The sequence below is a fragment of the Populus euphratica genome, unplaced genomic scaffold, assembly GCF_000495115.2.
Source record: "Populus euphratica unplaced genomic scaffold, PopEup_1.0 scaffold136.1, whole genome shotgun sequence".
Classification (NCBI taxonomy): Eukaryota; Viridiplantae; Streptophyta; class Magnoliopsida; order Malpighiales; family Salicaceae; genus Populus; species Populus euphratica.
The window spans coordinates 485795-556774 of record NW_011500002.1 but is presented as its reverse complement, the minus strand read 5'-3'; the positions used below and the strand labels follow the sequence as shown (position 1 = coordinate 556774).

Here is a 70980-nt window from a genome sequence, read left to right as displayed (position 1 = left end):
TGTTCCCTTATTATTTAATCTTATCAAGGAGAGGTCTTTTTGGCTAATCAAGCCTCAGCCAACTGTTTGAAATTAATTGGGGATACAAATCGCGGTTCACCAGCATAGAGGGTTAGAGCTGCTAGTTTTGAAGCAGTCATTGTAGGATGGAATAAATCCCAGAACAAGTATTCATGGCGATTCAGACAAAGATTTGCATTTTTGTCACAGATGCCTTCGCCATTGAACCTCTTGACTCCACAACAAGCAGTTTGCACCTCCTTAAATCCTGATGAGTGTTCAGAAGATTTAGGAATGGTCAACTCAACTGATGCACAAAACTAAAACATTATGCTGAAATTTGTCAACGCATTGAAGTTCAGAGAGAATAGCTTACCGAATGGAAAAGGGTTGTCTATCACATTGATGGTCATCTCATATGTGTTTCCAAGTGAATACTTTAGGTCTGTATATTCTGAGCCGAGCTTCATCAGGAGGGCGTTGATTGTTGAATGAAATTCTAAAGCAAGGTCATTCAAACCCACCAAACAGCCCCCACTTTCATTGAAAGCCCTTTGTGATGGGCAGCAACCAACTGGTGGAACACTAATAATACCAATCTTCTTTGCTCCAAGCTCGAGGATACTCTGCAAAATCAACAAGGCAGAACAGTTGCTTCAGTATGCTCTTGAACATGGTAGCGTCATGGATCTAACAGGCAGGAAAAGGAGGATCTTACCATTATTTGTTTTTCGTATTCAAGTCCCAAAGCAGAAATGAAGTCTTGCTTGGGTACACTACTGTTTGAATAGAAATAACTAAGAAGATCGTTGCTACCAATGCTAATGAAGAACAGTGACCTTGAGAAAAGAATTTCTGTATATACTGAACCCTTAATAGCTGTAAGATTTTCATGGACTGCAGAAAGTTGCTCAATCTGCTCTCGTAGTGGGACAACATTCTTAACACCGCTCAGCGAGCTGGTTAACTGAAAAGAGAAGAAGGAAAGAGTATTTTTCTCAAAACTTAAAGGGCAAGTTATAGGCTATCAGGATAATTAGGCATTTACCGCAGTTTGCCCGGTTATGTCAAGAATGCCAGACCCTCCAGAGGCAAAATTTACTCCTCGGAAGCTAGGCCGTTTGAGCAATTTTGGATTGTCAGCGAGAGCAAAGAAAGGTAGCGGGCTTCTCTTGAATCCCATAAGCATAGCTGACCAATCGAAAGGCTATGTTACAATAAAGCACATCGTAATCATCTTTGAAATAAGACAAATCATTGACAAATTCTACACTTCAAGGGTAACAAATCATTAACAATTCTTGTACTAACCTAGAAAATCAGCACTGTTAAAACCATTACTGAACCTTCCAGTTGGTCTAGAGGAGGGAAAATCAATGCCATTGGGGGGAAAGTCAGCCCTCGCTTTGAATCCTGGCAAGAAATTGTTAGTCCCAACATCAGCTGTCGAATCTCCCAATACAAAAATAGCCGGAACCTCTGCACTTGCAAAGCCAAGACCAACAATGGCCAAGCATAGGACTTGAAGAAAAGTTTTGCTTTCCATTTGGACTTCCTATTTATTTCCTTTAATAGCACATAAATTCCTGACCAAGTTTTCTAGTATTTATAAGCTGTACAAACTCTACAACAGCATATACAAGTGCCGGAATGATGGATATTCTTTCACAACAAGAAAGCAAACTTACAAGAACTAGGCATCTCAACAAGGGGATAGTCCCAAAGTATCGGTACTAATGCCGGATTGACCATGTCAAAATTCTGTACTCACTCATCAGCCCTTTCTATGCATTTCAATGCATTTTCCCCTGTCTATTTGCTGCCGCATAAATTAGACAGTCGATGCAATCATAGAAGAAAATTGTTAGATTTTATGTATAACTATGATATTTGATTGGATTTATTACAATGATAATTGCGAAAGGAATGACAAGTAACAGTCAATTAGACAAAAAAACTTAAGTAGAAGGAATTAGAGTATTTTTTATGGGTTAATAAAACTAGACTTGAAGAACTTGATCCGACATCCACAAGAAAACATTTTGAAATTTAAATTAATATAGTGTTTATTTAGATGACAAGAAAAATAAATATTTTTTTAAATGTAAATGTTTTTCTAGCTTATATAAGTCTTATATCAAATTTTAATTTTTTTTATATTTATGTTGTTTAGAAAGATAAATCTATCAAGATAAATCATGACAGACCAAAGATAAAACTCTTTTTATATAGATTTTTTTAAAAATAAATATCATATTTAAAATATTTAATATAAATATTTAGGAAATTAATGAAGGCATGTAAATTATATAAAGCAATTTGTGTAGTTTTTTTATATATTATTAAAGCCTCTAAATCTTGCAAACAAATGTGTTTGAAAAACTCGACCTAGCAAGGAGGGAATTATAAGGGGTAATGTCATAATGTTGTTTTTTATATATCATTAGAGCCCTCAAGTCTCAGTGTCATCTATTATGTGTATAAGCTATCATAAAAGTTGTTTGTGAGTACAAACTTACTGTATAGTTATGGAGCGTAGCCATGAATGTAGTTATAAAAATAGCAGTATACATAACTATAGATGTCGTCATGGGTATAATCACATGGATGTAATTTTAGCATAACCACGTAGGGCATAGTTGTTGTCTTAGCCAATGGCATGTTGTTAGCATAGCCGTTGGTATAGCTGTTAACATGTTGTTAGGGTTTCATTGGCCATGAAAATAGTTTTTGATAAACATTAATAAATTGGTTTTTTATTCAATTTCTCACATGCAGCGCAAAATGATAAGGCTGAAAAAATCCTCAGTAGAATAATTGAAGACACTTTTTATATGTTGATAAAACTAAGCTTAGAGGACATGGTGGGTTAGGCGACACCTGAGAAAACATTTTGAATCTTAAGTTAGTATAGTCTTTATTCAAGTGAGGGAGAGATTAAATATTTTCCAAGTTTAAATATTCCTTAAACCTTATTTAAATTTTATATTTGTTTTTTTATTATTATTATTCTTATGTTGTTTAAAGAGTTAAAATCTAGAAAGGAGCAATAATTGATTCTTAATCCAGAAAAATAAAATCTGTTTATATAAATTTTCTAAAAATAAATATCTTCAAAAATATTTTATATAAATATCTTATAAATTTATAAGATATTTATATAAATGTATACATTGTATAAAATATATATTTAGTTTTTTCATATATCATCAATTAGTTGAACAAAATTTGAATGCTCCGTTGAAGTGCTGTCGTTTTGCACATCATACTTAATTCTACAATATCAATTCTACTGATAGAACCAAGGAGGCCTGTTATATTTGTTCTTCTGAGCAGCGGAGGTACCAGGAAGCTTCAGGGAGAGTGGGGCATGGCACACCAAGAACTTTGGAAGTTTACATTTTGGCCCCTAAAATTGAAGATATTTTAACTAAACCATTCAAATTAAGGACTATTTGACAGAAAATGCTTATTTCGCACCCAAAAAATTATTTTATTTTCATATTTGCTTTTTTTTATTTCTTGTAAAAATCAAGTTCTGCTCTTGCCATTAGCAAGCATATATGTTCCTAATGCGCAGGATCCAACCCGTCTCTCCTAAGCAGGTGGCCGTCAGGGCAATCATCCTTAATAATAGATTCTATTTCTATTTGTATTTAAAAAGTATTTTAAAAAAATTTTAAATTTATTTTACTTTAAATTATTTTTTTATGATTATAAATTATTTGATATACTAATATCAAAAATAAATTTTAAAAAATAATAAAAAATATTATTTTAAAATATTTTTATAAAAAATATTTTAAAAATAATTATTATTATAATTTAAAACAATCTTCTAATCAATCTTTCTCTCTCCTGAAAAAGTTCGCAATGATTATTAGCATGTTTAGCATTTTAAAAAATATATAAGAATATTAATCATTATTTTTTTAAATATTTTTTTATAAACATATTAAAATAATATTTTATTTTATTTTATTTTTTATTATATTAAAACTCTCTAAAAGTAAATAAATAAATTCTAACCGCCCTCCATTTTAGCGGGAATCCCAAACAGACTAGCCTGCTTCCGCGTAACATTCAGCCCATCTCTGAAGGCCGTTCCAGCGTGTTTGAAGCATTGCCAGTGAGACTAGGAAAAACCGCTAAAGCCATCTGTCACGATGTCTTTCGTATACGTCATGAACTTAATTGTCATACAAACAGCAAAGGTACATGAAATTATTGAAAGAACATTTTTACACCTTAATGATTTATATGAACTTAGACATTAATTTTGTTCTAAAAATAATTAAAGAAAATTTAGAGAAAACTATATTTTACATGAATTAATTAACTTGAGATAAAATATAGTATAATTTTGAAATTCAATTCAATCAAGTGATTATGTTACAGATTAAATAAGTTAACTCATATCAACACAAAAAACTATTAAAAAACACATAACTAGTTGCTATACAATACTTACATAAATCAAATTTCAATTATAAATTAATAATATAAATTAATTCAATATCTAAAACACAAATTAAATATAAATTTTAAAATATTTAAAATAAAACATCCAACAACATAAATTCTAAATTAACAATACATTCACTTTTATCGAATGAATACATTAAATTCTTTTGTGTCCATAAAAGCAAAATTTGAATTAAATATCAATGAAATTGAGCCAATCTTGTCAACACTTAATAAATCATCAGCAGGCTTTTTTGAAACTTCATCATCACAATCTTCTTTAATATCCTTAACATTTATGACATTTATATTTCAAACATAATTAATAAATAAATATTATATGTTAAACAAAACTTTATTTTAAATAATATTTATCACTAAATAATTAATCATTAATTACCATCATCTAAAATATCTTATATGCTAAATCTATTTTTTCTCTACTACTACTTGATATGAAAATTGAATGTTGAGATTATTGGGCCGTTGAAGAATTACTATTTAGAGTACTACTATCATGTGAAGATATTTTAAGACTTAATATAATATATAAGAGGGAATATAATTTCAAGTCAACTCACTATTCATTAGATTAACAATTAGAGTCTTATTGTTATTCACACATAAGAGAAAAATGCTATAGGGAATTAACAATATCAGACTTATGGTTTTTATTTAATGCAAGAGAATTAGCAATGCAATTGACATAATACAAATTCAACACAATACAGACACCATATATTCAACACAATGCTCTAGGAAATTAACAAATCTGATTAGGTAAAAAAATTAACAATGCTCTAAGAAATTAATAAAGCAATTGAAATCAGTAATAAACAGAATCGTGGTTTTAATTTTTTAGCATGTAACTCAACACAATTGTAACAATGCAATTCAACACAATACAGACACCACATAACTAACTTATAACTATCAATTCAGGGTAATAACATCAAAAGAATCATGGTAATAAACATCAAATCATAAACAACAGAATCATGGTAATAGCATTCTAGAGTTCATCATCGATTAACATTAAAAACTACAAACAACAAGAAAAAAAAAAAAGATAGAAATTTATGCAAAAATCAGGCTACAAAAATATACTTGAGGTGATTGGGCTACGAATGAATCAAAAAACAACGAATCAATGTCAGCGATTGAAATTGATGCTAGTGATTGGACTGTGAAGGAATCAATGCCAGTAATTCAAAAAACAATCAAGAATAAAGAAAACAAAGAGTGAAAAAAAGAGATTCACACCTTTTTTATAGAGAAACAACAACGATCAATAGTTAAGACGTCCTCTGCTCCTCAGCTAGTTTCAAAGAGTTAATTTAATTAGGCTTGCAAATTGCTACTATCTCCAATATTACTTTGTTCTTCTTCACTCTTCAGTGTTTTGGCCTTTTAAAAGGCCAAAACGACATCGTTTAAAGACTGCTAATATAAAAAAAATAGATTGAGTATCACTCGGGTTTGATCCCGGGTTTAACCGAGTCCTGGATCGATCAGGTTTCACCAGGCCAATTTTTATGAGGTCCTAAAAATTAGGACATTATTAAACAAAACAGCAACAACTAAAAAGACTAAGCCAAACTGAACTTAGTCAATAAAAGAACCCACCAAATAAAAACAATTAATAAGATTGCTTTCCTCTCAAATTTTATTGTTGTTCTTTAGTTTTGTATCTTTGTTTTGTAGTTCATGAACCCTTACAATACTATTTTTTTTTCCAATTAGTGGTATTAGAGCTTGTTTTTATTATTTGACATGACCAAAACAAACTTCCCACTTTAATATCCTTATATGACAAATGATAAATATGAAGTTTGTCATAACCCAATTCTGAATTATTCCCCAAAAAATCAATTTCTTTTTCAAAAATAAAAAATAAAAAATAAAATAATGGCTAGCAACTTGGAAAAAGCAGACTGGAGAATCAAGCTGCAATTTAGAAGAAATTCAAGGCCTAATTGTACTTCATTGTGCCTAAAAATGAAAAAAAATATAAATTCAAGGTCAAATTAAATGATTATTGGATGAATTTGCATAAAAATTAAGTCCATGGACATAATTAAATTTTTAATAGGCCAATTTGATTTAATCATGGGCCAAATTAAATTTTAATTATGTTTAAGAATTAACTTGGGTCCAATTGAAGGATTTAATTAAGTGTAAGGACTTAATTATACTTTAAAATGGGTCAAATTAATTTTATTTGAGGCTTAATTGGTGAAAATTAAGTTTGGGAGCCTAATTTGGGCTTAATTGACAAGATTGAAATTTTAAGAGACCAAATTTAATTTTTACCATGTTAATTGATTGAAATTAAAGGCTAAATTGTAAGAAAATTGAAGTTTTGGGGTTAATTAGGGGCCAAATTGAAGAAATTCAAAATCAAGGACCAATCTACAAAATCTACCACAATTTAGGGGCTTAATTGGTAAAAATCAAGAGCTACATTATAGAAATTGAAAGTTTAATGGTCAATTAGGGGGTCCAATTGACAAAATCCGTTGCCAAGGACCATATTGTAAAAGGCATGTAACTTCAGGGTTCTAATTGAAATTATTCAGGGGCTTAATTGCATTAAATGAAGAATTTAGGGTTAATTAGGGGTTTAATTGAAATCAATTAAAACTTGAAGGACTAGATTGGAAATCATTAAAAATCCCTAATTAATCCAAAACGACGCCATTTTGAAAAGGAAAAAACAAAAAAAAAACCAGACAATGTGTCGTTCGACACTATTTATTGTCTTCCCTGATTTTGCCTGAAAATGCTGCCCGGGTGACTACTTTTCAAATGAATTTAATGCTTCATTGCTCCGTCAAATCTAACAAAAAGTGCACAATAATGATCCCGTTGAGTTTCTTTACAACAACGACTGAACATTTCAGTATGAATGGCAATGAAATGGCGCCGGCGCCGGCGTAAAATGGCCAATTCATGCAGCCGTTTCTGCAAATTGAACTCCTGAGGCATACTTTGAGCCAATGGTTGGGATGCTTCCTAACCGAATCAAGGGTTAAGTTTTTTTTCTTGTGTAGACGAGATTACCCTCTTCTACCGGCTATAAATATAGGTGAAGTTGATAGCCTGAGGGAGGAGAAAATTGAGTCCAAAGTCGACCAAAAATCAACCCTTCTTCCCCCGTTTCTGTAGTTTTTCTTTCCCCCTCTCTCTCCGTTGTTCCAACCACCAACCGAAGTCACCAATAGCTCATACACTGCCGGCTCCGCCATAGGAAGCTACCTACCGACCACTGAGAGCCATCGTGAATCTTTTTCTCTCCTCTCTGCAACTTCTCATTTGCTTCATCTTCTTTTGCTTCCTCTGCCACCGGCCGCCAACTCCTTCACCTTTCCTCAAAATGACGCCGCCTAGACCATCAGCTCAACCTCCTGATCACGGTCGTGGCCAGAGACACCAATAGCCTCCTCCTTCACCCGTCCGCAGCTTCTGCAACCATTTGGTTGCATGCAAAACATGAATAGTGAGTGTTCATGTTTCTGCATATAATTAACATGAAATTTGGGCTGAGCCAGTTATGCCCCAGCCTAATTAACTGGCCTAGCCTGGCCTAAAAAAAGGGAAAGAAAAATATGTTAGACCGAGTTCAACCCAACCACTATTTCCTAGACTTATTGTCTGGCCTAGTTATCTAGGTCGGGCCAGCCCACATTTTAATAATATTTAATTAATATATATAATATTATATTATATATTTCCTTTTTAAAAAAAAAGAAAAGGGAAAAAAAATTAAAAAATACTTTAAAAATTTTTTGATTTTCTTAAATATTTTTCTATTAATTTTGCATAGTATCAGGTTGTATATTTACACTGTAAAATACAAATCCGATATTAAAATTCCCAATTTTCTCCAAAATATTTCAAAAAAAAATTAAAAAGAAATCTCAAAAAATCTCAAAATTTTAAATCAATTTTCATTTTAAAAAATTATTTTCATGCATATGGCCAAATCTTAAAAGTTTTCCAAACATATTTTCATAAAAAATAAAAAAAAATTGCATATTTCTCATGTTTTGAAATCTCAAAAATGGATATCATAACCAGTTTATGATCATCTATTAAGGTTTGGCCAAAATATTAAAAAAGTCTTTTTCCAATTTTCTTCTCTAATGTAGACTTTAATATTTATGAGTGTAAAATTACACGATAAAGTACACCTTCAAGTATTAAAGATACAAAGCGTAAATAAATGCTAAAATTTAGACTTTGAAACTGAGGATTTAATCGGATAAGGTAGAGACTCTCTCATAAAAAGAGATATGCCTTAAACTTTAGATAAGACCAATAAATAGAAACTCAACCTAAAAAACAATCAAACAACAATGCAGCTTACCTTAGGTAAGGTGCACTGAAGGTGATGCGTCTTCCTTTACACAACCAGTCCCTTACTGAGACTCTCACAAACTATAGGTTCCTAGTGACCATAATACTAAGCGGCGACTTTGAAAAACTAATCATAATTTTTCCAACACATAACACCCCACAACAGGAGGCACGACAAAGATATTCCGTCGTCGCCAAACAACATCGCCCTCACGACAAAGTTTAGCGTATTCATGTGAAAGTTTAGCTAGGTTCCTAAGATATGTGAAAAACAATGGAAAAAGGCTTTGAGAAGCCTATAGAAGGAGCAATATTAACTTCAACTGAAAGGGAGGCCATGTAAAAGGCACAAAATAAGAATCAACAAGCACTCACAATCATCCACCAATGTCTAGATGATGTCACTTTTAAGATAATGGCTAATACAATAATTATCAAGCAAGCATAAGAAGTTTTGCAAAAATTAAACCAAGCTGATAATATCATAAAGGTATGCCTATAAAAGTTATGAGGTGACTTTAAAAAGCTACATATGCTAAATCGGAGAGTATTTCAGATTACTCTAGTGGAGTATTGGCCATATATGATCAAATAAAGAGGTATGATGAAAAAATAAAGGGAACATGTGGGGTAAAAAAGATTTTACACTCACTAAAAAAGAAATTTTATTATGTGGTGTTCATGATAGAAGAATTATAAAATATAATTTTTTTTGTCATTCAATGACTTATGGAAAAACTATAAGCTAATAAAGAAAGAGTCAATGACATTCAAGAACACATGGATGCACACGTCCTTGGGTATATCCAAAATCATTTTGCTTCTTTTTTGAATAGTGGTTTGAAAAAAGAGCACATACACATGGACAAGGTAGAGGAAGAGAAGGAAGAGGAAGAAGAGGTGAAAGCAACCTCAATAGGTTAACTGGTTAATCAAATAAAGCAAATTGGTCAATCGATTCAATTGATAGTGGCAATCCAAGACCCAGGTTTAACAAAACAAAAGTTAAATGTTACAATTATGAGAAGATGGGTCATTATGTTAGGGATTGCTAGAATCCAACTAGAAGGGTTATGAAGAGAATGTCAATCTTGTTGTAGAATATTATAAAAAAGCCACCCAAGTCTATGATGAATGAATACAAGCCAAATAAAACATGCGGTATTAGACAATGGTGTTAGTAATCACATGTGTGGAAATAAAAATAAGTTTATGGATCTCGATGGATTAATTAAAAGTAATGTCACCTTTGCAAATTGTTCAAAGTTTTCCATAAAAAAAGGTATGATTCTCATTAGATTGAAAAATAGTAGTGATCAATTTATTAGTAATGTTTATTATATCCTAACTATATATAAAATAAAAAAAAAAACAATATATTGATTTTGGGATATTGTTGGAGAAGGTTGTGAGATTAAGATGAAAAATCATACTTCTACATTACTTGATATTTATAGAGCTATGATTGTAAAAGTAACCATGATAAAGAACAAAATACTTTTGCTAAATATAGAGACGAATGTGCCTAAATGTTTAAAGGCACGTGTGAAAGATAAAACTTGGCTTTGGCATATGAGATTTAGACATACAAACTTTGATAGCTTAAAGATAATAGCATAAAAGGAGATGTTAAAGGGTAGGAGATGTTAAAGGGTCTATCATCCATTATACATCAAAATCAGTTGTGTAAAGGATGCTCAGTGAATAAACAATTCTGCAAGAGCTTTCCAAGAAAATCTACATCTAGAGCAAGTCAATCCTACAAGAGATACATGCAAACGCATATGATCATATTCAACCATGCTTATTTAGTAAATTTTTATTTTTTTATACTTTTATTGATGATTATAATAGAAGAATATGGGTATATCTTTTTTAAAAAAAATCTAATGTATTTAAATGTTTTAAGAAATTTAAGACATTAGTTGAAAAAAAAAATAATTATTCTATAAAATCATTTAGGACAAATATAGTGAATTTTGTTGGAATGAGTTCAATGAGTTTTGTGAAGATTATAATACAAAAAAAAACTTTTAATAATTCCTAGATCACCACAACAAAATAGCATGGTCGAGAAAAAGAATAGGAGTATCCTCAATATGGCAAGAATCATGCTAAAAACTAAGTAGATGTCAAAGGAATTTTAAATTGAAGCTATAGATTTTGTTTTTTTGTTTTTGGCTTAGTTAGCCTTTTCTAATTATATTGAATGTCTTTAATTTTTTATGAGGTTAATATGATTCATTTATAATTTTTTTATATATTTAATATAAATTAGATTTATTATTAAAAATTAAAAATGTTTATTTTTATGATATTTTTAATGTATGCAACCTTATATGATATTTTTTTTCTTTTATTTTATTTAATAAATTTATTTTTTTCTTAATTTTTATTACAAATTAATTTTGATAAATAAATTAATTAAACACAATCAGGTAAATGACTAGTATTGCGCTGTTAAATATTTTAATCATAATCGAGTAAATAACCGGTGTTGCATTGTTAAATATCTTGATATGCATTTTTAAAAAAAAAAATTTAATCTCATTTTTATTTATTATCAGTTTCTTTTTCTATTAAAATACCCTAACCTCATCATCTAGGATGCACGAATTGCAACACATGTGACCAAGTCATTGATTATATTTTTGAGAGGAAAGTTAATATAAAAGTTTAATATTTCTTTTACTGTAGCTGTTCAAAGCAGCTAGCTTAAGAACAGTTTATGTAAGGCTGAATAAATCAGTATATACCATGACAATAATACATCACAATTTTAGAAAGAAAGATTTGCAATCAGATCACAATTATTATTTGTTTAATTGTGGAGGCACAGACTGAAGAATCAATTCAAATTACTAAAAGAAAGCAGAATTAATGGACTGATATGAGTACAAATTAAAGTCCAAGTTTATTTTATATTAACATGTTGTAACAAAATACTGAGGTTAAATTAAATCCAGAATATCTAAGTCTTAATCTGCGGCATGTGATTCATTATTTTGTTTGCTTACTTGTATGTCTATACACACTGATAATCATCTAATATAAATGTGTTTTCACGTGAAAACGATAAGTTTGTATATTCGGTGCCAAGCTTTGATCAAAGGCATTTTCGTGGTCAAATGAAAATCTATCGCAACGTCATTCTTCCCCTCTTGCCTTGGAAACCTTTGAGATGGACGGGCAGCAATCAATCTTTCTTGCTCCAAGCTTTAAGTAGATTCTGCAAAAGTCATCGAAGCAGAAACATTTGCTTCGGTGCAGTCTTGAACTTGGTAGAAGTTAGGAAGAAGCTGTATCGGAAACAACTTCTTCTGAGCATGATAGAACCATGGACAGGTTTAACAGAAGGGAAAAAAGAAAGTTTCATATCCTTGTAAGTGTTAATTTTTCATATTCAAGCCTCAGAACAGAACTAGCAATAGTGCTATTGAAGAAGAGAGCGGTCGTGCACTATATATACTCTCAATTGCGGGTATTTTAGAATTATAAAATAGTTTCATAAAAAATTAAAATTATTAAAAAAATAATACAGTTTGAACACAAAGAAAACAACTGTTATTGAAAATAATGGTTATTATAAAAACTATCTCCCTCTTAATTTAATCAACATACATAAAAAATCAAACCTAAAATTTTATAAAGATTTAATGGAAAAAAATAAAATTTAAGATTTAATTGCTAAGAAAAATTGAGTCACTAAAGACAAACTAGAACTTCATTTTTTACATATCCATTATCATTAGAAACATCTTGGCAAAACGGTTCTAGTCATACATTGAAAAACCATCAAACACGACAATAATTTGTTTAGATCAATTAATTATGATTTTATTTGGTATTTTTTAAAGATATAGTTAGAATTACATCATTAAAAAATTTTTGACTATATCGAGTGTATCAAAAATAGAGTCCTGATATATTCTTAAACCTATTCTTTGTTTCTAGATCACCTTATTTCCTTTTTTCTTTTTTAGTCCTTCCATCTTGAATATGATCTCTTGATCTTTGCATCTTCATATAAAATATTGGTTGATTTTAGTTTAAATTAATTAATTTATCAAAAAACTGTTTTTGAAACATTTACTAAACAACAACTATTTCATATAGCCGTTGTGTTGAAAATATATTCTAAGAGCTACTCCAAATAAGAGTTACGTATAAAAATAATATTTATTTTAAAACATGATAATGTTTAAACTATGTTTTTTTTTTTCAAATTTTTTTTGAACTTATGTTATGATCCAGAAAATTTAGCAAATTATGATATTTTTTTATATAAAAAAAAAATCTCTCCATTACTACCACCTACCACCTAGGCATTTTATTTCTCTGAAAAATAGTAATTTTCAGTTGAATCTCTTATATTTTTCTTGTTTCCATGATTTACATTCGATTAGTTTCTCAAATCAGCATGCATTGCCTTAATTTGCACAAACTATTAATAAAGCTGTCGAAGAATAGATGTTTTAGAATTCATTTGTTTTTTTATATTAAAAGTGTTTATGAAAAAAATTAATATTTTTTTATTTTTTATATTATTATTTTATATTTTTTAAAATATTTTTAATTTGTTAGTGTAAAAAATAAATTTTAAAAATAAAAAATTATTATTATTTTAATATATTTTAAAATAAAAAATATTTAAAAAAACTAGATGTTACACGGTATCCATCTTGCTTTTATCACTATGCTCACGTATCACCCCCCCTATCGATTTTATTGCTATTAAAGTCGGCAGCATTAATTGGCACAAGTAACTAAATCAATGTTGACCATCCCAAAATAGTAAACTTATTATACTTTAATTGGCACTTGTCAGTATAGAAGAGGAAATGACGTGAGTGCCCACGAAGGCAGGGGTACTCGAAGACTTAGGATATGAATACTATCTTTTTTAATTATTGTGCCAATAAAGCACAACTATTTATCATTCTAAAATACAAATAGGCACGTAACCATTCATGTTTGAAATGATTAAACTGCCCCCCTTGTTCATCAGTCATCACCATTTTTTCCACATGAATCTAGCAAGGGTATTTTTGTTATCTCACACATGTCCATCGGTGATGGCATTTAAGAAAAACAGAGGTGCTCTCTGTTTCACATAAAGAATTGCAATTCATGGATAATTGTTAATATCTAATAATAATATGGTATTATATTGTATGACTAGAGTCCTGGAACAAGATGAGGACATCCCTCCCAGAGGACAAGAACTGAAAAATGTAGAAGTCTGAGAATGCAAAGCCACGACATGTAATATGTTTTTTTAACTTCTAATTAATCAGGTGAGTATTTAACTCTGTTATTATTTAAGAATAATTCCAATTCAATAGTTTAAATTATTAATTAAATTTTTAAAATATAATTTATATTATTTTTTAATATATCTCTTCAAATGAAAGATTTTTAATTTAAAACTTGTTCAGATTTATATTATTTTATACTTAAATTTTATTAAATAAATAAAAATAAAGATATTCAAATTCGTGACTGTTTGGTAATTAAGACTCTAATACCGCGTAAAATAATCCTCAAACTTAAATAGTTAAATAAAATTTTAAATATATTTTTTTATATTTCTTTTTTGTTCTTTATAAAAGAAGTATCCAAACCAAAAATCTTCATTCAATTTGTCCTATTTGGCGACAAAAAAATGATGTAAATGGGATCGATGTTCATTTGATTTGATATACAAATGATGATAAAGGAAACTATTATTTGAAGACAGTTTTCGGCCAATAAAGATAACCTCTTGACTGCTTTTCTTAATCAAACGATAAGAAATTCGTGGTTTTAAATTTGATCATACAGGCACGGTTTTATAAGAGTAAAAGTGGCCATAAATTATATCCCACTGCTAGGAGCTTTTGCTCTCTTGGCTATGGCTTTCTCATTTGCTACTCCGCATGCGACTCCCAGCCCCCTCCAAGACTTTTGCATAGCAATAAATGATGCTAATTGTTAATGGGAAATTATGTAAGAACCCAGAATGATTTTCTTGTATTCAGGACTAAATGTTTCTGAAAATACATCAAAACAAATTAGAGTACATATTAATCTCATACTTTTTCTTGGTACGTGTAGCTTATGAACCAGATGGTGGCCTGGACTCTCCACAGTATCATCCTAGAGCATTGGAGGTTCTTTTGGTTTCACAAGGCATTTTATTTTATGTGCTGGTTTTGTCACATCAAACCCGGATCACCGTCTCTTCACAGAGATTCTAAAACTAGGAGATCTTTTTGTGTAGCAGATGCAATTTCTTTTGCTGCATTAACAAGCCAAGACCAGGAGTAAATCCAGTAGCAAATGCAGTTTTTGGAGCCAGTTGGCCTATTTATCCTGAAGTTCTGACCACCGCTTTACAAATGGACAAAAGGTTTGTGGAGGGTCTCCAACTTAAAACTGGGTCAATCCCTCTCCTTGGACCTTTGAAGGCAAGCCATACTCAACATGTTAAATGCAATGTAACTGGTTGAGTTATCACAACATAGTTGATCAAAATGTCAGCAGCTATATTTTTTAGAGCAAGTAAAAGAGGAGATATAAATGTTGGTTTACTTGTTTCTGTAGCGGATTAGAGCTGCCAGTTTAGAAGCAGTATTACACAAGGTTGAATGAATTCCATAACAATTTTAGAAAGACTTGAAATCAGATCAAAATTCATTGTTTGCTGCTAATTGTGGAGGTCTACACTGATGAATCAATTTAAGTCACTATAAGCAAATAGAATACGGTTACAAATTAATATCACCAAAAACATGAACTCTGTTAACATGCTGTACAAGCATGTGATGATCTGGGAGATCAATGTTCCCTTATTATTTAATCTTATCAAGGAGAGGTCTTTTTGGCTAATCAAGCCTCAGCCAACTGTTTGAAATTAATTGGGGATACAAATCGCGGTTCACCAGCATAGAGGGTTAGAGCTGCTAGTTTTGAAGCAGTCATTGTAGGATGGAATAAATCCCAGAACAAGTATTCATGGCGATTCAGACAAAGATTTGCATTTTTGTCACAGATGCCTTCGCCATTGAACCTCTTGACTCCACAACAAGCAGTTTGCACCTCCTTAAATCCTGATGAGTGTTCAGAAGATTTAGGAATGGTCAACTCAACTGATGCACAAAACTAAAACATTATGCTGAAATTTGTCAACGCATTGAAGTTCAGAGAGAATAGCTTACCGAATGGAAAAGGGTTGTCTATCACATTGATGGTCATCTCATATGTGTTTCCAAGTGAATACTTTAGGTCTGTATATTCTGAGCCGAGCTTCATCAGGAGGGCGTTGATTGTTGAATGAAATTCTAAAGCAAGGTCATTCAAACCCACCAAACAGCCCCCACTTTCATTGACAGCCCTTTGTGATGGGCAGCAACCAACTGGTGGAACACTAATAATACCAATCTTCTTTGCTCCAAGCTCGAGGATACTCTGCAAAATCAACAAGGCAGAACAGTTGCTTCAGTATGCTCTTGAACATGGTAGCGTCATGGATCTAACAGGCAGGAAAAGGAGGATCTTACCATTATTTGTTTTTCGTATTCAAGTCCCAAAGCAGAAATGAAGTCTTGCTTGGGTACACTACTGTTTGAATAGAAATAACTAAGAAGATCGTTGCTACCAATGCTAATGAAGAACAGTGACCTTGAGAAAAGAATTTCTGTATATACTGAACCCTTAATAGCTGTAAGATTTTCATGGACTGCAGAAAGTTGCTCAATCTGCTCTCGTAGTGGGACAACATTCTTAACACCGCTCAGCGAGCTGGTTAACTGAAAAGAGAAGAAGGAAAGAGTATTTTTCTCAAAACTTAAAGGGCAAGTTATAGGCTATCAGGATAATTAGGCATTTACCGCAGTTTGCCCGGTTATGTCAAGAATGCCAGACCCTCCAGAGGCAAAATTTACTCCTCGGAAGCTAGGCCGTTTGAGCAATTTTGGATTGTCAGCGAGAGCAAAGAAAGGTAGCGGGCTTCTCTTGAATCCCATTAGCATAGCTGACCATGGAACATCATCGAAAGGCTATGTTACAATAAAGCACAACGTAATCATCTTTGAAATAAGACAAATCATTGACAAATTCTACATTTCAAGGGTAACAAATCATTAACAATTCTTGTACTAACCTAGAAAATCAGCACTGTTAAAACCATTACTGAACCTTCCAGTTGGTCTAGAGGAGGGAAAATCAATGCCATTGGGGGGAAAGTCAGCCCTCGCTTTGAATCCTGGCAAGAAATTGTTAGTCCCAACATCAGCTGTCGAATCTCCCAATACAAAAATAGCCGGAACCTCTGCACTTGCAAAGCCAAGACCAACAATGGCCAAGCATAGGACTTGAAGAAAAGTTTTGCTTTCCATTTGGACTTCCTATTTATTTCCTTTACTAGCACATAAATTCCTGACCAAATTTTCTAGTATTTATAAGCTATACAAACTCTACAACAGCATATACAAGTGCCGGAATGATGGATATTCTTTCACAACAAGAAAGCAAACTTACAAGAACTAGGCATCTCAACAAGGGGATAGTCCCAAAGTATCGGTACTAATGCCGGATTGACCATGTCAAAATTCTGTACTCACTCATCAGCCCTTTCTATGCATTTCAATGCATTTTCCCCTGTCTATTTGCTGCCGCATAAATTAGACAGTCGATGCAATCATAGAAGAAAATTGTTAGATTTTATGTATAACTATGATATTTGATTGGATTTATTTCAATGATAATTGCGAAAGGAATGACAAGTAACAGTCAATTAGAGAAATAACTTAAGTAGAAGGATTTAGCGTATTTTTTATGGGTTAATAAATCTAGACTTGAGAAACTTGGTCCGCCTAATGACATCATTTTGAAATTTAAGTTGGTATAGTGTTTGTTTAAATGACGAGAAAAATAAATATTCTCTAAATTTAAATGTCATTTTAGCTTGTATAAATCTTGTATTAAATTTTGATTTCTTTATATTTATGTTGTCTAAAAAGATAGAATCTACCAAGATAAATCTTGACTGACCGTTAATCGTAATCTAAAAAGATAAAATTCTTTTTATATAGATTTTTTTTAATATAAATATTATATTTAAGATATTTAATATAAATATCTAGGATATTTATATTAAAATATCTTATAAATATTTAGGACATTTATGGAGGCATGTAAATTATATAAAGCAATTTGTATAGTTTTTTCATATATTATTAAAGCCACTAAATCTTGCAAACAAATGTGATTGAAAAACTTTACCTAACAAGGGGATAATTATAAGGGGTAATGTCATAATTTTTTTTTTTATTTATCATTGGAGCCCTCAAGTCCCAATGTCATCTTTTATGTATACAAGCTATCATAAAAATTGTTTATGGGTACAAACTTAGCATATAGTTATGGAGCATAGCCATGAGTGTAGTTATAACAATAGTAAGATACATAACTATAGGTGTCGTCATGGGTATAATCACATGGATTTAATTTTTGGTGTAACCACATAGGGCATAGTTGTTGTCTTAACCAATGGCATGTCATTAGCATAGTGATTGATATAGCTGTTAACATGTTGTTAGGGTTTCATTAGCCATGAAAATAGTTTTTAATAAATATTAATAAATTGATTTTTTATTCAATTTCTCATATGCAGCGCAAAATGATAAGACTAAAAAATTCCTCGGTAGAATAATTGGGGATACTTTTTATATGCTGATAAAACTAAATTCAAAGGACATGGTGGGTTAGGCGACACCAAAGAAAACATTTTGAATCTTAAGTTAGTATAGTCTTTATTCAAGTGAGGGAAAGATTAAATATTCTTCAAGTTTAAATATTCCTTAAACTTTATTTAAATTTTATATTTTTTTTTATTATTATTATTCTTATGTTGTTTAAAGAGTTAAAATCTAGAAAGGAGCAATAATTGATTCTTAATCCAGAAAAATAAAATCTGTTTATATAAATTTTCTAAAAATAAATATCTTCAAAAATATTTTATATAAATATCTTATAAATTTATAAGATATTTATATAAATGTATACATTGTATAAAATATATATTTAGTTTTTTCATATATCATCAATTAGTTGAACAAAATTTGAATGCTCCGTTGAAGTGCTGTCGTTTTGCACATCATACTTAATTCTACAATATCAATTCTACTGATAGAACCAAGGAGGCCTGTTATATTTGTTCTTCTGAGCAGCGGAGGTACCAGGAAGCTTCAGGGAGAGTGGGGCATGGCACACCAAAAACTTTGGAAGTTTACATTTTGGCCCCTAAAATTGAAGATATTTTAACTAAACCATTCAAATTAAGGACTATTTGACAGAAAATGCTTATTTCGCACCCCCAAAATTATTTTATTTTCATATTTGCTTTTTTTTTTTATTTCTTGTAAAAATCAAGTTCTGCTCTTGGCATATATGTTCCTAATGCGCAGGATCCAACCCGTCTCTCCTAAGCAGGTGGCCGTCAGGGCAATCATCCTTAATAATAGATTCTATTTCTATTTGCATTTAAAAAGTGTTTTAAAACAATTTTAAATTTATTTTACTTTAAATTATTTTTTTATAATTATAAATTCTTTGATATACTAATATCAAAAATAAATTTTAAAAAATAAAAAATATTATTTTAAAATATTTTTATAAAAAAATATTTAAAAAATAATTATTATCATAATCTTAAACAATCTTCTAATCAATCTTTCTCACTCCTAAAAAAGTTGCATCAATTATTAGCATTTTTTAAAAATATTTGAGAATATTAATAATTATTTTTTTATAAATATATCAAAATAATTTTTTTATTTTTAAAACTTTATTTTTTATATTATCATATTAAAACTATCTAAAAATAAATAAATAAATTCTAACCGCCCTCCATTTTAGCAGCAATCCCAAACAGACTAGCCTGCTTCTGCGCAACATTCAGCCCATCTCTAAAGGCCGTCCCTGCGTGTTTGAAGCATTGCCAGTGAGACTAGGGAAAACCGCTAAAGCCATCTGTCACGATGGCTTTCGTATACGTCATGAACTTAATTATCATACAAACAGCAAAGGTACATGAAAGAACATTTTTACACCTTAATAAGGATTTATATGAACTTAGACATTAATTTTGTTCCATTAAAGAAAATTTAGAGAAAACTATATTTTACGTGAATTAATTAACTTGAAAGAAAATACAGTATAGTTTTGAAATCTAAACCAATCAAGTGATCATGTCACGAGTTAAATGGGTTGAGTCGGATTAACAAAAAAGAAAACTATTAAAAAATACATAACTAGTTATTATACAACACTTACATAAATCAAATTTAAATTATAAACCAACAACATAAATTTAATTCAATATTCAAAATACAAATCAAATATAAATTCTAAAATATTTAAAATAAAACATCCAACAACATAAATTCTAAATTAACAATACATTCACTTTTGTTAAATGAATACATTGAATTCTTTTGTATCCATAGAAGCAAAATTTAGATCAAATGTCGATGGAATCGAGCCAATCTCGTCAACACTTAATAAATCATCAGCATGCTTCTTTGAAACTTCATCGTCACAATCATTTTCAATATCATTAACATTTATGACATTTACATTTCAAACATAATTAATAAATAAATATTATGTGTTAAACAAAATTTTATTTTAAATAATATTTATCACTAAATAATCAATCAGTAATTACCATCATCTAAAGTATCTTATATGTTAAATTTATTCTTCATCTACTACTACTTGATATGGAAATTGAATGTTGAGATTATTGGGCGTTGAAAAATCACTACTTGAAGTACTACCATCATGTGAAGATATTTTAAGACCTAACATAATTTATAAAAAGGAATATAATTTCAAGCCAACTCACTATTCATTAGATTAACAATTAGAGCCTCATTATTATTTACACATAACATAAAAAGACTACTCAATTAATGCTTTAGGAAATTAACAATAACAGTCTTGTGGTTTTTATTCAATGCAAGAGAATTAGCAATGCAATTGACACAATACAGATACCATATATTCAACACAATGCTCTAGGAAATTAACAAATCTGATTAGGTAAAAGAATTAACAATGCTCTGGTAAATTAACAAATTAACAAAGCAATTGAAATCGATAATAAACAGAATCATGGTTTTAATTTTTTAGCATGTAACTCAACACAGCTGTAACAATGCAATTCAACACAATACAGACACCACACAACTAACTTATAACTGTTGAATCATGGTAACAACATCAAAAGGATCATAGTAATAAGCATTAAATCATAAACAATAGAATCATGGTAATAACATTCTAGAGTTCATCATCGATTAACATTAAAAACTACAAATAGCAAAGTTTTTATTTTTTGGCAGAAGTTGAAATCGGGCTGCAGAAAAGAAAAGATAGAAATTGATGCAGAAATCAGGCTAAAGAAATATACTTGAGGTGACTGGGCTGCGAATGAATCAAAGAACAACAAATCAATGTCAGCTATTGAAATTGATGCCGGCAATTAGGCTGCGAAGGAATCGGTGCCAGTAATTCAAAAAACAACCAAGAATAAAGAGGACAGAGAGTGAAAGAAAGAGATTCAAACCTTTTTCATAGAGAAACAACAACGATCAATAGTCAAGATGTCCTCTGTTCCTCAGTTGGGTTTCAAAGAGCTGATTTAATTAGGTTTGCAAATTGCAACTGTCTCCAATATTGCTTTGTTCTTGTTCACTCTTCAGTGTTTTGGCCTTTTATGAGGCCAAAACGACGTCGTTTAAAGACTGCTAATATAAAAAAAAAAATAGACCGGGTCTCACTCGAGTTTGACCGGGTCTTGGGTCGACCAGGTTTCACCGGGCCAATTTCCAAGTAGGTTCTTACCTTCACCTGAACCGGTTTTAGGCCAAGGTGGGTCGAGTCCCAGGTCAACCTGTCAGGCCGGTTCGAGTTTTAAAACTCTAGCATTCAAAGGATTTTTATATTAGTTTCAATTAAGAATAACATAAGTAAATTAGGTCTAATAAATTTCTAACATGAAAATAGTAATGCAAACAATTATAAGGAATTAAGAAAAATAGAAGTAAATGAAATCATATATTTATTTGGCTAGATGGTTGTTTAATAACGTATTAATGTCATTATCTCACATGTTTATTGAATTAATAGTATTTTTTAGAAACTTTGTATTTTGTAAAATCAGATTGGTGGCGAGCTATTATCAAATGGCTACCAAGCCATCACGAAGAACCTAAAATAAATTAAGTAAAAAATTCGATTAGAATGTATGTTAGTGTAATGCATTAAAAAAAAAAAAAAAACAATTGTTTACAAATGCATAAAGTAAAAAATTCGATTAGAATGCATGTTAGTGTAATGCATTAAAAAAAAAAACAATTGTTTACAAATGCAGCAGGGAGGACAGCTAATTAATATGTAAATATTATTGAAGTACAAATATTATATATTTTTTTAGGAGAATATTGTGTAAGACATTGAAGCTTAAATCTTGTAATTCATCACAAAAGAATAAGAAATCCAAAATTATTATAAAAATGAAACATCCTCTACTGACCAAATACAAATATTTGTAACAAAGAATGGGACCCTGAGTTAGGGTCTTGTACAGTGGGGTAACAGCACTTATAATCTATAGAGGTCTAGTTCTTCTGCCAATGGCTCTCCCGCAAAGAAGGGCGTTCTTGGGAATTGGATATTCATCTCGAGGTGACTCAACCGGTGAGTATACACGCATATAAAATTGCTGACCAAGGTACTGTCTTGCCCAGAATTCAGTCCTGATGTTCCACATTCCAACATTATCAAGTGCAATGTAGATAGCAGTCCATGACTTGGGATATACCTGCAGCAGCAGCAGCCATAATTTGCCAAATCTTTGTTACACTGAACCATGGTGATCAGCACTGAATACTAGAGAAAGAATCTCACCTGAGTCGTGCAACGCGAAACCGCATCCCTGAGATTGTATTGATTGCGGCTAGCTGGAGTCCACACCCCTCCATCCATACTGTATATTTTAAACAAGTTAGAAGCATAATCAAATGTATTTAAATAGACCCACTTATGTAGCATACAAGTTCTCAAGTTCTTACCCGACTACCCAGAAGGAGTATCCATTGATGTGCCAGCTCTGGACAATGTTCTCATGGTTCTGAAACACGATCTCAACAAAGGCCCTGAAATCGGCACCCATGACAGATGTGTCGAGGTACATTTTCTTGCCGGTTGGATAGTCTGGCATGCTTCCGACGCGGAAAACACCTCCGATCTTAAAGTAGTCAGCAATCTTAAGAGGGGTGTCGGCAGGAACAAATGAGACGCTGTTAACTGCATATCTCTGCTTGCCATTAACTTGAGCTGCAGAGCTTTCTAGCTTGATGGTTCTGGTGAGGTTAATCATTCCATAGTGATATGATCCTTGTGGATTTGGTCTTGGTCCACTTGCTGTCAGATTTGTCCTGGAATAATGAACGTATGAAAAATGTCACAACAATTATTCAATTGAAATGTAAAGCATTGTCAAGTCAGTCGCACCGTCAGGAATCAATAATGAATTACAAGGGACTCGCCTAATTGAACGAGCCTGGTTAAGAGACCAGTCGATTTCAGTGGTTGGTCCTCCAGGGATTGGACCGGACACTTTTTTGGCAGAATTGCTGTAGTGAAGTATGGCAGTGGTGGTAAGGATCTTGGTGGTGAAGCGAGTAGAGACAGCAATGTAATAGTCCTGAGCTGTCTGATCAGCTGTGACCAACACCGAATAGGATTGACCGACATGGACATCCAGTGATGAATGCGTAGTCTGAAGAGTGTGAGTGCCCTCAACTTCAACAAGCTTCATCTTGTGGCCTTGAATGCGAAAATTGAGAGAATGCTGGAGCCCCACATTTGATATCCTGAGTCTGTAAGTTTTTCCTGCAATAAGAAATGCAATGTCCATGATTCATTACATTCTGAACTTTTCAAGTCTCTTAAGGTCTGAAACACACCATAAACTACCACCATGGTTCAAAAAATTACCAGGTTGAAATGTGAAATATGTCTGATTGGGTCCACGACCATTGACCAGGATGCCATCTGGGAAAGGAAGCTTGTGACCACGATCTAAAATGGCCTTCAATACCTGAAATAGTGAACAGCATTGCAAATTCATTACTAGTAAGCAAAATCACATAAAATTTGAAGAAACTAGTTATACTTTTGACAGGTGATGTGTATTCATAGTTTGTCAATTACCTTGTGGTTGGCCTTGTACCAATCGCCAGCTAGTTATACTTTTGACAGGTGGTGTGTATTCATAGTTTGTCAGTTACCTTGTGGTTGGCCTTGTACCAATCTCCAATAAGAACAGTAAAATCGTCAGCAGGTTCAGGGAATGGGACAGGAATTAGCGGCCTGCTAAGGATCCTGATGCCCCCAAACCCACCAGCTGCCTTATGGAAAGCAAGAGATGGGTAGTAGTAGAAGCTGCCAATCTGATCTTTCACTTGTAAAATGTAAGTGAAGTTCTTTCCCGGAGGGATTGGACATGTCGTTCCATAGACTCCATCCTCGTATGAATTTCTCCTTTGCTGGACACCATTCCTGTTTCATTTTTGCCACTTCAGTCCCAAACCCACGTAAAAAGCATATCAAGTCAAAATTATTTCAAAAAAAAAAGATAGATGAGAAAGTCTAGGCTCGGACTCGTGACAATCAGCCAACTATTCACGTATCAAATTTCACCCTTGATTGATAACGATAAAGTCAATCTTGGCTTAGATAGCACTTTACAGATTTATTTTTTATAGAGGTTACCTTTACAGCTGTTTTCTATAATTCACCTTGATCATAACCCAGCAAACAACAACTTAAGTTAAAGACATTGGGCAATATGTCAACATCTAGAACTCCACGGCCGAAAAGTTAGGCATAATTTATGTGGGCTACTTGGACTCAATCGTATGATCACTGCTTGGGCTCGAAGATGTCTAAACTCTTGATGTGTGCTTCCACACTTACCTTTGGAATCTTTACCTTGCCTCTAAATTCTAAACCCGTGCTAGCTTTATAATTAACTTTGGCATGACCGCATAAAGCACTACTAATAGCATCAATTAACTAATTACGTGAGTGTGCTGATAACTCTAACCAAATATCACGTAAAGAAGGTGCGCCTTTGCGTGTTGCGCAACTGCTGAATTGCCAAAACGTGTAAAACTCAATTAAGTTGCCTTTGCGTGTTGCGCAACTGCTAAATTGCCAAAACGTGTAAAACTCAATTAAACACTTCCCAAGACTGCATAGGATACTTAAAAAAGAGTAGTATAATGTTGAGTTGTGAAGCTATCTAAGGATATTTACTTGTATGGTAAAGTTTTAATAGTGATTTAGATATTAATTTCAATATATATAATTGGTACAAATCGTTTTCATTACCCATAAACTATATTCGCTGTTATAACTTTATGCACTAAATATAAATGTGAAACGGAACTAAATGGGAGGGGGAGACTTCCCTATTCCAACCTTGTTAATTTGAGAATAAAATTATTTTATAAAATAAAGCAAAACGTGCGACACGACAACTGAAATACCCCTCTAGAAATGCTATGACGACAGTTTCCACTTCATCACACCATCGCCAGGAGAAACTTCAGGCGACGTTGACAGAACTTTGAAGAGAATTCTTACCAAGAAATGAGAAATGGCTCCGGTAAGCTATTGTAAACATTGATGATGAGATTATTGTTGGTAACGGAATAGATATCCGGTCCTGGAAATTGTCCATTTATCAGAATCCCCTGCACACAAAATACCATTAAAAAAAACATCTTTTTATAAGATCGAGCAAGAGAAAGAATCGTTACATTACAACTTTTGCAGACAAAAATCAACGCACAAACCTGTTGTTTTACACCGAGTGGATATATGTCACCGTAGGTAACATTCCAGGTGAAGAACCTGTAAGGATCCTCGGCATTAACAAAAACCAATGTACAACAAAATGTAACACAAGCAAGTACTTGCCAACATGTTGCACCACAACCCATTAGCAAAAAAACAAGAATGAACTGGAAATCGGAGAAGATTAATGAAGAGAAATTAAAGAAGTTTGTCTTTCGTTTTCTCTAAGAGAAGGTTACAGAAGGAGACACTTGATATGGTTATCGTAGTGGTAACTCATCGCAGGCGATGACATGTATTTAAAGTGGCAATGCAAAGGAAGGAAGCTAATTAAGAAGCCCACCAAGAAAATAAAAAATAAAAAAATAATGCCAGATAACAAGATAATGGAAAGAAAAATTAAGAAAGAATTTAGCATTGCCGTGTCGGTTGACTCGGCTGGGTTAGAGTGTTGTGTAGGTTTTAAGTGGGGTAGAGAAAACGGTGGCTGGCTCCACTTGAAAACTTCAAGTTCCTCCATAATTCATCACTCTACATCACATATTACAGCCAGGCTTTTAAAGGGTAAAGTTTATATTAATTCTTATAGATCTAGTAATTTTCCAATCAAGTCCCTAAAGTTTGGAATCTCTCGATATTAAACTTATTTTTTCCAAAATGTTAAATTGCTAGCTAAAAATTATGGCAAGGGCCTATGATTCCTCTCCTGATTTTGGTTCTTGATTTTTTATATTTATAATAAAAAAAATTCAGATTTGATTCTTAATGACACAAAAAGTATATGAAAATGGTACCAAATGACCCTTAAATTATTCAGTTAGTAGGAGCTAAATAGAAACCTTACAAAATTATGGGGACTTATCAGAACTTGTTTTAATCTATATAATTAAGCCGAAATATAATTTTCATTTTGGTGATAAAAACACCGATAAAACAATATCAAGAGACAGGAATACCCTTGTTATGGTGTGGATTTACGAGATGAGTGATCGAACTAATTTTCTCATTTTAGGTTTTCACATGCAAATGCTACGCTGGATGGTGGTGCAACCCCCGTGATTACAGACGCGACGCACGGAATCTCCATGTGGCCATTTGCTTCGAACCTAACAGGCGACCACCTTTCAACCAACGGCTCGTGTCATATCTCTTGTTGGACCCACATGAGATCAACGGTGGTGGATGAGATCAATTCTGAACCGGAAGCAATTTTACGCGGAAACCATTATTGAATTCTTGGGTATTCTAATTTCTTGCCTGGTGACAGCAAATGTTTTACAAAGTGTTTGACTAAATATGGTGGAAAATGAAGGCTATAATTTAAAGCTGTAAAATGATTGCATTTTTTATTGCTCCCTTTCACATTCTTTGCCACAAAGGAATGTATTATTTTATTTCATAAGGGAAATTATTTTTTTTTTAATGGGATAACTTTTGTAGTGTAGTGACTTGTGCCCATTAAACAATGCTAGTGTGGTGTTTTTTTATTTGTTTATGTGCCCTCCTAAGTCAATTAAAAGGGTGTTTATATATATATATCCACGTTTCAACCATTCTTTGATGAAATTTTAAAAAAAAATTGCTTTAAATTAAATTTTTTGTATTTTTTATCATTTTAATGTTCTAATATTAAAAATTAATTTAAATAAATATTATTTTAATATATTTTTTAAAAAATATATTTTAAAAAATAATAACTATCAATGTTTTAAATATCGAATATTCTAGTGAATCCCAATAGTTATTAGTTCCCTGTAATTTAATCTTTGACTCCTCAAATCCTTCAATGATAAAAACAAATTAGTGGATATATGGGTCCAAGAAGCTTTCTTGTCTCTACACTATGATTATTCTTTCTGCATTGAGCCAAAGAAAGTAACACAAATCTTGTCCTATCTCTCCCACAATTGAATTCGAAATTTAAATCCATAGATGCGAACCTTGCTCCCTTCTTCTTCTTTTTTCCCTCTCCGGGTAAAGTTAAAAAAGCATAATAACCAATTATGAGCATAGTTTATGTCAACTTTTAAATTTTATTATTTTCCGTTTAGTTTTCTGAATATCTGAAAATGATTTTGGTATTCACAATTTTGCATTAAATTTTCTTAGAATAATATTATAATGTTTGAAAACATAGTGCAAACTATGTTTTTAAAAAATTTAATTTTTTACTAAAAATTATTTTTATATTTTGCATTATTTTTTTGCACTAATCTTAAAAATAATTTTTAAAAAATAAAAAAATATTATTTTAATACATTTTAATATAAAAAAACTTTAAAAAATAACCATAAATCAATAAACTCACTCCAAAAAGATCACATTTATTTGAAAATATAAATTTTAAAGGACTTCTTACGTGTTTTCAAAACACAAAGCTATGGCTTCTCTTGTGTCTTTCACCGGCTTGGAAATTCTCTGTCTTCCAAGCCAAACGGACTACCCTTTTTTTAAAAAAGAAAACAACAATAAAAAAAAAAAAAAAGAAAGAAAGAGAGAGAGAGAGAGGACTCTATGGGCTTTTAAACTTTTGTCACAGAAGCCAGATTTCTTTTCTAAGGCCAATCTGATGTGACCCAATAGGAAAACGGGCCTAGTGAATTTGGGTTGAGTCCAAGTCAGTGAGTCCCCGTGCTCATTATGGGTACGGCCGGGTTGTAATTTGAACTTTGAAGACCAATTTATAGGAGCATTGATTTAAGAATAATTAAGGGAACTCGGAGAAATTTTTGCCGCATTACAGAAGATTAATTTTTTTAAAAAAAATCTCTAGTAAAATAAGTGCATCCATCATCATTCGATACTCTATTTCATAGACCAATTAACAATACAATTACATTAAACTTGGTATTATTTAAGTGATTTTAAAACAATATATAATTAAAAATATGAGTCTCATTTTAAGCATGAATGAGTATGAATGATCAATAGAGATTTTTTCAATAAACTTCTTAGAGTTTTCCTTCAATTTTTTCTTCACGGAAAATCAAATCAAAACATTACTTTTATTATACTCAAATATTGAATTATTATAATTCATCTATTAATTTGTTTCCTGCTCTACTTATTAGGAAAGATATTTTCGAATTTGATTATCAAGATATTCTCTTCTCTTCATTGTGAGGGATAGTAAATCTATACTATTTTTTTTAACTAGGACACTAAATCAATATTAAACGAGGGATTAATTAACATTTTCCAATAAATGGGTCTTTTCAAGTAAAAACCCGTTTGTTTTTGCTTCTTGAAAATATTTAAAAAACAAAATTTTTATTTTCAATAATTTTTTATGTTTTTTTATTGATCCTAAAAATAAATTTTAAAAAATAAAAAATATTATTATTTTAATAGATTTTTAAAAAATAATTAAGAAAACAATACCAATCCTAAAAAACTACATCCAATTCCATGATCCTCTTAGGATGTATTACGGATAAATATTAGTTTTGAAAAATATTCAACAGTGTTGTTATAATTATTTTTTAAAATATATTTTATTTAAATATATATGATTAGTATATCAAAATAATTTAAAAAATTAAAATTAAAATTAAAAAACATGATTTTCACAGCATTCTTATTCGCTTTCTAATCCTATGAGGTTCGAAATCCCTTACCATGGAGTGACTTCCACAGTTTCTTACAAGAGCACGAATTGTACCCTTCAAACAGGACTACAACAACAATATTACCTCAAACATTGAACGTGTCTATCTCTTCTGTCGACTCTTATGTTGAAGGACGGGCTTTGCAGGGTATTTATACGAAGGTGTTTGGAGTTGAGACTACGAGTAAGGTTATCTTAAAACATAGTTTTATAATGTTTGGTTAATCATATTCTTTTTTATATAGTAGGTCTCACCAAAAACTAAGGGTAATATTTTCAATAATAAAAAATTAAATGGTTTATTAATTGTGTTGGTGTGAGTTTGTGTTCAGTAAAATGCAAGTCACGCTTGCTTTTATTTAACCCATGTTTGCAACACAAGTTATTGCAGGTTCCAAAAATTAAAAAATATATATGATTTATAACTAAGCAAACAACTTTAAATTATAATTTTATTTGAACGTGAAAGTTATCACTTAAGTAACCAATCTTTTAATGTGACGTTGGTGGTGGACTATGGTTATGCTAGGGTATCTAGGTTTCCTCGGTGGCCTCAACTCATGGTGGTTGCATGCGAGGATGTGGTGGTTTCGGTTCCGATGAGGGTTCCGAAGAGTGGTGATTCCGGGTACTTGATTGATGGGCCGGCGAAATGCAGTGGCAGCCATGTAGTCAGGGGTAATTAAATTTGTAAGAGTCCATAAAGTCAAACCTTTTTTGGGTCTTGAATTAGAAGATTATTTTAATGCTCATTTGATTTCTAGAATTTAGTTACCTTCAGCGTGTCGTTGCTGGTTGCCCTTTTCTTGAACTTACACTACACGGACAATACAAGACCAACGCATCAATCGGCAAGGTTTAGCCATTCAATTCTTCTTAACGGCTCAAAGGGTGTCTTATAAATTACGATAATTTTTGTTTTTAAAAATATTTTTTATTTTAAAATGTTTTTAAACAATTTAAGATATATAAAAATTAATTTTAAACAATAATATTCAAAATTTAGAGAAATATCACTTGAAACGTAATTACAAACGGCCCAAAAAACAAAAGTTGTCCACATAGGATATCGTTTGAATTATAAATTACAATGTGCGCTTTTTATATTTTAAATGGGCGCTTCTTAATAGGAAAGATGCTTTCTAATTTGAGTAGCGAAATATTCTGGTCATGGTAAAGGTAACTAAATCAATATATTTTCTTATTTTTTTTCTAATTCAGAGCTCTTTTCCTTAAGAAAGCATCGCCAGGTTTCTTTCCAGTTTCAAAAGAAATATATTCAAATCAAGAAAATCAAAATTGATAAATTAATAATGCTATTATCCCTTTTACCTATATATTCAAATCAAGAAAATCAAAATTGATATATTAATAATGCTATTACCCTTTTACCTTTGCCGTCTGGAGCATCCTTCCTTGCCCATGGGAAGGAGTAAAATAAGAAATGAAAAGAAGGCGAGATGGCCAGATGGGATTTGTTCCCTGCATGCCCATAGCACCCTGGGCCATAACCTGCTCTTGAAATAAACGACCCAATTTGTTGTCGTATTGGCTATTGCTAGAGTGGAAAGACGGTCATACCCTTCGTGGGTCCCATCAGATTTCGTAGCTAAAGACGTGGTGGCGGAGGACGACCCAATTTGTTGTCGTATTGGTTCTTACCCGCAAGAAATAAACTTTTTTTTTTCCAAAAAAATCACATAGCTAATAAATATGTTTGTGTGGCTGTCGTTTGAAAAAATTAAATTTTAAAAAATCATATGGTTAATTAAAGTAAACTAAATTTATATACTTGGTTAATAAAAATTATAATTAAAGATTATGTATAATAAAAAATATGTATATTAATATATATAGTAATTATATGATTGTGATTATTTTTTAAAATATTTTTTATTTCAAAATATATTAACATAATGTATTTTTATTTTTAAAAATTATTTTTAATACCAGCGTATTAAAATAATCTTAAAATAATAATAAAAAATAATTTAAAGTAAAGAAATAAATTGAAAAAATTTAATTTTTTTCAAAAATATTTTTAAAATATAAAAATAAATAATGTTTTTAAAAAAATGAATTAAAAAAAAAAAGTAAAACCTGCTTCATGAAAAATGTGTTTTAAATTTAGTAAGCATTTTGAAACGGGGTTGTACCTTTTTTTTCAAAAAATTAATTTTTTATATTTTTTTATATATTAATTTTAAAAATAATTTTTAAAAAATAAAAAAATATTTTTATATATTTTGAAGTGGAAATTACTTTTAAAAAATAACAACAATAAGATGGTACAGGCATGGAGTTCTTGCTAGAGTGGAAAGACGGTCATACCCCTTTGTGGGTCCCATCAGATTTCGTAGCTAAAGACGTGGTGGCGGAGTACGAGACTCCATGGTGGACGGCAGCCAAGAAAGCCAACGAGGCGTCTTTAAAATGAAGATGGACTCCGTGACGTCAATGCTGTGGACAGTGACGGAAGAACAGATTTGCTTTTTGTATGTGGGCTCGGCTCTGAGCCGTGTGTTAAGCTTTTAGCAGAAGCTGGAGCTGCCTTGGATCATAGAGACAATAGTGGTGGCTTGACGGCTCTTCATATGGCAGCTGGGTATGTCAGGCCGGGTGTCGTCAAGTTATTGGTTGACGTAGGAGCTGATCCTGAGGTGAAGGATGGTAGAGGATTAACTCTCCCTCTGATTTGGCTAAGGAAATTTTAAGATTGACGCCCAAATGCAATTTGGAAGAAGATTGGGGTTAGAAAGTATAATAAGGATTTCAGAAGAGGAAATATTCGAGTACGCTGAGGTACAGGAAATATTGGAGAAAAGAGGGAAAGGGAGGGATTTGGAGTATTTGGTAAAATGGAAGGATGGCGGTGATAACGAATGGATCAAAGCACAAAACAAGAAAAGAAGAAGAAGCTACGCCATAACAACAGCACAGAAGTTCATTGAAATAAAGAATAAAAATATATAAACAAGAACGGCAGATGGGGATGCTATTTTAAAGAGGTAAATTGATAAAATAATATTTTAAATAATATAAATATAGTTTTTTTATCAAGTATATTTTAATTAAAAAATTATTTGAAAAGTCAATTAGATTGGACTAGAATAAATAAACGTTTTATTTATTTTTAATGATTTTAGCTTTTTCTTCAAAAATAATAAACAAATAAACAAATTAAAACAGTACCTTTTTATTTTTATCTTTTCATTTAGCATTTTTTTTTAAGTTTAACCCATTAAAAGTAAGAATAGACATTTTAATATAAATATTAATTTTAAAGTGTGGTTGTAATTGTTTTTTAAAATGTATTTTATATCAAAATACATTAAAATAATATTTTTTTTATTTTTAAAATCAGTATATTAAAATAATTTAAAATATAAAAAATTAAATTTTTTAAAAATATAAATTCAATCATATTTCCAAACCGATCCTAGCAGGATTTTTTTCGTTGTTAATTATTTATAATTGTCAACGTTCATCGATTCAAGCAAAGATTTCAAGTTTTAATAAAGATAACGCTTGTATAACATCCAAACTTTATATAAAAGGTTCAACAGTGATGGAAAAAAGTATATTTTGCGTTAGATGGATATCAACACGGATGCACTTACATACAAGGAAATGATTGGGATCCAGCAATATAATAATAATAATAAGTAATTATTTATACATTTTAGATCAGTTTTTAGCGTTATTCCCACCTCCTCACATAATACTATAGAATAGAGTAGTGATTTAAAAAAAAAAAATTAGTTTGATTTTCCAACTTTTATTTTATATGCTTTATTTTTTAAAAGCAAATTTGACATCTAATTACATTTTTTTTAGGAGAAAGAGTTAACTTAAATTTATATGATTTATTTTTTTAACGCAAATTAACATCTAATTACTTTTTTGTTTTTTAAGAGAAAGAGTAAACTTAAAAGATAGAGAGTGAAGTGAAAAAGACGTGTGCAGAATTGGTGATAAATTTAAAATCTGTGATAAAACCTATTTTAGTCTCAATGATTTTTAATTATTAGATAATTGGTCCCTTTAATTTTAAAAAAATAATTTTAATACTAAAATTTATTTTTTAAATTTTCAGTTATTTATAATGGGAAAAGAGAAAGGAAGTTGGTGGATTTTAGCACGGAGAAAGAGTGGATATTAGTGATGATTACGATCTTCTAAACAATCAATTTTTGTTTCAATTGGTTTCATATGATGAAGGGACTTGAGATGAGATTTTTTTTTATTTTGAAATTATTTAAAAATATATATCTCAACTTGAGAAGTTCTTGGATTTCAGGTTGATTTTAAATTTTGTGTCAATTTTTTATATATTTTGAAGGTTATAAATTGATTTAATAAGATTTCTAAGATGTTTTTTAGTCCAAAATAAATTGAAAATAAGTTTGTTTGTAATAAAAAAAAAATCTAGAATCTCGTTTTTATAGCATTATAATGGCTAGATTTTAGGGATTTTCAAACAACGCATCGTATGTTTATGCAGACCATGCCTTTTTTTAAAAAAATAATTGGGACAAACAACATCTTGTTCATCCCATTAACTTTTTTAAAAAAAAATAAAAGCTTCCAAGCTTGAGCTTAACTCTGCAGGCTCGTGCTCGGGCTATTTTTTAATGGGCTAGGTGCTAGGCTTGATCTAATTCTTCTTCTTTTTTTTTTTCTTTTTTTTTTAATTTTTAATTTTTTAATTAATTCCTTCATTTCTATGAATTTCTTAAAATAATTATTTTGTTTGTGTTTTAATTAACAACTGTTATGTGTGACTTTTTTCTATTTATTTAGCATTTTTTATATTATAATTATTTTTTAATGATATAAAGAATATTTATTTAAAAAAATCAATAAAAAATATCTCATTATTTACAGAATTCCTATATTTTTATTTAATGACTAAAGAGCCATTCAATACTAATATTACAACTTTGCAATAAATGAAAAAAAGAACAAAAACTTGGTATTTCACTTGACACATTGTCTTCGGTACAAAACGAACTTTTATTTTGTAATTCTCATAGAAAATATTATTTTTTATATTAGCTCATTAAAATAATTTTAAAATATAAAAAAATATTAATTTAATGTAAAGAAGAAAATAAAAACTTTTAATTTTTTTTTAAATATTTATAAAACATAAAAATAAACAAGGAGCCACAGTACGATTATCTAACTTCTTACAATATGAAACAATGAGTTCTTCAAAGGGAAACATATAAAAAGATGAAAGAGAGAGTTACCTACAGCACTACAATGAACAACGAAAATGCGAAGTGAAAGACAAAAAAGATTCTAACTTGATGAAGAGATTGGAGGAACAAAGACTTGAGAGACTTCGAGTTTGGATCCAGTTCAAGTTTTGGTTTTTAAAGTGATCTTTAGTAAAATGACATGGCACTCAATGAGAGGATCTCATTATTTCAAGATAAGCACATAAATTATTTGGCCAAAATCTGATGATTTTAGGTTCAATTTTGGTTTACAAGGAAAAAAGGTTTTTTTACCAAGAAAAAGAAGATATATATGGAAGATTGAATTGTCATTCGATCATTTCGTATCTAATATATATGATGTTAATTTGATTATTTTTTTATATTAAATTTTTTTTGTTGATTAATTATGTAAATGATTATTTTTCTAATATGAAACAATATGCTAAATGTAATTTTTCGGTTTTCATTTCACATGGTTTCGTTACTCATGATCAATATTTCTTAAAACATTTTCATATCAATATATTAGTAGTCACTCTCGAACCACTTAGATTTTGATTCAATTTTTAGTTTTATCATTATCAAAAAATTAATTACGAGAGAAGAAATCATAATCTTACGATCTCCTGATCAATAACCTTAACATGCCTAGATTTACTCAGAACCATCAAAACTTCGATGCTCTCCATGGGCTGACACCCATCAAAACTTAGGTTATCCTGAGGATATAGTACTCAGAACCATCAAAACTTCGATGCTCTTCATGGGCTCACACCCATCAAAACTTCGTTCCCCCGAGGATATAAAAGTGCTCGAAGGGATTACGGAGCAATCCATCAGGCTCTAAGGATTAGATCCAGGCGAGTCTTAGCTCAAATTCATTAGCGTAGGCCCTATACGAGGGCGGGACCCATCTAACTTGGCAGCAGATTTTATTACACTTTCCATGTTGACTCCCTCTCGTGATTCAAAAACCAAAACCCCTGATAAATCCTTCTCGCCGTGTCTGCTTTCTTTGTCTGATATTACCTGGCCATTCCTTTCTTGGCATCCTGTCATAATTACCTTCCCTCTCCTATACCAAACCCCACAAACCCTAACAAACAACACATACGTCTCCTTAATTCTCATTTATCTCTCTCGAAGCAGTTTTCAAGGTTGGAAAAGATGCACGCCAAGACGGACTCGGATGGAACCAGTCTTGACAACTCATGGCTACCAAGGTCACCAAGAAGGCCGATATACTACGTTCAGAGTCCATCAAACCATGACCCGGAGAAAATGTCTTATGGATCAAGCCCGACCGTGTCACCAGCACACCTTTACTACCACAGTTCACCAATTCACCATTCTCGCGAGTCTTCTGCGTCAATATTCTCCAATTCACTCAAGATCCCAAGAAGTTTATCTGCGTGGAAACATATAAGGATTGGTGACCAAGATGGTGCTGTTCAAGAAGGTGCTGAGGGTGATAAGGATGGTGATGATTGGGGGAGTGGTGCACGTAATGTGAGACTGTATTTCATTGGGTTCTTGTTCTTTGTTCTGCTGTTCACTGTCTTTTGTTTGATCTTGTGGGGTGCCAGTAAGGCTTACGAGCCTGAGATTTCAGTCAAGGTAAGTTTATTTTCTTCGAAATATTTACCGAGTTGACTCGGTGGCTCTCTGCCGTGTCAAATAAACGAGTCAGTTTCTGTATGTCTTGTGGGGAAATGGAATAGTTGGTGATGATGCCCAGGGTACAGGGTACTATAAATGTGGATTAGGATCAGGCTGTTGTTTTTAGGTTTGCGTAATCCCTTATTTTTAGCCTTTAATCATGTAATCATGTCAGTAATTTATTTGATTTTGTTTAAAAATAATTAAAGTAATTCATATTGAGGAATAAAAAATAAAAAGTGATCAGAAAGGTTTTTTTTTTTTTTTTTGTGCGTTCTTTTTAAGCAGAGCATGGTGTTCGAGAATTTTTATGTTCAGGCAGGGAATGATCAATCGGGAGTGCCAACAGATATGCTGTCCTTGAATTCTACGGTCAAGATTCATTACAAAAACCCTGCTACCTTTTTTGCCGTCCATGTCACCTCAACCCCTCTGGAGATACACTATTTCCAGCTGAAACTTGCCTCTGGACAGGTAAACTCTGTTGTGCTCTCGTCTCTCCAAAACCTGCTTTATCCTTAATTTTCAATAATAGCTAATGGAGGAAGGATAGGATGGTCATTGTGGGTGGCAGTGGGAGGTTCAAGATTTTGTTTGGTAGTAGGACTTTAACCTTCACGGGGCTGTTCTAAGCCAGGACTTCCGAGTCATGGAAGGATTGTTGGAAGGCTATTGACTACAAATCTGGAGTGCCTGTAAAAGACTGCAAGGACAGCCTCTCTTTATTCGGAGATGGTGTGGAACCCAATGACTTGAGTCGGATGGATCTGGTTTCTTTATTTTCTTTTTCTTGGCTGTTATGTCAATTTTTATCTGCATTGAGTTGTGGGCCTTGGAAAGAAAAATCTCTATATCTGAAAAGTCTCTCCCACTTGCTGGACTCGTGTGGGATTCTAAAGCGTCTCTGTGTGTCCCAGAATGTTTGTTCGACTGGGAGAGTAAATTATGTCATTGCAACTCGAGCCTTTTAGATACATTTACATATCGATTCATGCATGTGGACCTTCATATTTCATAAAACAACCAACCAAATTATTCGATTTTGTGATCTGTGAAGCATGCAACGATCGAGTTCTGTGAAGATTTAGATGTGAAAAATGGTGTCCAAATGCTGTGTGATTTTCTTATTTCAGCTTATTGTTGGGATATAATTAATTTGTTGTGGATTGGTAAAATAGATGAAGAAGTTTTCTCAATCGAGGAAGAGCAAGAGGACGGTGGCAACGGTGGTGCATGGTTCGCAAGTTCCCCTATATGGAGGGCTGCCCCTTCTCTCTAATGCTAGAGCGCATGGTAACAAAGTTGCCCTGCCTCTGAACCTGACATTTGTCTTGAGGTCCAGGGCCTACATTTTGGGAAGACTGGTGAAGTCAAAGTTTCATAAGCGTGTTAGATGCACTGTTGCTCTTACTGGCCAGAAACTCGGCAAGCCCCACAGGTTGACAAATGCATGTGTTTATCACTGAATGATGCACAGCTGCAAGGGGTATATGTTCGGTTCATTCTTTTGCCATCCACAGTGCTGTTATCTTCTTCATTTCATTTCATTTGGTCTTGAAGAACTGGGAGATGTATGCAATGTAAATTTCAGTACCACATTGTGACAAATGTTTAGAACATAAAATTGGAGCTAATCCTTTAAGGGGTTTTGATGGTTTTGCAGTGTGCCGTTCTCCCTTTTAAACTCCGTTTAGAAATGCTTGGAAATGCAGTACAATCTATATTTTAAAAAAAAATTAAATTATTTTATGTTAAAAATTATATTTTACATTTTAGAATTATTTTAGTATTTTGATTTTAAAATTATTTTTTAAATATATTTTTAAATAAAAAATACTTTAAATTACAACTACAATTCTAAATAATTTTTTAATGTTGGTGGTTGGCTGGGAATCTGGTGCTTGCTGTTCACTTATTGGGATTTGATCATAAGCTGATAATGCCTTTGCCTGGGTCCAACAAGTGGTATTGGAGATGACGGTTTGCTTTTCACAAGTCTAGATGGCATTGTCAAGCTTTTTATAATTAGTATTATGGTGTATTTGAGAACGAGCTTTAACATGCTAGTCGTTGATTTTTTCTTTTATTTCGCTTTATATTAAATTTTTTTTAGTATTTCTAAATTATTTTAATGATAAAAATAAAATTTAAAAATTTTAAAAATATTAATTTAATTATTTTAAAAAACAATCACTAACACATTCTTAAATATCTTTTTAGTACATTTAATATTAAATTGTAGCTTTTGTGGTTATATTTTAGTTGTAGTTTAAAAAATACATATTTAGTTAAAATTATTATGAGATACATTTTTACATATAAAATAAATAAAAAATAGATCTTCATAAATAAAAAAAATGTTATTTCAGTTTTTTTATCATATCAAAAGTTGAAATGAAATTATGTGTAAAAAAATATATTTGGATAGCAAAACTATTTTTTCTTAGCAGCAAGAAAAAAAGCATAATTTATCATAATACTAAATAATCTTTTAGCCAAATAAAATCTACCACCATGAAAGTAAACTTTGGAATGCGATCGATGATGAATTTGGCACCGTTACTTTCAGATTCAGTGGATAGGTGAATGAGTTATTAACAATTTATATGAACCGATGTCAACGAGTCCATAATTGATCTTTTACTTGTATTGATATGCTGTAAACATTTGGAGCATTTTGCTCTGTAATTATCAGTTGTCATAGGGGTTTGAAGAAGCTGGCATGTAGGCCTTTGATAGCCAAATTCCGTGCCGCGGCAACTACCAGTAGAACACATAGAACAACGCCTAAGCATCCAAGTCCTAGATTAAGACACCACATGACACCATGGCCCTTTTGATGGGGTTTCTTGATTGAAATCCACATGAAACATGGATAAGCCAGTGTTAAGGGTAAGGTGATCCCTCCAACTAAAGGAGCTAGGCTTGGCAGGAAAGGAAGAGCCACAGCTATGAAGAAGGCCAATCCTCCGAAGAAGAGCCGAAAACCAACGCGAACCCACCATGGGCATCGCTTGTTCTTCATGCTAATGTATCTAAATTCCAGGTTGTCGAAAACTGGCATGGCGTAGATTTGGAATGAACTAAGGCAGTTAATCACTACGAGCAAGTATACAAGGCCCCTCGCAAATTTTGATGTGTCGTGTCCATGGAACTGCATGAATGCAGTCAACATCCCTCCATTCGAGGGTATCTGCCAAAACAGTAGCAAATAATTAGCATATGCAAAAGATTGGCCGTGATGCTGAAATTAAAAGTAGTTAAATGATATGTCATTACTCGTTATGCTACAGTTTTCAGGTTTATGGGATGCAATAAATTGATTGTAGAAGAGAAAACTGTGCTTTTACCTTGTTTCCGTAAGCCCAAAATCCAGCTATTGCTAGAGGAAACTGACACATGGCTATTATGATGTACGAGAAACTCACCCCTCTCCACATCGTCCTTTTGGATGGATTTGTTAAGCTTGAAGGCAATGTTCCCTGCAACGTCAAACATTGAATTCTCTATCTTAACGCGGAAGCCGAGAAATATACATTTATTGATGAGCTTTGCCGAGCCCCGACAAGAACAGGCCATGACATTGTTTTAGTACATTTCGTTAGGGTTTCTATAGAAGTATATACCTGTAATTTAAGTTGCCCGACAATAACAATAATCAGATTGAACTACGGGTTTTTCTACATTTAAACTCTAGATATCTTAATGGGAAAGACCACACTAATCTCAACTTAGCTTTGGCTCATTGGAGATTGAACATGAACTTACACTCGTTACAAAAATTAATGATTTCCGTATAATTATCAGAGTGAGCTAATAATAATTTTCATTAATGAAACAATTTCTCGTTCATACCTGAATCTCAAGCACAAGATTATGACCCCTGAAAGCAAGCATAATTATACCAATTGCATTCAAGACATCAAACATTCCGGCCATGCTAGATCCCCCCTTGCGTGAGTCATAAGACACACCACTGGGCCTGTCCTTGGAAATGGGCAGTGCCCAAATCAGAGTACAATAACCAATGGCACTAATGGCACCAACTAGTGAGAACCCAGCAATGGAATTCAAGTTAGGTCGCTGAGCCAATGCTATAGCCATGCAAGTGAAGACCAGGAACCACTCTGCGCCGGTCAAAGACTTGGCATCGCATGTAGCCCCACCTTCACACATTAGCTTGAAGAGAAGCTCCATAACTCCAGCTCCTTTTATAATCAGCATGATACATGTGCTCCCTGAGAGGTACATTACCGGAAATATTGCTAGCAACTTTCCGAGCTTTGGACCTGTTCACACACGATTTAAGATTTATATCTATACACTACAACAAAAGGGACTTACAGCAATAACAGAGGGGCAGCTTTAAAACCAGCGATATATTTCAATTGTTTTTAAAAATTTAGCGGCACTTTTATAACCATACATTTAAAATGTTGAATTTTTATGACGTTCAAGCTATAATTTTTATAATTATTCGATATTTACAACACATGATTGAAGTTTCTCGATTAATATTGAGGTACTAGAGTTTAGAGTTTTTGACAACATCAGCTAACTCTGTGTTTACATTTTCTATATATAAGTTACGATTTACACTCAAATAATAAATATATGAAGATTTCAAAAAGACAACTGTTTCATATAATAGAGGCATTTTAGAGAGGGAATTTAAATAGAGTCTCTATTTTTAAGTTTATATGTAATACTTGACGTGACTAGATGCTGCAATATGGGTTATTATTATTATTTATATATATATATAATATTTAAATGATGCATACGGATTTTTTTTTTTGTAAATAAAAACATAAGACTTTGATTATAGCCTTGATTGGTTAAATAAGTTGGTTTTTTCAATTAGATGATAAAAAGATTAAAATTTTAAAAAATAATCATGATAAGTTGAGAAATTATTTTTTTCAAGAGTAAAGAAAAGGTATATTTATTTTTCAACCAATTAAATATAAAATGATGAAATTGGATAAAACAAAAAAAAAAACTGTTCAAGTCAATCCAAGTTAAATATAAAATGATAAAATTAGATAAAACAAAAAAAACTGTTCAATTCAATCCAACTTGGGATGATAAATATGTAATTTGAATAATAAGGTGAGAGCTAACCTGAGTTAACCCATTAAACTTTTTACCTAGATCATGAAATCGAAATAAATCAATATAAAAAAAAATACAAAGCCAATTTATAAAAAAAAATCTAAATGTCAAATGATGAAATAAAAAAAATAAGTAGAAAAAATATCAATTTGTATTAAATTTTTAGTCACATGACTTACATGATTAGATTGAAAGCAACATACATAAAAAACTATGAAGTAAAATTCCTAACAAATCAAACGTTCATGATGAAATTGAAAAAAAAATCAATTATATAAAATGATTCAAAACAAAAAATAAAAATTAACAAAATAAAAATAAAAAATAAATTAGAGGGTAACACATATTTTTTATTAAAGGGTAAAATTAAAAACAAAAACAACTTTAACAAAAGGATAAAAAATAAAAAGAATAAGGATCAAATTAAAAAAATATCATAGATTTGAATTCAAGGATAAAATTAAAAAAAAAAATATAAAACAACTCAAGAAAAAATATTAAAAATTAAAAAAATAAAAATTAGAGTTGAAATAGCAATAAAACAAAGGACAAATTTTAATTTTCTAAAAAAAAAAAAAATTATGTTAACAATAAACAACCTAATCATGACCAACACATGCTAACTAAACTAGAAAAAGATGCAATGGTGATTTTAATGACATGACAGGAGAGCTTTTTTCACCTCCAAAAAGTGCTGCACGCGTTGCTTTACTCGGTAATAATAAAAAAACTAAGGTGAAAAGATTAAAAAACTCTTAAATATAAGTTTTAAAATTTTTGTTTTCAAGTGTAAAATTATCAATTTACTGTATTGTATTTTAAAAAGTAAAAAACAAAAAAACTCTTATATATTAATTTTAAATTTTATCTTTAAAGATAAAGACAATATAATTATTTCATTATATTTAAAATTTTTATAAAGACAAATATACTCACAATTAATCTTTTAAAGACTAATGTTGGTTGTCCAAAAATATAGAAATTATCCCAACTCCCAAGCCATGGTTTTTAAGGATAAAAAAATAATTACACTTATGTATTTTGAAAATCCACATTAGCTTTTATATATATATATATATGAATCAGATTCTAGCAACATTTCTATTTTTATTTGGTCCCTTTGGGTGGAAGTGGAACTAACCAAAGGCGGCTATAGCAAGCTGTAAATATCTGCTGTAGCGAGTTCTAATTCCAGGAATTGGTTCGTGCAGTTGAACAAGAATCCATATGGTGTAGAGCTGCCATGTAAATGCTAGGGACAAGCTTATCGCCCCCCATACCCTACAACCATTGAAATTGAAGCGGATTGGAGTTGGCACCTTATATATATATATATAGTAATATCTTTATCGAATAATTTATTTTTAAAAATTGGACTAAAATATGCTTAATCTATGAGCACAACATGACCAAATGAAACCTAAACATATCAAATATCAATTAAAGAAGCAAACACATTTTATAATCAGATGAGTCTGAGAAATGGTCTCATCCAAAAGATTATCAACAATCCTATATATTATATAGTAGATATAAGATGCTGTCACTCACCATCCGAGAGTGGCAAAAGCTACTGGAAGTAAAAGGGCTTGGATTCCGATTCCTGACGATAACAAATGGAACACTGCAGTGGCGACATTGCCATTTCTCGATTCAGTAATAGGCAGCCAAGCCTCTTGTGGGTCGTCCATCTTCAATGGAGACCACTGATCAACGCTTTTACTTGGCCTGGTGTTGTGTAACAGTCCTGTGATATGACCTGTTCTTGAGGCTGGTGAGAAAGATATAGCAAACAACAAAAACCTCCGAAGGCCTTAATTGGAAGTAGTAGATAAGAGGCTTATATATATATCACTAAGCTCAGGAGGTCAGGATGAGAAAACATCACGTATGACACCAGCAATGACATCCTATTCCTTTCCTTAATTTCATAAATTCAAATTAGCACTGATCTTCTCATGCTCCACATGTAGTGGTGTCACTGAAGAAAAAGCAAAACCTAATTTGGCTTTCGACAATCATAAACTAATGCATTAAATGGAAAATGATTTCTTCACGAAAATCTCGTTTTATAATGTCAAGGTGTCCGAGTATTTTACTTGATTTGTTTTCAGGCGAATTTCTCTACTCTAGTTTTTTATTATAAAAAAAGTTTGAATTCTAATTTTTTTTAGAATAATAGAGATATTATATCAATTAAGCTATAACTTATTGACAATTTTCCCTATACTTGAATCAATGATTTTAAATACAATCCAAATACAAAGTCTTTCACTCTAGTATAAAAAGTAATTCAAAGCACTGAAAGCAGGATATTTTTAGCATCACTGTCCAAACCATAAAAAAAAAGTAAGCAAGATTATAAGTGGAACTTGATATCATTCTCCTCGTCATTCGTTTTGAAACGTTAGTGTAGAGTGTTTTTAAAATTATTTTTTATTTAGAAATATATTAAAATAATTATTTTTAAATTTTATATATTAATACATCAAAATAACTAAAAAACACTAAAATAAGATCGATTTAATATTTACTCAAGGTAATTAAATGCATTTTTAAAATATATCTAAATACAATTCTAACCGCAATATCTATCTTTTTTATCTCAAGCTTAAAAGTTATTAAACTCGGCTTTGGAAAACCTATTTGTGAGGTCAATTTGGCTTAATTAATTTGTCCACAACAAATCATTTTAAAAATTTATTAAAAAAATTATTTAAAATCAGGTCTCATTATTTAAACTGTGCTTGAGTCAAAAGTTTACCATTCAAGTTGTAATTTTAATAACTAGTACATGTAAAGAAACCGAAGATATACCCATAAGAAATACTCTGATCCACGACCCGTTAGATCAGGGAGCAAGGAATCAGAACCCAAATGGTGAAACGAATTGATTAACAAAGTTGACATGAGGATAATGAAAATTATCAAATGATAGATTGGCAAGTGAAACCATCTTCAAAATAGAGAAGACGTTGATACAAGGATTTATAATTAGAGAATTCAAAGTTTAAATTTTATACATAATTTGGTATATTAAGTGAATTAACATATACAAAAAATTGTAGCATCCTACACTCATGATCAACTATCATTCGGGGTGGAAGAAGTTGGCATGTAGGCCTTTGGTAGCCAAATTCCAAACTGCTGCAACGACCAATAGAACACTCAGAACCATGCCTAAGCATCCAAGTCCTAGATTAAGACACCACATGACACCATGGCCCTTTTGATGGGGTTTCTTGATTGAAATCCACATGAAACATGGATAAGCCAGTGTAAGGGGCAACGCGATTCCTCCGATTAAAGCAGCCAGGCTGGGTAAAAATGGAAAAGCCACAGCTATAAAGAAGGCCAATCCTCCGAAAAAAAGGCGAAACCCGGTGCGAACCCACCACGAGCATCGCTTGTTCTTCATGCAAGTGTATCTGAATTCCAGGTTGTCGAAAACTGGCATGGCGTAGATTTGGAATGAACTAAGGCAGTTAATCACTACGAGCAAGTATACAAGGCCCTTCGCAAATTTTGATGTGTCGTGTCCATGGAACTGCATGAATGCAGTCAACATCCCTCCATTCGAGGGTATCTGCCAAAGCAGTGGCAAATAATTAGCATATGCAAAAGATTGGCTGTGATGCTGAAATTAAAAGTAGTTGAATGATATGTCATCACTCATTATGCTACAGTTTTCAGGTTTATGGGATGCAATAAATTGACCGTAGAACAGAGAACAGAAAGCTGTGCTTTTACCTTGTTTCCATAAGCCCAAAATCCAGCAATTGCAATAGGAAACAAGCACATGGCTATTATTATGTATGAGAGAGTCACTCCTCTCCACATTAGCTTTTTGGATGGACATTTTGAACTTGAAGGCAGGGTGCCCTGCATCAAACATCACATTCTCTTTAATCTTTTATATATGGAGAAGCTAAGAAAGGTACAGATATTACAAATATTAAAGGGCTTTCCTCGCTCAAATGAGAGCAGGACATGTCATGTAATTTAATATATTTTCTCTGGGCCTTCAATTTTTATATATATTACTAATTTAAGTAGCCTAAAAAGTAAAAATTAGTAATAAATTGATCATTAGAGTATTCTTGCCTGGATTTCAAGCACAAGATTGTGACCCCTGAAAGCAAGCACTATCATCCCAATTGCATTCAAGACATCAAACATTTCAGACATGCCGGATTCCGCCTTCTGTGAATTATAAGATACACCACTAGGCCTGCCCTTAGAGATGGGCAGTGCCCAGATCAGAGTACAATAGGCAATGGCAGTGACTGCACCGATAAGAGAGAACCCAGAAATGGAATTCAAGTTAGGCCGTTGAGCCAATGCTATAGCCATGCAAGTGAAGACCAAAAACCACCCTGCCCCTGCCAATGGATTGTCTTCACTTGTAGCCTCACCTCCAAACATCATTTTGAAGAAAAGCTCCATAGTTCCAGCTCCTCTGATAATCAGCAACACACATGAGCCCCCGGATAAATACATTACTGGAAATATAGCCAGCAACTTCCCAAGTTTTGGACCTGTTCACGGACACAATAACATAAGTTACCTCAAAAAAAGCAAGAAAATCTACCTCGAAATTGAAATTTTTAGTGCTAACCAAAGGCGGCTATTGCAAGTTGGAGATATCTGCTGTAGCGAGTTCCATTTCCAGGTACTGATTCATGAAGTTGGACAAGAACCCATATGGTATAGAGTTGCCAGGTAAATGCTAGCGACAAGCATATAATTCCCCATGCCCTGCAACCATTGGACAATTTACCATGACCCAGTAAGCCATCATTAATTTAATATTTCCCTTTTCTGTATTGCCCAGTTGGCTATAGCTCAACCATTTAAAATTGCTAGCTTATGCTGTTTCTTTTTCTACACTATTTTTACCAAGCAAGACATTAAAAAATTATGTAAGAGATAGCTTTTTGATTCATGCGTCGGAGAATCTTTCAAGAGAGAAAAAAAATGTTCTTGCTTGACTTACCATCCAAGAATGGAAAATGCCACAGGAAGTAGAAGGGCTTGAATCCCAATTCCTGAAGAAAGTAAATGAAACACAGAAGTAACAGTATTGCCATTTCTTGATTCTGTAATAGGAAGCCAAGCTTCTTGTGGGTTGACCTCAGACTGGTAGCCTGAACTATCTGAGGAATCATAAACCCTCATGCTTGTACTCGTAGCAGCGCTCTGCATTTCTCGCATGGAACTTGCTGCAACGTTGATGACATGAAGAGATAATTCAGGGCCGGTGGCTGAACTGGGAGGGTTGTGGAAAGATAATTGTTCAACATTGCCAATTTCTCCCATGACTTTTCTTTTTTTTGCTTTTGCTTGATAATTTTCTACAACCTCACAGTTCTTGGGGGAGCAATTTGTGAAAGCAACCACAGCTGAGAAGGCGTGACCGCGGCAACCTTTAGCTAGCGAATGTGGGAATGCCGAGTGTTGATATAGAAGACGCAACGCATGATACTATACCCCACGTCACAGGGATACAGCCATGAGTTGACATCACAAAATGACGTCCTGTTTTTTTTACCCATAATTAAACTAGTGCCAATTACCAGCTAAGTGGGGTATAATCTGAAAGATTTTCCAAAACAAATCGAACATCGGACTTCCAAATCATGTTATAAAAACAGGATGGATGTCATGTGATTATTTCGGAGTTGATTTAATTAAATTTTTTTATTTTATTTATGTAAGGTGTCTGGACCAACTTGCACGCACCACAACTAATTCTAACAGCCAATTGAATACTCTGCAAATCCAATAAACATGTAAAGCACCACGGGGTGACAGACATACATGCCAGAACTCGAATCCAGGTACAGTGAAAGAAGACAAACTCCTTCCACTGTTAGACCAAGCACTAGATGACTCGGTAGGTTATTTTATGATTTATTTAACTCCATCAGAATCAGAATAAAATTTTATCTTTTAATTTTTTTAATTTTTTTTTATATAAAGTGATACGGTTGTTTTTTTCTCTTAAAAAAAAGGTAAAACAACATTCAATTCAAAAACCTAAAACCTTCTCGAAAACTCACCAACCCAAGACAAAACACGGGTCTTCAACCTTTCTTGTATGCGTGAATGGGATTGAGAAGTGGAAAAAGAAAGAAAAAATGAAAAACTCGTTTGAGAGGGATCACGAGAACAGGAGGTCCGAAGAGCCAGCGCGGTTCTTTCAAAGAAATTTCTTGTATCCCATCTTCCTCTCCCATCTATGATCTAACTCGTTGGAATTCCTGTCCAGAGAGGGAAAAACATGAAAATAAATAAAAAAGAGTTACCGTTAATGGACAAAACTTGTATGAGATACACACACCTTTTGGATAGAACAATAATGATTAAATAATAATAATAATAATATGATATGATTTGACCCATGATCGATGGGATGGGTCGTGGCCTTTATTTCGTGCTGTCAAAGAGTGGGGCGTTTTTTCCCTCTTATCGAGGTGGGCGAGGGGCCTCAAATCTCAAATTTCAAATCTGGGGACCCTTGAGGAAGGCAGGGCAATGAAACATGGGGACATGTTTCACCATTGAAGTCGTGGCCGTCTGTTAAACGGGTTGGTTATCTGTATTTCGATTTTTGACTTTTCTAATGAATTCTTTCGCTGGAGTGTGGATCATGTGTAGAAAATTAGAATGAAAGAAAATTTGGTTGTTATGATTATTATTCTCAAATTTTAATGAGCTAAATTTGATCATTAAATATAAATTTATACGGGATCCATTTAAAAATATTATTACTATTATTCTTTTTTTTCAAAAATATCATCTTGCTTTTAATTTTTTATTATCTCAAAATAATTGTTTATTCAAAATATTAAGTTATTATATTATTAGTACACATTATTTAGCGGCTCAGTTTACTTATTTTCTTTAAGATAAAAAAGTTTAGATATTACTTATATTTATTATAGTAGAAAAAAATCCATGGTAGGATTGATTTAATGTAATCTAATCTTCTAATAGGTTTACAGTAAACTCAAATAACCAATAAAAAATAATTTTATTTAAAATAAATATTTAAAATAAGATTTTTTTTATAAATATTGAGATGATAACATATTAGATTAGGTTAATCCGAGTTTAAAGATGAAATTATAAAGTCTAATTTGTAAATACATAGTGTTTAAAGATAAAATTAAATCAATTAAAAAAATAACTTAAGTTAACCATGGTTAACTCGTTAAACTCATAACTCAAGTTATGAAATAAAAATAACATCATAAAAAGTAAATTAAAATAAATTATAAAGTTTAATTCCCAACCAATCAAATATTGAATGATAAAATTAAAAAAAAATCAATTAAAAAAAAACTCGACTCAACTAAATTAACTTATCAAACTTGTAGCTCGAGTTATAAAATTGAGATGCTATTATTAAAAGTAAATTGAAAAACAATATGAAAATTTAATTTTTAATAAATCTAATATTGAAAGATAAAATTAAAATTAAAAAAATAAATTAAAAATTAAAAATAAATAAAACATTGTTCTAATGAATAATATTTAATGAGAAAGGGTATAATAAGTTTTTTTAAAAAAAAATTTGGTTATTATGTACATAAAAAAAGTTAAAAATACCATGATCATTAAAAAAAATCTTATAAAGATGCACGATATTTTTTTTTCCACGAGGTAACGAGTTTTCAAAGCAATTGGATTTCTTTAATTTCAAGTATCATGCGTTTAACAAAAAAAGAAGAAGAAAGTGTTAAGAGATAGATGTAAACTTTACTAATAAGACTCTCACACAACAAAGCCCTTTCCCTGCAAAAACGAGGACGAGAACTTAACCTGAAATTGATAGTTACCAACTCAACTGACATGAATTGATAGATAATTTTTAGGCCCGATCGAGTTTCAAGTAAAATCTCAAGGTTGAAAGTTAGATTTTATTTCTAATAAAGATATTAATCTACCCAACTTGGAATAAATAAATCACAATAAAATTTTAAAAAATTACATGTATATCAACTTAACCATATACTAAATAGTTATAAATTATATTATTTGAATTCAAGTTATGAATATCCTATAAATACCCGAAACCAATCAGATCAAATTTAAGTATAAAAAATCAATACTCAGTTGGGTTCAAATAATTATTTTAAATTCAAGTTCAAATATAAATAGTTAAAAACCCGACCGGTAAATATCCACGAACAGCAAAAAGAGGTTGAGGAGAAATTGAGATCAAATGCTGTCCTTGCCAATCTTAATTCTCACAAGTCTCGAGAGCCCTTCCACTTCCAGGATACACTAATTTTCGAGGCGATCGATTTGACAACATCTCTTTCAGTTGTCTCCAGAATTAAAAAGGAGTTCTTATTTGTCCATCTCAATTGCCACTTGAAGAATTATTGGTTGAACTAGTGAATTTGCCCCCTCAGAATTATTACTCTCAAGCTTAAATTCCAAAAAAGTGTTCGTAGTGACTTCTCTTGTCTGGCTCCAATTCATTGGTGACTTTGCACTTTAATCCTGCAATGTTTGATAAGCAACAGCCCGGTGATTCCGAAGAAAGAATCACCAGACAGTGGCCACTTATGGAAATATCCTTTTCCTAGCCTTTATGGTGCGCCTGTCATGCAACTTGGGAAATTTCGTCCCTTTGCCCTATAATAGGTAATGCTTGCACCGCCGTGTCAATTAGCTCCATAATTATTATTTTTACCCATTTGCTTATTTGTCTATATAATATCATTATATAACCAAGCAAATGAATTCATAATTTAAAACCTATCTCTTTATTTGATAGATCAAGAAGAATTTTAGTTCCACACTAAGTCAGTCCTGGCTGCCTCTAACTCACTAATCCGAAAGAAAAAAATATTGTTGATGAGAATGTGTGATTCTTGGTAATGTAGAAATTTCAAACCAATTAATGCCTTTTTGACTAACCAGAGAGTTCGTTTCTTGTAGAGAAAGCTAGAGCTAAACCCTTCCATGAAAGAAGATGGTTGAGGTAAATTCAACTTGGTATGGGTTCGGTTAAATAGACTCAAGTGTCAGGAGGACATACCCTAGAGTGAACCTAATTTAGCACATGCTTAACCAAACACTGAGCTCAAGTGCTAAGGATACGTGTCCCAAGATTAACCTAACCCGAGATTAACCTAACTTAGCATAAGTTTGGCTTAAACGATGAGTCCAAGTATTTAATTGACTTGCTCTAGGATGGACCTAACCTGGCATGGGCTCGGCCGAGCATGGAGCTTAAATGACAAAGGGACCTACCTCTGGGTAAACCTAACCTGGCATTTACTCAATCAAAAGCTGAGCCTAAGTACCAAATGGACCCATCCTAAGACGAACCCCCCTTGGCATAGGCTCCATCAAGTATTGAATACAGGTGTTAAGGAAGACCCTTGTCAAATAACAACTGGCAATGAAAGATTCTCAAAGGACAAGAAAAGATTATGGTATCTTTTCTCTTTATAGATTGCCATGAAAGTTAATATTAATGATATGTATTTTTTATTAATATTAATTTTTAAAATATTAATTTCTCATTAATAATAATAACAAGAATATTTATACATTATTGATTAGTTATACATTATTGATTAGTTATGTCTGTTTTTTATTAATATTAATTTTTAAAATATTTATTTCTCATTCATAATAATAACAAGATATTTACACACTATTGATTAGTTATACACTATTGATTAGTTATGTCTAAAATGTCTAATTCCCATTAATGTTATGGTGAAAATATGTCTTTATCTTTTTAGGATATATAAAATTACTGAATCTAAAGAACATAATTATTTCTCAAGTCATTCATATTAAGGGTTTAGAATTTTTATTCAAAATAGATAAATTCTTGTGAGTATTAAAATATTTATTACATCAAATCAAAAACAAACATTTTATTTAAACTTAATGTTTTTTATTGTAGTTATTACTTTTTTTTTCTTTTAAAAATTACTAATTTTACAATTAGAGGATCTCAAATCTTAAAAAGAAAAACTTTTTATAAATAAAAAAGGTGCTTGTCGTTGGATAATTTTTATAAAGATAAAGAATAAAAACTTTTAAACAATAACTTTGTATGACTCATAATCCAACCACCGAAAACATCTTTTTCTAGTGTTTGTAGCATCATCTCCTTTGATGTTAAATCTTGGATTTTGTGATGACGTGAGATAAAATTCCATTACTATGTATTGGTTTTGGTCATTGTAAGACATTTATAACATGGACTTGCTATAAGCGACTTCTTTTTAAAGGATTTTTACCGTGGATCGTCCTTGTTTTGTGGACTTAACCTAACTAGCATCTCGAAGTCTATATTGCATGTGGCTTTCTTTCTTCCATGATAAGAAAAAGAGCCATAGTTGTTCACTTGTTCTTGCTCTCATATTAATTAATTAAAGATAATTCAGGTTCTTTTTTTAACAATGCATGTTGCATGTTACTCTATTCATTCCATAATGTTAACTGGTCCGATGAGAAAATGAAAATAAATAAACAAATTAGAAAACCATAGCATATATTTTGTTTCACTCATATAACTTAGCAATAGAATTAAATAGAATTAATGGTGTTTCTTAATATTTCAAAGAAATAAAGCATCATCTTTATTTTGTTTATATTGGACTCAAGAAACAGTAGAAGTTTCACTAGAAGGAGAAGATAAGATTTTTATGGCAACCCTCGATCCTTGCTTCCCCAGCTACGCTCACCACAGGTCACAGCCACGATTTTTGAGGCAGAACCATGCTCTTCATCGTCAGAGAAGACTCGTATGCGAAAGTTAAAATAAAGCCGAATCACCCTGTCAAAAAGTAGAAAAGTTTACCCAGAAGCATCCGCATGACTTTAATGGATACACGTATTTGAAAATGAAATAATGTTGGTTTAAAAAAATAAAATAAAAAAATATTACAATAATTTTTTTATTTTTTATTTTTTAAAATTATTTTTAAAACCGCGTCACCCAATAATGCACACCAACCCCAAGGTGCGCGCCTTGTCAGGTTTCATGAAGCAGGGCAGACATGCCATGTTCGCAAAACGTTAAAGAAGGCCCTTTACTGAAAAAAGGAAAGAGATAGCCCCCAGGAGCTTGGTATAGATGATAGGGGCAGCAAGGTTGATTTGATTTAAGATTTAGGCTATCTAAGTTTCGTTATTATTTCTTCTAAAAATACAGTATAGTAATTAACTATAATTAACTAACAATGGGAGCTCCTCACATAGTGCTGTTTGGTGGAACAATATATTTTTTTTTATTTTTTTTTAATATTAAATTTATTAAAAATTAAATTTTATAATTTATTTACAAGGTTAGTCTAGTTTTATAATTTAAATTACTAATTTTGCATATTAATTCGGTTGATTCGGGTATTTTTAAATTGTTTTTTGTAATTTATTTTTTATAATTTTATTCTTTATTATTTGGGTTGATTGAAAATTAAATTTTATAATTTATTTTAGTTTATTTTATATAAGACTATTCTAATCTCATGATTTGATTTAATAGGTTGATTAAAAATTAAAATTCATAATTTATTTTGATTTACTTTATATAAAATTATTCTAATCTCATAACTCAATTTAATAGTTTGACAGAATAAATTAGATTGATTTTTTTTAAAATATTTATATATTTTTAATTTGATTTAATGGTTTGATAGGATAAATTAGGTTTAAAAACACACTAAAAACACCTATATATTTTTTATTTTTTTTTAAAAAATTGATATGGCAAGTAAATGATAAGGTTCATATCTAATTATATATATATATATATATATATATATAAATGGAGTAAAAATATATTTGATGCATGAATGTGAAAAATAAAACATGTCCTTACAAGTGTGTGTGGTACCGTATTGACTTCCATTTAGAGGAAAGAAAAAGGGAAAGGGCCCATTTTAAAATGTGAATGACATGTCTCCATAGAGAATAAATGATGTCGTGATGCGCATAGTGAATACTTTAAAAAAAAAAAAAATAGTGATGGTTAAAGTAGAAGTCACGACCTTTCCTTTCCTTGCTTTATTTTGTGCCTAAAGTTAAAGGAAATCCAGAAATAACGACATCATTTCAGAGAGATTGAAGAATTTTGGTCATGCTCAACAACCATAGAGTGCGTAGGATATTTATTTTCATGTAGAATAACACTTTTCTTTCTAGAATCTTTTCTTTTTTTTTTAAAAAAAAAAAGACGAATGAATTCTATAAGTTTAATAGTTAAAATTTCTTTAAAAGGTGATCCTCGGAATAACCTTTTTTTTATATATAAATATAATTAGCATTAAATTACTCATTCTTAAATAGGGTATTATTCCTTAAAGTAAATCATCCATGTATTTTAGTTTCACTACTTTCTGGATGTGCAAAATATTGTCCGTTCCCCATGTATCGTGTAAACAACCTGAATCAATTCTTTCAAATATGGATAGAATATGGAATGATTGGGCAATTTAATTAATCAAGTTGCTAATCACATATTCAACTTTCACGAGACCCTTTTAAAAAATAAAATAAAATAAAATTAATAGCATATTTTCAATATTCTTGTGTCACCAATTAATCTTTCTTCTGTCGAATAGTTGAGAGCAATACCTAATTTTTAATTTGCGAGGAGGCTGCAACTATTTCATTAACAAACGGATGTATATTCCATGTTTATGCAGTCGAGATAAGGAAACTCAAACAAATTAACAGGTTTAAAATGAATAAAATATAGAAAGCAAAAAAACTGCAAAAAAGCTTTTTACAGGTTTAAAATGAATAAAATATAGAAAGCCAAAAAACTACCAAAAAGTTTTTTTTTTTAATGAACAATTGAAAGTAACTAGTAACTACACTAATAAATAAATAGCAAGATTAATGTCCAAGTAAACTCAGACAATAAGCTAAATCATACTTAGAATATACTTTCCCGAATATCAGGTGCATAGCTATAAAATATAGGCTGCCGAAATTGAAACTTCAGCAGCTGTATTCTTGCTGAATTATAGGAGATTTTGCTTCGTCTTTATATTGATTAGTCCCCTCTGTTGACCCACGCATCAAATTTAGGCCAATTGTTGAAGTTTAATTGAAAAATACGTGTTTTGAGTGCAAACATTTTGCACTAACCATAAACAATTCATTTCAATAGGGCTTATGAGCCCAGTTTACTGTAAGGCTTGACTCAAGACAGATAATTAGTGGGCTAAATTGATAGGTAAAAGTAAGTAAAGAAAGGCCGGCGGAAGAGAAATGAATCATGTATTGCAAAACGGTTATGTTACAAGCAAATCTATTTGTTTTTTGGGCTATTTATTTGCTTTCCTGCGAACAAATTTCACAATTACATATAAAAAAATACTTAAATATGAAAATCCCTCCTTTCGACGTTACATATTTATTCAATTACTTAGGCTTGAACCACTGGAATTTACTGTCATTCTCTTTGATAACATAAACTCCAGCAGCCATCAAAGACACACTAAGAATCAAACCAATGATTCCCAGTCCCCAATTAAGGTACCACATCTTGCTATACTTCTTCGGTTTCCTCATTTTAAGCCACATGAAGCATGGATAAGCCAATGTGACTGGCAGTGATATTCCTCCGACTAGACCACCTACACTTCCAATAGATGGGATTGCGACAGCCAAAAAGAAGACCCCATACCCGAAGAACGCCCTCAAAATCACTCGGAGCCACCATTGGCATGGCCTCTTCATCCTCTTAGTGAAAATTGACTCTAACTCATCAAACATTGGCATGGCGTAGATTTGGAATGAGCTAAGAGCGTTTACTATGATTAGTAAACTAACGAGTCCCATGATAAATTGTGAGGTGTCTCCCCTTCGGTATGCATAGAAGGCAGATTGCAAACCACCATTTTTTGGTATCTGAAAATCAAGACAAGATCTGCTTCCTTTAGATTTAGAAGAAGAAGAAGAAGAAAACCACCCACACCAAAACTAATTTGGAACGACGTAAATGTGAAGATTATAGAAAGTACCCTTTGACCGTATGCCCAAAACCCTCCAATTGCAAGGGGGAATATACATGCTGCAATAACTGTATAAGCAGCCTTGGCACCCCTCCACATTGGCACACGAGATGGGTGCTTCTCACTTGAAGGCATAGTTGCCTGCAAAAAACATCAAATTGCACCCAAGACAGCTTTAGGAAATTAGGGTTATTTTCTAATCCTAGTAAAATGAAGAGCATGATATTATCTTCGGTATAATAATCTGTTGTACATTAGATGTCATATTTGACAAACAACCTTGGAATGAATGCCTATGATCTCAATAATTGAAAATCAAATAGTAGTTTTAATTTATTTTATGTCAAAAGTCAAAGGTCAACTATTGTTGCTGGGAGTTTTTCTACGTTCTTTGCGTAGACTTGCAAGTTACATGAAAAAGAATTCACATGGAATAAAGACTTCAACAAAACTGTTTCAATAAATAAATAAAAAGGTTACTCTAACACAAAATTTCCCTTGGTCAGAAGATTGTGAAAAAAAAAGGTTAAAGGTAAATCAAGAAAAATCTGCAAAATTAAAGTATTTTTAATTCCCCTATAAAACATGCTCTCACAGCTCTAGTGAATATGCATTAATATTTTCAAAATTAAAAAAATATCTTACACTATTACCTATATTTCCACAAATTTCCAGCCATCAAGACCAAGTTAGTAAATCCTTAACAAGTTCCCTTAAGGTATACATAAGAGATCAACAACTCTAATAAAACTCAACCCACGTTGTTAACATATTCAGTTCCTTGCTCATGCTTGAATTGTTTCGTATTTATGCAAGAACAGTTCTTAAAACACTATCCTTGCTTGATTCACAAAGTAATATATAAAGGTGGTACAAAAAAAAAAGGGGGGGAAATTTGAGAACAAGCTAAACATGTTGGTACCTGGATCTCAAGTATAAGATTGTGCCCTCTAAATGCAAAAGCAACAATGCCAAGTGCGTTAAGAACTTCAAAAAGCCTATCAACCTCCTTTGGTCCACGAACTGGTTTGTATGAAATTCCAGGTAACCTGTCCTTGTTAACAGAAACCATCCACATAATTGTGCAGTACATAACAGCCGTGATGGATCCAATTAGGGAGACACCAGCTATTGAGTTCAAGTTTGGCAGCTGAGACAGAAGAACTGCAGCACTAGCAAACACCAGGTACCATTCCACTGGTGTTAATGTTTTGACTGTGCATGATTGACCACATACAGTCTGGAAAAATAATTTTGATGTTGATCCTCCAATTATGTTTAGAGCCACACATGTGCCTATTGATAGGTACAATATTGGGAACAGGCCTAGCCACTTTGCTTTCTTCTCACCTGAATTGTATAAGAAGCCATAATTTAGAACATATTAGTAGTCAAATAAGCACAAATCTTGTATTTGTAGCAATATCAGGGTGAGTTTTCTTCTGCATGTTAAGTTTCAGAAAAATAATATTTTGGTCAGTTGAATTTATTATTATCTTTTATTGAATCAAAAACATTTTTTTTTATTTGTTAATAGTTCAACAAAAAGATGAACACATACCGAAATTTGCACTCATAATTTGAAGATATCTGCTGTAGCGAACGCCAGTTTCAGTATTTTCATGGAGTTGCACAAGTAAATAAAGGGTGTAAAGCTGCCATGCGAAAGCAACAGTCAAGGCTATGATCCCCCATGCCCTGTAACAGAAAAATGATTAAGCTCTCTCTGCTATAGTCTCCAAATTGGTTCAGTAACTAAAACTTGTTGAATCAAAGGATTAAGTATGATATTTTCACCTACCAGCCAAGGACAGTAAAGGCGACAGGGAGCACAAGTGCTTGAAAACCAATTCCTGAGCAAAGGCAATGAAACGCTGCATACCATGCGTTTCCATTTCGGGACTCGGTGATAGGAAGCCAAGCATCTTCGGGGTCTAGTCTAGTCAGCTTGAGAGCCCTTCTAATAGGACTACCTATAGGGGTAATAAAGCGAGGTGTTCTAATTCTTGGGGTTGCATTTCTTGGGGTTGAGTTTTTGGGGGTTTTGCTTGGAACAATATGATCAGGTGTGAGCAAAGGTGATCTAGACAACGACGGTGAATGAAATTGCGACGGAGGAGCTGATATCGGTGGCGTTGGTGCCACTGAGGCTGGTCTTGGTGTCCCAGGAATAGACTTTGCATCAACAACTTCACCCATTATTTTCTTTTCTTTTAGTATTCTTCTGGTCCTCCCTTTGCTCACAAACTAAATAGTGAAGTTAGACTATATATATAGACCTTGATTTCCTATTTTATGCATTAAAAATTCCAAAACCTCATATGGTCTTAAAGGGCGTGTAAATTGGAGACTATGCTTGGATAACTTGTAGAATTTCCTAGTCTAAAGAAAGGGTTACAAAATATTCCAAAAGGGTTTCGAAGACGTGGAAAAAAATTAAAGATTTCTAGCAGCCAACCGCAGACCAGCTATACTTTGTCAAACTAGTGGCCTTCTGAATCTTTCGTTTTAGGACTGCCGGTCATAATACGTCGGCTGCCAAAAAATTATATTGGTCAGCACTACGGGATGCATACCCCATGCATTAACTAAAAAAAGCCCTTATCGTTATCCGACTTTGACTTGGAATGGAATAAGTCCTGGATAATATAAGCTAAAGTAAGCCTTTTCTAAAACCAAAATTAAGTATGTAGGTGAAAATAAAGGTGCTTGATTAGAATTATCTACGGTCACCTACCATTTTTAAATTAAACCTACCCAAGAAGGTGAGTTTACAAGGTAATTAAGAGGGAGAAGCACGAGCAGAACAGCACATTGAGGCTTAGAGTTCCTCGACACGGGAATTTTATGGCAGCTAAATTGTTTCTCGATTCTCACATTGTGCACAACTTAATTTTATTAATTGTATAATTATTAATATATGATTAGGATTTTTTTTTTTCCCCTGGCTACTTTCACATTACTGGATTACTCTAATTAACATTGCTATTACTTCAGTAAGCTATGATTGGTGGAACTAGCTAAAGATAAAAAAAAAAATATATGTGAACAAGAGAAAAATGGTCCGAGTGTGGTTTTAGTCAAACATCATAAAATTACTGATATACATAAAAGATAAAATAAACAGGGGTAAACTTTTTCTTGCTCAATTACTTATTATATGTTGATCAGGAAAAAAAAAAAACTAATCAATGAAGGATTTATATGGTTGTATTTAAATGAAGTCTGCCGCTGAAAATAGATATGAAACCACCTGGATTGTTCTCATGCCTCTGTCAACAATATGTAAGCTGTATTTGGGAGTGCAGTCGAAATGTTCATCTGAAAAATTTTGATATTTTGATTTATTTTATATTATTTTTAAAATTATTTTAATATGCTAATATTAAAAAAATAAAAATAAAAAATATTATTTTAATATATTTTCAAATAAAAACTATTACAAAAAATAATTTTTATCAAACTTTCAAAGTGGCTTATAGTTTCGCTCATAGTTTCTGTTATGACTTTTTTTAGGGCAGATAAAATTTTTGTTCGAATCTCATTCTTGATTGTGAATTATTTATAAAGGGGAAAAGGAGCTTCTAGGGAACATTATCAACTTTTAATAATTTTGTAAATCGTTCACACAAGGTAGATTAATGTAACATGGGCTCAGCAAAATCTTTTTTCAGACTTGCGGTAATAAATTATGTTATATGATTAGAAGAATAGAATTTCGAATGTCTGATGTCGACAATTTTAATAATTAAATCTACAAAGTCAACCGAAACGTTTGAATTTTCTTTCCTGTGCTTTAAATCATCTCATGCACTTTGGATCGGACCTGAAATTAAATTAAATTATAACGTTAACGAAAAATTTTAAACTGGGGAGAATAATTGCTTTGAATAGTTTGATGGTGGATGAAAAGACACGTGATAGTTCTGATTATTAATAAGGAATTAACCAGTTCATTTCTGCTTTTACATGCAATAGGCTAATTGATGATGTCAAAGAATTTGACATGTTTATAAATATGATTAGTCGGTGTCTAGATAATAGTTAATTTTATATTTATATCTATATTTTCTTTTTTTATAGCCTATGGAGTATATGATTGACGGTAGAAGTTTAGGTATTCATAAAACAGTTTTTTTTTCTTTTTTTTGTGTGTGTGGGGTTTAGGTATTCATAAAACAGTTTTTTTTTCCTTTTTTTGTGTGTGTGGGGGGTTTAGAAACCATTTATTGGTAAAGTAATGATTTTTAGATAAATAATTGTAATAAATAAGAAAAGAGCTTTAAGTTATTAAAAAAATGATGTTTGTTCTTGTTTTAGTATAATAAATGCTCTACGAATTAAAAGATGAATATTTAGAGACTAGAAATTATGAACTCTTTACCTAAGTGGTTCATGAGATATTTATAATCCCTAAATCTTGTTGTTTTGACAAAGTGAAGAAGTTGGTGAATCATTAGGAGCTAATGAGGGATAAAAATCTCTTACACTTTATTTATTAGGGATACAAATCTTTTACACATTATTAGTGAAGGACAAATATAATTTACAAATCATTAATAAGATGAAAATATGACAGGGCATTAAAAAACCTTTTATATACCTATAGATGTTGGGAGATGGTTACTCCTAACAAGCATGTTAAGTTTCGCAACTTATTAGACCCACGTTGACTTGGGATCAACACGTGGTTAAATTCAAGTATATTGAGTTTAACAACTTATCAAACCCACACTCAATTTAGCTTAGCACGTGATCAAATCCAAACATGTTGGGTGTAGCACCTTATCAAATCCATGTTGATTTAAGCTTGACATATGATCGAATCCAAGTATCTCAGTATGATTTGTCTAGCAACTCGCTAGATCATGTTCACTTGAGCTCAGCACATGATCAAACCCAAGTATATTGTGTAAATCCTCGCAAAGTAAGGTCAAACCCAAGTATATTGTGTAAATCCTCGCATAAAAGTAGAGCCATAGGAAGTAAGGTGTTGATAAGTAATGGAAGCTTGAGATTAAAAGAAATGAATAGATGATGGAAATTATAAACCCTTGGGTAAAATCTATAAGGATAATGAAGTAAATATTATGTTATACAAGTGAATTGACTATTTATATTAAGGGGATGATTATAGATTTGGAAATGTGAAAAAAAATGTTTATGTTAATTTTAAAAATAAAAATAAGAGAATTAACCTAAAAATAAAAATGTATAGAATGTGAATAAAAATTAAATAAAATTTATTTATCAGGAAAGAAGAGTTATGGCATAAAGTTTAATGAATTTTGATTTTGCCTAGACAAGCATTAGGATATGAAAAATATAAGCTGACAAACATAAAAAGATACAATATAAACTACTAATTTGAAAATTTATAAAGTTGTGATAAATATGAAGAAATTTTTTATATAAATTTGGGTTGAAAATATTTAGAAAAGTATTTTGGAATTTTCAAATAAATTAATGTATTATTTTACTCACGAATGACCCTGTCCACCGATATAAGCCTCGCGTGTAATTGTGCAATTTTTAAACTGAAAAAAGGTGAAATTCGAGGCAAAATTATATTATAAATAGGGATGGAAGTTTCCAATAAATTAGTTAAAAATATGGATGATTTAAGTAGGTAAAACACTATAAAAAATTAAATTTTTTATGTTAAAAATTACTTATTAGTGTCTAATTTTACACTATTATGTATAATTCTTAATGTGAGTGTTAGATTAGGCTAAAATGTTAGAAGTAACCTACTAGCACATCTTTCTATCATAGATTAAATTTTCAGGTGAATCAGAGTCTTGAAAGACCTTATGATAGTGTTAGAATTCAAGTAAAATAATATATGGATAATAAATAAGGTAAAATTGGAAATTTAACCAAAAACTCTTCTGTTTCCTTTGAAAAACCTGATGTGCAAACCATATTGAGGGAGAAAATCTTGAGGCTTCTTCTTCTCTTTTTTCTCCATTCTTTCATTTTTTTTTCTTAAGAGAAATCCTAAAAGAGTTTGATCTCTCCATGTTGTAAGTGTAGGTAAATGATCAAAATATTTAAACACTACACTAAGAAAGCAAGTAAAAAAGGAAAGAGAGTTAACAATAGGTAGGAAATTTACAATAGCTTGGGGGGAGAAGAAGAACGTACGGTTGGAAAGATTCGATTAAGAGAATTTTAAAATTTAATTTAATAAATGGTAAAGACTTCTAACCTCATTTATACAATTTTAAGTGAGATTATCTTGATTTGGCCTGGCAAATCAAATACACTAGATCTAGCAATTTATCAAATTCATGTTTACTTAAACTCAGTATATAGTCAAATTAAAATATATTGAACTTGATAACTTGTCAGACCCATATTTACTTGGGCTTAACATGTGACTAAACCTAAATACGCTGAATTTAGTAACTTATCTAACCCACATTCACTTAAGATTAACATGTAGCTAATTCTGAGTATATTGAACCTGATAACTCACCAGACTCATGTTTACCTTGGCTTATCATGTAACAAAACCTAAATATATTGGACCTGACAACTCGCTAGATCCAAATTTACTTGAGCTCAACAAATAATCGAAATCAAATATGTTTGGTTTCACATTTTTTACGGGTTTAGACTTTTTCACAAAGCATAAAAAATAATGACTCATCAAATCTTAATTATTATTTTATCTTGTTTATTAGGATGAAAAGAATTTTTATGGAGAATTGCATAATGATATAGAATGGGTTTCACATTTTTTTACGGGTTTAAACTTTTTCATTAGTTAAAATTCTTAATTTCAGTTAGTTAAAATCTCTAACTAATTAGTAATTCATGATTAAATACAATAATGTTGCATGCTTTATAGATGTTTAATAGTCATGAAAGAATTTTACACATGAAATAGAATTTTTTTAAAAAAAAAATTTAAGAGGTGTAGTTTAACTGGTTATACTTTATATTTATTCTCTAGAGATCATCAGTTTAAATTTCATAAATCTCAAGGTTACTATAAACTTATATAGTTATTAATTTTAGGACTTATAAAATTAATTAAAGTATGTATAAATTAATCAGAACATTAATATAAATAAAAAAAATTATATGATGCCAGCTGGCCGCTGGCCTGGACTAAGTAATTGATTTGACGAGTTAAGATTAATTGTGTGATAAGTGTGCTATAGTTATATATTAACGAGAGAATGGACTATGGTGTGCTATTTTTAGCAGGTTGTAGAAATACTGTACTTTTAGAGAGAGACTTTGCAACGTAGGAATTTATGGCCTTAGCTACATGATACCAAAACCTTCAGAAAACAATTACCAGCTTGTATGCAGCTCCAGATTCAAAGGAGGCATATACAAGAAAACAACAATTGATTATATATATTTCTATAAGTTGCCTAAGGAAAATAAATTTACTAATGATGAGATTAAGATTAGTTTTCATGCATAAGATGCAAGTCGCTATAATATTTGTAAGGAAATGGTAAGTGCAGGTTTACAGCCATACTTCGCTTTTAATGATCAGCTTCTTGAGCTGCACGCATTGGATTTTAAACGTATCATCTAGCATTAACAATATATTGTTTCATTCAAAAAAATATCATATATTTTATTGTTTTGTTATATAATTAAATAAAAATAATATCTGAAATAAAAAAAACTTATTGAATCCAATGACATGCATAATTTTCATCATGATTTTACTTAATTGACTTAAATTCATTTTATTTTTTAATAAAATATTATTTTTTACTGATTTTATTATTTAATATTAAATTAATTTAAAAATAAACTTTTCAATTTATTTATCTTTCAAGGTTATCCTTACAGGTTAACCCAAGTTAATCCATGTGGATTTCATGATTAATATCTATCTATTTTTTATAAGACACGCCATTAATACCTGGACTTTTTGCACTTTAAAATGTTTTTGCTTCTACCCACAGCACAAGCAAATAGACTAGTGGATCACTAATTATGCTCTTAAGATCATTAATTTGGCACTAGCTAGATAATTAGAGCTTTCAATATGGTTTATTTTTGTAGTACCAGACAATGGAACTTGAAAGCAAAAGCATTATTTGATTTCTCAAATGATTATTCCTTTTGAATGGGTCTGAAGAAGCCTTGGGATCTAATTTAAGTGATTTTTATATTATTTATTGGATCTTTCATTCTGTTAGAGAAAATGATTGATTAATAATCAATAAAATAAAAAAGTTTGATTGAATTTTTTGAAGTTTATTCACTATTATAAAATTGAGTGCCGGTCACTTACGGAATTGGTGACAATTTCAGAAACTAAATGCTAAAGACTGCTGGCTAGTTTGTCCTTCACCGGGACAAGAAGATAATAAACATGATCTACTACTTATCATTGACACAACCACACCACTGTCTTTTCCATTTCTTCATCGACTATCCCTTGGAAGAAAGACACTACATGTTCCATGAAGACTGCATTCCATGGTAATGTGAACGGTCCGTCCCCTGGTGGGCCAAATTCTTCTTCAGACATTGCTAGGAGTTTATCCGTATAGGCCGGTGTTGAGGGTTATACAAGTTGATCTAGATTAATTTAAAAAAATTAAAAAAATATTTAAAATTTTAATATTTTATATAAAAAAATTAAAAACTGATCCATGTAGATATAAATTATACATATTTTAAATAATAAAACTTAAAAGATTATTTTTAAAAAAATTATTTTATATTAAAAAGATACTATTATCTTATCATTTTAAGTTTAAGTGTTTAAACTGAATTGTTTTAATCCAATTAAAAAAATATAATTTTTTGTTTGTAAATATAGAGTATATATACTAAAAAGCATTAAATCTCACAAATTTCACGTTGAAAAAAATATTCTTCGAGTATTTATATAGTGAGCTTTGAAATGGATTAATAACTAACTAATATATATAAGGGGTTTTTGGCAAGAAGATAAAACACATTTTGAAAAAAAAAGAGGACTCTCTTGGGTTTCACTAAGTTACCAGGGTTTCGAGTTGACCCAATAGGTCAAATGGTTTTTTCTAAGCCAATTGCATACTCAAGTTTTGAATGGAATAGATCTAGTCAAGGCCTCTGGCCACCCGAGTTCCAAGTTGACCCTCTGAGCAGGGCTAGGTCTGATAACCATGCTAAATTGATAAAACATATCTCTTCTGCTTTAAATTTGTATTATCCATATTAAGGATTATGGGTGATTATTTTCGGTTTGGTTTGGTTAAGTTTTTATCTAAAAAACAACTAAACCAAAATTAAAAAAAATCAAACTGAAACTAATTCCAACAGACCTATTTCGATTCAATTTGGTTTATTTTTTTAAGTCAAAAACCGAATAACCTATATTGTTGTTTTAGGCTTTCTACTTCGAGTATTTATATAGTGAGCTTTGAAATGGATTAATAACTAACTAATATATATAAGGGGTTTTTGGCAAGAAGATAAAACACATTTTGAAAAAAAAAGAGGACTCTCTTGGGTTTCACTAAGTTACCAGGGTTTCGAGTTGACCCAATAGGTCAAATGGTTTTTTCTAAGCCAATTGCATACTCAAGTTTTGAATGGAATAGATCTGGTCAAGGCCTCTGGCCACCCGAGTTCCAAGTTGACCCTCTGAGCAGGGCTAGGTCTGATAACCATGCTAAATTGATAAAACATATCTCTTCTGCTTTAAATTTGTATTATCCATATTAAGGATTATGGGTGATTATTTTCGGTTTGGTTTGGTTAAGTTTTTATCTAAAAAACAACTAAACCAAAATTAAAAAAAATCAAACTGAAACTAATTCCAACAGACCTATTTCGATTCAATTTGGTTTATTTTTTTAAGTCAAAAACCGAATAACCTATATTGTTGTTTTAGGCTTTCTAATGGGCTTATAATTAATGTTAATATTGTCTAATTTATTTAAAAGATTCTAGAGTATATTAGATTTTTTTTGCCATTCATTAATATTAAATTGTTAAAGTCAATTTTGTGTTCAATATGTTGCAAGCATTCCTAATATTTTTCTTTTCTTTTGTTTGAGTGAGGAGGTCATTTGTTACAAGAGAGTTTAAATAACACATCCAAAGTTAAAATATAAATTAAAAGGCATTGCTTTAAAATGGTTTAAAAAGAAACAACAAATAATACTATCATAAAACACTTCATACAAAAAAAAAAACTTCATTATGCATATCATCCTAATCAAGAAGTACATTAAGAACATTGCACTTTGATTCTTTAATACTATTGACATCAAAACTTAGAGTTTAAAATCTAGAATTATAACATAATAAATTAAAATAAAATATATAAAAATAAAAAGTAGTATTTTTACCATATGTTTTCAATAAATATCTTGATTTTTTAACTAATTATCATATGTTGCTATAAATAACTTTCCATCGAAATCTACAAAATAAAAAATTGGACATATTAGATTTAAAATATGTTAATTAATAAATCATAAAATAAAAAATATATATTCATAAAAAAAAATTACCTAACTCAAGGTTTTTGTAGCTTTTAAAATTATTCATCAAGGTTCTAATTTTGATAATAAATAAGTGTCTGAACTATTACTGAAGAAAGAGAACTTTGCAATTAGTTGAGTATATGACCGTTGGTATTAAAGGCTTATTCAGAAGCCACTATGGATATAGGAATAACTAGCACATGTTGTGCAACCTTCGAATGTATTTTATATTTCAAAACATTACTCTTCCACCAACCTAAAATATTTAACTTATTATCATTTGGATCCTTATAACTATCAGCCATATACCTCTCAACCTCATTTTTATTTTCCAAATTGTCTTCCATATGTGAATGCCTTCTGAATTAACCAAAGTATTAACATCTACCTCCATGCCATCAATAATATTAACATCTTATTTATACCTATTATCATCAACTACTTCATTAGCTTTCAAATAAAACTTATACAAATTCATCAAAGAATCTTTCACATTCTTTGTTAGTAATTATGCTTTGTCATAATCATACAAGTTATTAAACAAAATTTCATATATTTCAACTTGAAATGTGGATTAAACCATTAGTCATATTTACATTAACAAAATTCTAATTTCCATCACAACCTCAATACTTCTCAAACTTTAACATCAAATTTTAACATCATTTTCATCGTCATTGCACTTAAAAGATTATCTTTATTTTTAAACAATCGCAACCAGTTTGTGTGCATACAAATCAATTTATTGATATGACATGCAATGAGCTAGAACATATCAATGTAATCATGTGAAAAATATTTAAGAACTTCACCAAAGTTATAGTATATTCCTAATCCTCTAAACTAGGTGGTCTTTTTTTTTTTTTTCATTCCCCTTTGAATGAACCTCTAAAAAGTAACTCATATGCCTAGGTTTATTTTCACCTAACCTTATAAGCACTTTTTCAAAAAATTTAGGAACTTTTAAGATAAGTAAGCACTTTTTCAAAAAATTTAGGAACTTCTAAGATAAAATAAGTTGAATTTCATCGAGTTGCAACATCTAAAAATAATAATTTCTTACATTTTATATGCAACTTTCCATACATTTCTTAAATACTTGTCTAGAAGGTGAAGATCTCACAAACCTAATTGCATTTTAAATCTTAATGAATGAAACATTAATCTCTTTCAAGTCATCACACACAATAAGGTTAACAATGTGTGCCAAATATCCAACATATAAATGCTTTTTTGACAATATATTACTTGGTCAATCTTGCATCACATTCTTCAAATATAAAATAGTCACATTGTTAGAGCATGCATTGTCTACTATAATAAACAAAAGTTTATCAATCTCCTATTCTAACAAATAATTTTTAATAACTCAACCAATTATCTTACCTATATAATTGAAAACTTGACAAATATTGAGAATTTTTTTATCCAAATTCTATTCATTATCAATCCAATAAGATGTTAAAAACATATACTTAATGTTTTATATTGATGTCCATGTATCTATTATTAAACACAATTGTTAATCCTTAAAGAGTTGTCCTTATTTTTTTTTTACTTTTCAATATAAATTTTCAAACAATCTCACATAACAATAAAATGAGAAAGAATGTCAACTTTTGGTTGCATGGTTCTAAAAAACAATATAAATCTCTAATTCTTCATAAAATTAAAAGACAACTCATTAATTACAACTATTTTTGCTAGTGCTTGTTTACATTCATCATAATTATAACATATTACCTTAAGAGTTTCCACATTTCAATCCCTTGATCTGTTCTTTTTTTAGGCTTTAATACGAAAACTTTTTGTATGCTTTTAAATGACTCCACATATTATTGTGCTACTAAGAATAGTATGACATGCATAATGTTTTCCACAATAATTATATTAAACTTTAGAAATTTTAGGATCACCATCAAATTTTGTAGAGTGATCTCAAATTTATGATTTTTTTCTATTATCAATTCCCCCCCCCTTAATGTAAGGGCTTGTAATGATTGATGTTGGTTTAGTGTTTGAAGTTTGGATATTGGTTGATGTTAGGGCAATATTGATGGATGGAGCATTTTTTTATTCTAAAGGTTTTCCATTTATAATTAACAATTGAAAACATGTTAATAACATTTGTTTATTAACATAACATAAAGTCAATAAAGTCATTAACTTGATTTCATCTTGCAAGCCAATCAATTCAATTCACAATTCTCATGATAATTTCTCATCAAAAGATACAATTTGATAACCTAGATAGAGCAAGAAGTATAAATTGACAAGATATTCTAGTTATGTCATGAATTAAAAACTAAAAGAAAAAAGTCAGCACAATATTAGATTGACTACTAGGCATAAAGGAAAATCAATCATACAACCACTCACAATTCAATTCAACATTGAAATACCCATCATATTACATGATTGACACAAATCTAATTTTTCAGAGTTTTCTCATTAAAACATCTTGAAAATGATAGAAAGGTTTTTTTTCCCTTATAAAATTTAAATTGAAAGGAAAAGCTTTTTTTATTTGTATTTAATTTTTTTGTTCTTTTTAGTTCCAATTTCTCAATCTAAGCTACACTATGTCAGCACGGTTCATTCTTCAACAAGTATACATCACCACATAAGAAATAAAGAGAGAGAACATATTAACATCTCATGCATTCAAAATAAATTAATAAATCTCAATAAAGTCATTAATCTCATTGATAAATAAAATTATTTGTTATTAATATGTGATTTTATAAAGTATTATTAGTTTAAAAACAATAACAACAAAAACAATGAGAAAGAAAGACCTAGATTTCTATTCTCGTGAACTTCCTTCTGCTTCTCAAGTAACCCTGAAAAATATTAGTTACTCTTTCCTTATGATTAGGCTCAATTAAGAACACCATCGATATCAAAATCTAGTTTAAAGGTAACATTGAACTTCAAAATCAATAAACTTGGTTATGAACCTAATAATGTAAAGTTTAATTCCTTAGTAAATGGGTCAAAGAAATTGTAGCAACAATTGTAGAAATTCAAAGAAAAAATATTGTCCTTTCCTCCTATCAAGAAATTAGAAATGTATATTAAAGAAATAAATAACAAAGAGAGAAATCTTACTACAAAGAAAGGTGTTTAGACTGCTATTAAGGCATGGTAGTGCTACAAAATCTACCTGAACAACAAATAATAAGAAGTTAGAAATGATGATATACACAAAAACCATAGGAAAAAAATAAAGAATGAAAACATGAATAAAAAACATAGACCAAATGCACACACTTTGTTTAGTTCTTGTCTTAATAAGCTCTCTGGTGTGACAAGATTAAAGGTTGAGTGTATGAGAGAGAGAGGCAATTGATTTACTAGATGTGGAGATGCATATTGAAAAATAAAGATGAAGATCTTAGGAGGTGTTGCTGGTTTGCTAGATCTTCTAGATGAAGATTAAAGAAAAAAGATTGAAGATTGAAGATTGAAGATGGAAGATAACGAGAGATGATGATCTGAACTCTGGGTATGACACATAAGAGCTTGGAACCTAGGAGTGTGTCTGTATAAACTATGAGTCAGGGGCGGTCATGGATTAAAGCTAGGGTTAGAAATTAATATTTTTTTTTTATAGTATTCCTATTAATTTAGTTTGGTTGGGGTTTTTTGTATTTTAAACCTATGAAATCAAAACCAAACCAAACCAAAAATTTTTAAAAATATTATAATCGTTTATTTTTTTTTACAATTTGAATTTTTTTGATTATTTATTTTTTGTTTTCTCCATTTAATTAGTTTTTTGGATTTTTTTTTCTCACCCTTGTTAAGGATATCCATAAGAAAGAAGAAATGGGTAATTTGATGATACTCATGATTTTGCAGATAGGGTGTGTGGAAGACATAGTTATAACATGTTGGTCCCAAACATGTTTAAGGCGAACTACCAAACAAAAAAAATGTGGTTCAGAATTGTGGTGTCTTCAGGTTATGAGATGCCGTGAATCTACTAACATCCCATGTCATGTTTCGAACAATTAGGCAATGGGATCTAATAATTGCCTAGGGCGACAAAATTGTGCTGGTTCAGAGAATATGCTACGTTGGTTTCTCAAAAAACCTAAAGAAATTCTCAATTTAAAGATAGTTCCAGAACACGCATCAAATCTATTAAAAACTTTTCTTTGAGTTCTTGACTCTTGTAGTAAGTATGAGCCTGGACCTGAGTTGACATCTATAGATGGGCTTATGTGTTGTAATCCTTGGGCCTTTTGACTTCATTATTTCTAATTAACCATTCTGCTTGAGCAGAAACGACATGTCATTTGAAGGATTTACGCAGCCAGCTGGTCTTCAAAATGAAAGTCCTTTTAAACATTTTCTTGCCTGGTGATTGTAGCACTCCCTTAAGCATTTTGCACAACAACTATTGAACTTTCATGGAAAATTGTAACAATTCAATGGTATGAAATTGAAAACCAGGCAACCAAGCATGGAGAAATTTTATGTTAATTCTGATGCATTATATTAACTAAATCTATTTCTTTGATCATGTCTAAAGGGACCAAAGTCACTGATGGCCATAGTTTCAGGCAAGACATAGAAGCATTCTGTCCCCCAAAACATAAAATCATTCATTCATATGGTACCTTGGCTAAGGATATGATGTAGGGTTTTTCCTGTGCTGCTCATTGAATCTGAACATTCATGCACTCACTCGTTCCTTTTTTGGGGGCCTAGTTTGTCTTCATTTCTTCTTCTTACATGAATAAAGAAGACTTGAACCAAATTATCCATAAAAAAAGGCTCACTAGCTTAACTTTTTTCTCTTGCCATACCATGTTTTGCTGTTTATTGACTATCCTTGAAACGAAAATAATCCGTGAAACAAAAGACGAATAAACATGATCATTCAGCCGAATTATTGCAAAGCATAATTCTGCCAACAGTAGAGCACACTGTCACTCGCAGCAATACCACACCGTTTCAGAGATCTATTTTCACATCTTCGCTGACAAAAAACCAGGCCTAATTTCAATTTTGCAGCGGTTGTTTACATTCCCTAATTTAGTTCCAAAATTATGTGCAGGTTAGATTAGATTTAATGTTACCTTTTCCATGTGAACGTACGATTTGTGAGAGCCAAGATTGAGATTTCCAGGTAAAAAATATCAGTCTACAGGGAAAAA

At 31.2% G+C, this 70980-nt stretch overlaps 7 protein-coding genes and 1 pseudogene across 7 annotated transcripts; 2 read left to right on the top strand and 6 right to left on the bottom strand.

Annotated features, from left to right (window-relative positions):
• Positions 1-47: 47 nt before the first annotated feature.
• LOC105140968 (GDSL esterase/lipase At5g18430-like) lies at positions 48-1546 on the bottom strand. The gene is made up of 5 exons (XM_011048017.1): positions 1312-1546; positions 1049-1191; positions 719-967; positions 377-626; positions 48-268 (listed from the first exon to the last, which is right to left on the bottom strand). The coding sequence occupies exons 1-5, from the start codon at positions 1544-1546 to the stop codon at positions 48-50; spliced, it is 1098 nt and encodes a 365-aa protein (XP_011046319.1).
• A 14147-nt stretch (positions 1547-15693) lies between these two features.
• LOC105140967 (GDSL esterase/lipase At5g18430-like) lies at positions 15694-17201 on the bottom strand. Its single transcript, XM_011048016.1, has 5 exons — positions 16967-17201; positions 16695-16837; positions 16365-16613; positions 16023-16272; positions 15694-15914 (listed from the first exon to the last, which is right to left on the bottom strand). Exons 1-5 carry the CDS (start codon positions 17199-17201, stop codon positions 15694-15696), a joined length of 1098 nt encoding a protein of 365 aa, XP_011046318.1.
• A 5117-nt stretch (positions 17202-22318) lies between these two features.
• On the bottom strand, positions 22319-26025 carry LOC105140958 (L-ascorbate oxidase homolog). The gene is made up of 8 exons (XM_011048011.1): positions 25737-26025; positions 25525-25634; positions 24165-24435; positions 23872-23974; positions 23421-23766; positions 22944-23309; positions 22780-22858; positions 22319-22693 (listed from the first exon to the last, which is right to left on the bottom strand). Exons 1-8 carry the CDS (start codon positions 25881-25883, stop codon positions 22481-22483), a joined length of 1635 nt encoding a protein of 544 aa, XP_011046313.1. The 5' UTR covers positions 25884-26025; the 3' UTR covers positions 22319-22480.
• A 5607-nt stretch (positions 26026-31632) lies between these two features.
• On the top strand, positions 31633-32317 carry LOC105140966 (signal recognition particle 43 kDa protein, chloroplastic-like; annotated as a pseudogene).
• Positions 32318-35543: 3226 nt separating this feature from the next.
• Positions 35544-37895, top strand: LOC105140957 (uncharacterized). The gene is made up of 3 exons (XM_011048010.1): positions 35544-36189; positions 36520-36705; positions 37410-37895. Exons 1-3 carry the CDS (start codon positions 35740-35742, stop codon positions 37695-37697), a joined length of 924 nt encoding a protein of 307 aa, XP_011046312.1. The 5' UTR covers positions 35544-35739; the 3' UTR covers positions 37698-37895.
• An 857-nt stretch (positions 37896-38752) lies between these two features.
• LOC105140956 (lysine histidine transporter-like 8) lies at positions 38753-43102 on the bottom strand. The gene is made up of 5 exons (XM_011048009.1): positions 42898-43102; positions 42488-42627; positions 40087-40520; positions 39582-39713; positions 38753-39424 (listed from the first exon to the last, which is right to left on the bottom strand). Exons 1-5 carry the CDS (start codon positions 43035-43037, stop codon positions 38930-38932), a joined length of 1341 nt encoding a protein of 446 aa, XP_011046311.1. The 5' UTR covers positions 43038-43102; the 3' UTR covers positions 38753-38929.
• Positions 43103-44285: 1183 nt separating this feature from the next.
• Positions 44286-47026, bottom strand: LOC105140955 (lysine histidine transporter-like 8). Its single transcript, XM_011048008.1, has 5 exons — positions 46343-47026; positions 45965-46104; positions 45451-45884; positions 45097-45228; positions 44286-44932 (listed from the first exon to the last, which is right to left on the bottom strand). Exons 1-5 carry the CDS (start codon positions 46663-46665, stop codon positions 44438-44440), a joined length of 1524 nt encoding a protein of 507 aa, XP_011046310.1. The 5' UTR covers positions 46666-47026; the 3' UTR covers positions 44286-44437.
• Positions 47027-54598: 7572 nt separating this feature from the next.
• LOC105140954 (lysine histidine transporter-like 8) lies at positions 54599-57982 on the bottom strand. The gene is made up of 5 exons (XM_011048005.1): positions 57151-57982; positions 56911-57047; positions 56272-56699; positions 55359-55490; positions 54599-55245 (listed from the first exon to the last, which is right to left on the bottom strand). The coding sequence occupies exons 1-5, from the start codon at positions 57546-57548 to the stop codon at positions 54757-54759; spliced, it is 1584 nt and encodes a 527-aa protein (XP_011046307.1). The 5' UTR covers positions 57549-57982; the 3' UTR covers positions 54599-54756.
• Between the last annotated feature and the right edge of the window lie 12998 nt (positions 57983-70980).

What these genes read in the sequence shown, in the direction of transcription:
- LOC105140968 (XM_011048017.1), bottom strand. Translation starts at nt 1,546, where the DNA reads ATGGAAAGCAAAACTTTTCTTCAAGTCCTATGCTTGGCCATTGTTGGT. An exon ending in TAACAGTGCTGATTTTCTAG is followed by an intron (nt 1,192 to 1,311) that starts GTTAGTACAAGA and finishes TCGATTGGTCAG; the next exon opens with CTATGCTTATGGGATTCAAG. An exon ending in AATACGAAAAACAAATAATG is followed by an intron (nt 627 to 718) that starts GTAAGATCCTCC and finishes TTGATTTTGCAG; the next exon opens with AGTATCCTCGAGCTTGGAGC.
- LOC105140967 (XM_011048016.1), bottom strand. Translation starts at nt 17,201, where the DNA reads ATGGAAAGCAAAACTTTTCTTCAAGTCCTATGCTTGGCCATTGTTGGT. An exon ending in TAACAGTGCTGATTTTCTAG is followed by an intron (nt 16,838 to 16,966) that starts GTTAGTACAAGA and finishes TTCCATGGTCAG; the next exon opens with CTATGCTAATGGGATTCAAG. An exon ending in AGACAACCCTTTTCCATTCG is followed by an intron (nt 15,915 to 16,022) that starts GTAAGCTATTCT and finishes AACACTCATCAG; the next exon opens with GATTTAAGGAGGTGCAAACT.
- LOC105140958 (XM_011048011.1), bottom strand. Translation starts at nt 25,883, where the DNA reads ATGGGTTGTGGTGCAACATGTTGGCAAGTACTTGCTTGTGTTACATTT. An exon ending in GAGCCATTTCTCATTTCTTG is followed by an intron (nt 24,436 to 25,524) that starts GTAAGAATTCTC and finishes AAAATGAAACAG; the next exon opens with GAATGGTGTCCAGCAAAGGA. An exon ending in AACCAGGCTCGTTCAATTAG is followed by an intron (nt 23,310 to 23,420) that starts GCGAGTCCCTTG and finishes TCATTATTCCAG; the next exon opens with GACAAATCTGACAGCAAGTG.
- LOC105140957 (XM_011048010.1), top strand. Translation starts at nt 35,740, where the DNA reads ATGCACGCCAAGACGGACTCGGATGGAACCAGTCTTGACAACTCATGG. An exon ending in AGCCTGAGATTTCAGTCAAG is followed by an intron (nt 36,190 to 36,519) that starts GTAAGTTTATTT and finishes CTTTTTAAGCAG; the next exon opens with AGCATGGTGTTCGAGAATTT. An exon ending in TGAAACTTGCCTCTGGACAG is followed by an intron (nt 36,706 to 37,409) that starts GTAAACTCTGTT and finishes TTGGTAAAATAG; the next exon opens with ATGAAGAAGTTTTCTCAATC.
- LOC105140956 (XM_011048009.1), bottom strand. Translation starts at nt 43,037, where the DNA reads ATGGACGACCCACAAGAGGCTTGGCTGCCTATTACTGAATCGAGAAAT. An exon ending in GCTTTTGCCACTCTCGGATG is followed by an intron (nt 42,628 to 42,897) that starts GTGAGTGACAGC and finishes CAATGGTTGTAG; the next exon opens with GGTATGGGGGGCGATAAGCT. An exon ending in ATCTTGTGCTTGAGATTCAG is followed by an intron (nt 39,714 to 40,086) that starts GTATGAACGAGA and finishes TTGACGTTGCAG; the next exon opens with GGAACATTGCCTTCAAGCTT.
- LOC105140955 (XM_011048008.1), bottom strand. Translation starts at nt 46,665, where the DNA reads ATGGGAGAAATTGGCAATGTTGAACAATTATCTTTCCACAACCCTCCC. An exon ending in GCATTTTCCATTCTTGGATG is followed by an intron (nt 46,105 to 46,342) that starts GTAAGTCAAGCA and finishes CAATGGTTGCAG; the next exon opens with GGCATGGGGAATTATATGCT. An exon ending in TTTGGGCTTATGGAAACAAG is followed by an intron (nt 44,933 to 45,096) that starts GTAAAAGCACAG and finishes CTGCTTTGGCAG; the next exon opens with ATACCCTCGAATGGAGGGAT.
- LOC105140954 (XM_011048005.1), bottom strand. Translation starts at nt 57,548, where the DNA reads ATGGGTGAAGTTGTTGATGCAAAGTCTATTCCTGGGACACCAAGACCA. An exon ending in GCCTTTACTGTCCTTGGCTG is followed by an intron (nt 57,048 to 57,150) that starts GTAGGTGAAAAT and finishes TTTCTGTTACAG; the next exon opens with GGCATGGGGGATCATAGCCT. An exon ending in ATCTTATACTTGAGATCCAG is followed by an intron (nt 55,491 to 56,271) that starts GTACCAACATGT and finishes TGTTTTTTGCAG; the next exon opens with GCAACTATGCCTTCAAGTGA.